The sequence below is a fragment of the Saccharomycopsis crataegensis genome (assembly GCF_037102585.1).
Source record: "Saccharomycopsis crataegensis DNA, jcf7180000000073, whole genome shotgun sequence".
NCBI lineage: Eukaryota > Fungi > Ascomycota > Saccharomycetes > Ascoideales > Saccharomycopsidaceae > Saccharomycopsis > Saccharomycopsis crataegensis.
The window spans coordinates 281,824-353,912 of NW_027043820.1; the positions used below are offsets into that span (position 1 = coordinate 281,824).

The 72,089-nt window shown below is 37.6% G+C and overlaps 15 protein-coding genes across 15 annotated transcripts; 8 read left to right on the plus strand and 7 right to left on the minus strand. All coding sequences in view use genetic code 12, as the record gives it.

The window, feature by feature from the left end:
* Window positions 1–536: 536 nt before the first annotated feature.
* On the plus strand, window positions 537–2,309 carry DASC09_009810 (bifunctional choline kinase/ethanolamine kinase; the record flags this gene model as incomplete). The annotated part of the gene is made up of 1 exon (XM_064994584.1): window positions 537–2,309. One exon carries the CDS (start codon window positions 537–539, stop codon window positions 2,307–2,309), a length of 1,773 nt encoding a protein of 590 aa, XP_064850656.1.
* A 431-nt stretch (window positions 2,310–2,740) lies between these two features.
* DASC09_009820 (C2H2-type zinc finger protein) lies at window positions 2,741–4,996 on the plus strand (the record flags this gene model as incomplete). The annotated part of the gene is made up of 1 exon (XM_064994585.1): window positions 2,741–4,996. One exon carries the CDS (start codon window positions 2,741–2,743, stop codon window positions 4,994–4,996), a length of 2,256 nt encoding a protein of 751 aa, XP_064850657.1.
* A 1,747-nt stretch (window positions 4,997–6,743) lies between these two features.
* DASC09_009830 (uncharacterized protein) lies at window positions 6,744–8,396 on the minus strand (the record flags this gene model as incomplete). Its single annotated transcript, XM_064994586.1, has 1 exon — window positions 6,744–8,396. The coding sequence occupies one exon, from the start codon at window positions 8,394–8,396 to the stop codon at window positions 6,744–6,746; it is 1,653 nt and encodes a 550-aa protein (XP_064850658.1).
* A 1,392-nt stretch (window positions 8,397–9,788) lies between these two features.
* Window positions 9,789–11,288, plus strand: DASC09_009840 (uncharacterized protein; the record flags this gene model as incomplete). Its single annotated transcript, XM_064994587.1, has 1 exon — window positions 9,789–11,288. One exon carries the CDS (start codon window positions 9,789–9,791, stop codon window positions 11,286–11,288), a length of 1,500 nt encoding a protein of 499 aa, XP_064850659.1.
* A 1,369-nt stretch (window positions 11,289–12,657) lies between these two features.
* On the minus strand, window positions 12,658–12,984 carry DASC09_009850 (uncharacterized protein; the record flags this gene model as incomplete). The annotated part of the gene is made up of 1 exon (XM_064994588.1): window positions 12,658–12,984. The coding sequence occupies one exon, from the start codon at window positions 12,982–12,984 to the stop codon at window positions 12,658–12,660; it is 327 nt and encodes a 108-aa protein (XP_064850660.1).
* A 1,257-nt stretch (window positions 12,985–14,241) lies between these two features.
* DASC09_009860 (uncharacterized protein) lies at window positions 14,242–15,654 on the minus strand (the record flags this gene model as incomplete). Its single annotated transcript, XM_064994589.1, has 3 exons — window positions 14,242–14,592; window positions 14,757–15,054; window positions 15,572–15,654. The coding sequence occupies 3 exons, from the start codon at window positions 15,652–15,654 to the stop codon at window positions 14,242–14,244; spliced, it is 732 nt and encodes a 243-aa protein (XP_064850661.1).
* A 781-nt stretch (window positions 15,655–16,435) lies between these two features.
* DASC09_009870 (dihydrodipicolinate synthase family protein) lies at window positions 16,436–17,365 on the plus strand (the record flags this gene model as incomplete). The annotated part of the gene is made up of 1 exon (XM_064994590.1): window positions 16,436–17,365. The coding sequence occupies one exon, from the start codon at window positions 16,436–16,438 to the stop codon at window positions 17,363–17,365; it is 930 nt and encodes a 309-aa protein (XP_064850662.1).
* Window positions 17,366–17,683: 318 nt separating this feature from the next.
* DASC09_009880 (uncharacterized protein) lies at window positions 17,684–18,577 on the plus strand (the record flags this gene model as incomplete). The annotated part of the gene is made up of 1 exon (XM_064994591.1): window positions 17,684–18,577. The coding sequence occupies one exon, from the start codon at window positions 17,684–17,686 to the stop codon at window positions 18,575–18,577; it is 894 nt and encodes a 297-aa protein (XP_064850663.1).
* A 552-nt stretch (window positions 18,578–19,129) lies between these two features.
* Window positions 19,130–19,753, minus strand: YPT7 (Rab family GTPase YPT7; the record flags this gene model as incomplete). Its single annotated transcript, XM_064994592.1, has 1 exon — window positions 19,130–19,753. The coding sequence occupies one exon, from the start codon at window positions 19,751–19,753 to the stop codon at window positions 19,130–19,132; it is 624 nt and encodes a 207-aa protein (XP_064850664.1).
* A 483-nt stretch (window positions 19,754–20,236) lies between these two features.
* RTC6 (mitochondrial 54S ribosomal protein bL36m RTC6) lies at window positions 20,237–20,513 on the minus strand (the record flags this gene model as incomplete). Its single annotated transcript, XM_064994593.1, has 2 exons — window positions 20,237–20,308; window positions 20,379–20,513. The coding sequence occupies 2 exons, from the start codon at window positions 20,511–20,513 to the stop codon at window positions 20,237–20,239; spliced, it is 207 nt and encodes a 68-aa protein (XP_064850665.1).
* Window positions 20,514–20,756: 243 nt separating this feature from the next.
* MRL1 (Mrl1p) lies at window positions 20,757–21,881 on the plus strand (the record flags this gene model as incomplete). Its single annotated transcript, XM_064994594.1, has 3 exons — window positions 20,757–21,436; window positions 21,511–21,634; window positions 21,696–21,881. The coding sequence occupies 3 exons, from the start codon at window positions 20,757–20,759 to the stop codon at window positions 21,879–21,881; spliced, it is 990 nt and encodes a 329-aa protein (XP_064850666.1).
* A 433-nt stretch (window positions 21,882–22,314) lies between these two features.
* RTT10 (tRNA (34-2'-O)-methyltransferase regulator RTT10) lies at window positions 22,315–25,752 on the plus strand (the record flags this gene model as incomplete). Its single annotated transcript, XM_064994595.1, has 1 exon — window positions 22,315–25,752. The coding sequence occupies one exon, from the start codon at window positions 22,315–22,317 to the stop codon at window positions 25,750–25,752; it is 3,438 nt and encodes a 1,145-aa protein (XP_064850667.1).
* Window positions 25,753–25,856: 104 nt separating this feature from the next.
* DASC09_009930 (serine/threonine protein kinase) lies at window positions 25,857–27,620 on the minus strand (the record flags this gene model as incomplete). The annotated part of the gene is made up of 1 exon (XM_064994596.1): window positions 25,857–27,620. One exon carries the CDS (start codon window positions 27,618–27,620, stop codon window positions 25,857–25,859), a length of 1,764 nt encoding a protein of 587 aa, XP_064850668.1.
* A 247-nt stretch (window positions 27,621–27,867) lies between these two features.
* Window positions 27,868–30,153, plus strand: DASC09_009940 (uncharacterized protein; the record flags this gene model as incomplete). The annotated part of the gene is made up of 1 exon (XM_064994597.1): window positions 27,868–30,153. One exon carries the CDS (start codon window positions 27,868–27,870, stop codon window positions 30,151–30,153), a length of 2,286 nt encoding a protein of 761 aa, XP_064850669.1.
* A 733-nt stretch (window positions 30,154–30,886) lies between these two features.
* DASC09_009950 (glycogen-binding domain-containing protein) lies at window positions 30,887–31,496 on the minus strand (the record flags this gene model as incomplete). Its single annotated transcript, XM_064994598.1, has 2 exons — window positions 30,887–31,194; window positions 31,262–31,496. The coding sequence occupies 2 exons, from the start codon at window positions 31,494–31,496 to the stop codon at window positions 30,887–30,889; spliced, it is 543 nt and encodes a 180-aa protein (XP_064850670.1).
* Window positions 31,497–72,089: the final 40,593 nt, after the last annotated feature.

Below are 72,089 nucleotides of genomic sequence, written 5' to 3' on the forward strand. Positions count from 1 at the left end.
ATATAGTATATTGTAGAGAAATAAGATCACACATACCGTACATTACATAATACACACCATACTAATTCGCCAACGATGATATAATCCATTACATAACACACACACCGACCACGCGGATGAAAAACATGTGAAAAGAGATTACCGAGGGGTGACCGAGCGCCCGGAACACTCTCGGCTACTCCCCGGAGCGCTCATTTGATTTCATTTCTTTATTGTAAATTACCATTTGTCCCAAGATTTATGATGATAATAAATATAATAGAATGTATAATTTATTGAATATATCCTTTCACCTATTACATCACTCCAAGAAGCTCATAATCCCCCCGATAGCCTTGTCATCACTCCCAGCCCTCGGAAGATCGTGTGCTTATCATTTTCTGTACCCAACAGTTGGGAATTTGCAAAAATTCTGGGGGGGGGGGGGCAACGAAATGGACTTTAAAAAGACACACTACTCATTCAGTAGCAGACAAAAAGTAATATATATATACACAATATAACAATATCGCTCACATAATTATACAGCAATATAAATGGTGTCCCGCATCACCGATAGACCAATTATTATCCGTCGCTCGTCAAGACTGAGCTCGCGGTCTCGATCATCGTCGAGAACCAGATCAAAATCCCAATATCGCGGCTCAGACTCAGAAACTGATATCTTCCCACCTACCAGTGTACCTGGCGCTTCAGCCACTCATCATCCAAAGATCCTCACTATCGATTATCTCTTTGACAATACCCTTCCAACTTACTTTATGTTGCAAGAGATCTTGTCATTAACCGAAAAACTCAAGATCTCCAAATGGAAGCATTTGATCAAGACTTATGGCAAAGAGGTTGCCGTTGCCAATACCAAGCTAAAAAGAATTAGTGGGGCATTGACAAACGCCATTTACAAAGTGGAATTCGATCTCAAGGAATTAGATAACCAAAATAGCAACCCTGCCCCATTGCTTCTAAGAGTATATGGTCCTAACGTGTCTAGCGTGATCGATCGAGAGTACGAACTCTCGATCTTGACCAGACTTTCCCATCATAATATCGGAGCAAAACTTCTTGGATGTTTTAGTAATGGCCGGTTCGAACAATGGTTGAACCATACCGCCCCGTTGACGAGAGATTTGATGCGCGATGACCGGGTTTCCCACACAATTGCTAGAAGAATGAGAGAGTTGCATGAAGGGATCCCTTTAACCAACGATGAAATCAATAATGGGTCAATAGTTTGGCTGAACATTGAAAAATGGATGGGTTACGTAAAGGATTTTGTGGCATTACAACGGGAGAAGAAAAAACTCGATGAGGAGACATTATTCGATGAGTATCAAGTGTTTGGGACGTCATTCGAAGAGTTTGCAGAAACTGTCAATGTTTACAAACAATGGTTGTTTGCTAAATACGGCGGAGAAGAAGGATTGAAAAGTAGATTGGTATTTTGTCACAACGATACCCAGTATGGTAATTTATTGTTGACTTATCCTACCACCTTGTCGGAAAAACGACCAAGTTCATCAAAAAATGAATCCAAAGAAGATCATATTGATATGTGCAATCCAAATTCTCATAAAGCATCATTAACCGATTCTTTGATCTTCAAGTCCCTTCGAGCCATTCCGACCCCAGAAGATCGGAAACTTATTGTCATTGATTTTGAGTATTCTGGCCCCAACGTTGCTGCCTACGATATCGCCGATCATCTTTGTGAATGGATGGCCGATTATCATGATCCTGATAGACCACATTACTTGGACCAGAAATCGTATCCAACTGTCGAAGAACAACTCGCGTTTGTGGGGAGTTATGTCGGAGCTGCCCCATTAGGGAAAATCCCACTAGGAGTCCTAGAAAAAGATCATTATTCCGATGCCAATAAAAATAATAATAATGGCGATGGTGATGATGATCTTGCCTTGGTTACAAAGAGGTTGTATAATGAGATTGTTTACTGGAGACCAGCAGCACATATCAGTTGGTGTCTTTGGGGGATTGTTCAAAGTCCGTCATTTTGCCTTCAACCGGAAAATGACCCTGTCACTTCGTCAAATTTGCCAGATGATGGAACTTACAAGGTGGTTTCAGATCTAAAAGACTTACAAATCAACAACAACAATAATAATAGTGAGGAAATGGAAGAGGAAGTTGGAGGGGATACCGATACGTTTGACTATTTCAGGTATTCTAACAACAAGGCAGGGCTAGTATGGAACGATTTGTTCGAACTAGGGGTTGTGGACCGTGAGAAGTTTGATATTAAGGGAGAAGAAGGGGTCAAGTTTTATGGGGCAGGGTTGTTTGAGGTGTGATTATTTTGGAGTTATATTTTGATATATATATATATATATATATTAATGCTCATTTTGTGAATCGGTAGCTGTTTATTGTAGGAGTAAGTGTAGATCATAATAATATTTAATATAATATACATAATGATATTTGATATTGTAATTTATAATAATTTATGTGGATAATAACAGGATAATTGGCATCTATGCTGTACTATCCTCCGGGTAACCGGCTTACTCCAGGTTTTTTTTTGACATTTTTCCTTTTAGCCATCAGGAGCCAAACATCAACCCAACCACCAAAAAACAGTCAATCACCACGTTTTTGCAAGAATATTATCGCCCTCTTGCTATCAAGACAGCTGAAGATCAATACTACTGCTCATATTTCTGGATATTTTGGCAGATACAGAACAAAATTACTAAAAAAAACCACAAAAACGGACTGATTGATGGTCGCCACTGAACCTTCATCTTCCGTCCCGCTTCTTGATCCCACCATCAGCAGCAATGTCAGCACCACCGCCACCGCCACCACCAATAGCTATAACAGCAGTAGCAGCAAATATGATGATGAAGAAGATGTTGATGGGAATCACACTGCCTCTTCTCCAATGACATCAAATGCCTCCATCGCCGACAACTCCACTGACCTGTCATCTAACCTGTCATTGACAGCAGCCGTGCCATCACCATTGCTGAAGAGTTCCAAACCTCGCAAGAAACCAACAAAATCCTCAACAGACGCTCCTCGACCCCACAAGTGTCCGTATTGCTCGAAAGCGTTCCACAGGTTAGAGCATCAGACCCGTCATATTCGAACACATACTGGAGAAAAACCCCACGGGTGCGATTACCCAGGGTGCTTCAAGAGGTTTAGCAGAAGCGATGAGTTGACCAGGCATTTGAAGATCCATACCAATCCTAATTCCCGAAGACTGAAGAAGTTGCAGAAGGAAGCAGCGGCAGCAGCGGCAAAGAAGAAGAAGAGGACTACTGATAATGTTAAGGATGAAGGTGATAATAATAATAATAATAATAATAATAATAATAGTACATTGACAGGGCCCCAAAATATACTGGAACCAGAAATCAAGGATAATAGCACTAAAGAGAGCACACCACAGAATAATATCCCTATAAAACAAGAAACTCCGGCCAAATTGAAAAGTTTGGATCAATTTAATTTACTTGCCAATGCCGCAGCGTTGCAACTTGAAAAGGAAAAAAGATCTCAGCAACCGCTATTCTTCGATTCAAATTCCCAGTTAGATTTACAAAATGTCACATCTCTGTCATCATTGAATCTATATTATGATGCTAGTACCACTTCCTCAAATAATAATAATAATCCAAGAATGTACAATACTCTGTTGGCGAAAACCTTTTCCAATAACGACGATGATGACGAAGGAATTCTTATTATTCCAAGAACATCATACCACCCTCCAAGTCAATCAAACAGAAATAACAATATCAATTCCCCAATAGTGAGTTCTGCAGGTATCAAAAAACCACAAATATTAAGAAACAAGAGTAGTTCGGCTTTGGCGAATTTCCATTCCAACAAATCTTTGGTTGGGCTTGCGTCTTTACAAAGACCAACGTCCCCTTCAAAATTTGCAAATTCTCCAAGTAATAGTGCCTACCATACCCGATGCTCATCTCCTACCCTACCCACAACAACTCCAAATAATATTAACAATAGCAACCCAATCTCTTCGTACTCTGCTAAATCTCCGAATCTTTCGTCATTCTCGACATTCCCTTCAAAATCAATCCCCACTTCTCCTGTGCTTGACTCAATGCTAGTCGCCCCTCCATCATCAAATACTACTAATAATAATTCTCCAGTGCACCATACGTTTTCTGAAAATTCTCTTGCTAGGAAACACAACCATAATTTATCAAACCATTCATCTTCACTTAATCTTCTCTCTTCGGTAGTATCAGATCCGATTCATTCCTCCACAACAAGCATCAATGGATTATTATCCCATTCTAGTGGGGTGGGGATTTCCCAATTAGACAATACCGCAGAGACTGCCTCACCCGGTCTATTAACAAGAAACTCTTCTCATCAAGGATTAGCCACATTATTGCCCAGAACTTCTAGTGGGATATTCTTTAGTGGAACTGGTAATGCCAACCAACTCTCGAATCTTAGTTCTGTCAATGATCCAGATACCGGTCTTCCATTGTTGAGTTCCAAGTCATACTCAAACTTACCGTTTGGAAACAACCATTCGGATAGCAGCAGTTCCATAAATGGTTTATTGGCCTTGAGGCACGGTCATGGGCTACAAAAAAACCAGCTCCCAGCCGAACTTCTGTCCTCATCATCGTCATCATCTCCTTCGTCATCACCAATTCTCCAAAAACAGAACCCCATCACCGCAAAAACAAGTACTTTAGGAAATAAGTTTGTCAACACCCCAACCTTGAGGAGAAATTACAGCTACGAAAAACCGACGTTTTTCATTACTTCTTCTTCCAAAGCGGAGAATGCTGCCACCAGCCATCAACTGTATCATAAACCAACCCCTTTGGGTGGTACTGTCATCAGTAATGAAACTTTACCCCTGTTGAAATCTTTGAATCTACCCTCGGTCGATGAATTGGAACACGGGGGGTTTAAAATGGTAACGGCGCTTACCGGAAACAACAGAGAATCAGAGGACAGTGATGGTGATATTAGGATGTCTTGAAAAAAAATAATGAGTAATGCGGAAATTGGGTTAGCTTTTTAGTGGTATGATCTATAAGATACATACGTATTCAGATATAAATCGTATTGTTAAATGTTGATGACCATAGTTAGTTTCTTTCATGGCAATTATCTTTATTGGTGACCATGTTTGTTTTCCTTATGGTATCACGAGCTGACTAGCCTGCTTATCCTGTGTTTTTCAGCCACAGAAATCCCATATATGTCGTACAGAAGTGCTGGGTTATCGAAAAAACAGTTTAATTCGTGATGAGGGGTCCTGGATATCAATACTGGACAATGAAACTGATGTTCGTGACGCCAATTGTGACGGAACCGCCAATCAATCTTGACGAAGGTCATTGCTCTTAAGGTCAATGATAATGAAGTCTTGGTTAATGGAGGCACCCTTGTCATTAGTATTAACGCAATAAAATCAATGCTAGTAACGAATATGCCGATAAAGTGAATGCTAATGAAGCCTATTATAATAAAAATTAATGCTGGTATATTCTAAACTAATAAAGTTAATGCTGACATAATCCGTTGGTAGTAAGATTAATGCTAAAATCACTTGGGGAATTTAATGCCAACGAAGCCATTGTCTCTAGAGGAAAATTGCTAATGAAACCAGATCTTAATAATGATCCTTATTATTATTGAACATGAACTTCGTGGATGCTTCAGAAGAACAATGATGCACCAACCAAAAAAAAAAAAAAATCTTATTGATCATCCTAATTATATTTTTTACATTTTGATAAGGTATTAAATATTCTAATATTATATTGTTAAGAAATTCCAGGGGGTTTCCTCATTCTGGTAGTTAATTACCTATAGATTTGAGAATTAGAAAATAAAAATGAGAATGTAACCTACAAGACAACTGGGCATGAAAGCGAATAAACGAAAGTATACTTGATGAATTACGAAAAAAACTTTATTATTAAAAAATAATAGATGAGTAAGTAGAGTGAAACTACAAAAAAAAACCATTCATATTACAATAAGTAATATATAGTTTTTGAAATATACCAGATAAAAGGAAAAGAGAAGAAGAAAAAGGAAAAGGAAAGGAACAGAACGAAAAATAAACATTAGACATGGTTCATTCTAGAAACACAACAACAACAACAACAATAATAAAGATAGTAATAAAGATGATAAAACAATAAAAATAAAAATAAAAAAAGATGATAACGAGAAAAAAGTCTAAGGATAATAAATTACTTTCAACAGTTCCAAATGTATCAAGAATAAAGCTGCAGAGTCTTTGCTACCCAATAATAAAGTGAGACAAGCAATAAGAACATCCAAGCAATAAGAAGACCAATATGACAAACAATTAGAAAACAAAGAAGAAACCCAATGAGATAGTTAAAAAGACAACCGATAAGAAAGTGAAAGACAACCAATGTCGAAAATTGAAAATACAACCAATACAACAAATATCTAGTTTCAAACTGAGAAAATAGTAGAAAAAGAAACCAAGGAGGATTATGACATCCAAAAGGTCTGAAGTATCTTGTGCCAAATTTCCAAAGCACGAATCCAAAGATCAAACCAAAAACCAGGAAGACACACAAATCCACAAACAATATTAGTATCCCACTGCAAAAAAAAGAAAAGAAAAACCACACACTAAGAATCCACTTGAAATATTTGAGAAAAAAAAATCGGAAATAAACACAATTCAATATTCACTATTCCTTCAAAATTCATTAATTGAAGAAGGGTCCAACGAGAGGTCAACTTTCTTTATCTGGGAAACACACCGGATATTCAAGCGACGTCTTGGACCCTTCCAAAGTCTTCTTCAGATCACTAGTAACAACCAAATTATCTGTATTTTCAAGTGTCACTCCTTGATTTTCATGGTTTGCTTCTTCTTCATCTTCTTCATCAATAAGGTACAAAGCTCCAACCAATGGCTCGAATTCAAGGTCGTAGTTTCTTTTGTAAGCTCTGGCACCATTTTCAATTTGTTTGACCAAGACATCATCAATGAACGAGCCAGAAAAACCACCTCTGTTCAATTCCTCAATTAAACTGTCAATTTCTCTGTCAACTTCGAGTGAAATATCATTATCATTGATACCTTCATCATTGGTAGTAACGAAAGGTGAGTTTCCAATCTCATTGGCATCAGTATAAACCGCTTTGAGTTCAACACTATTATCCATTTCCTTATGATGGTCACTGCTCATCGAAGAAGATCGGATAGAACTTGGGACCTCATACCGTAAACAATTATTCATAATTTCGCCAAATTTGAATCCAGGTTCAAACATAATCTGAGTTGGCAAAGTGGCATCATTATTGAAAAGCACAGTATCAAGGATATCAGAAATATCAGTTTCAATGTCAAATTGAGAATTGCTATTGTTTTTCAAAAGAGCTGCTTCAGGATGAGGCTTTAACGAGAGAAAAGTGCTCTCTGGGAGACCAAGAGCGCTAATATTACCATCAAGACCTTGTGATTTTGTGATCGCCTTGAGTCTTTCAAAAAGCTGCGATTGTTGCTCCAAAAGTTCAAGGACCTTATTTCTATCCTCAAGGTCCATTGCAAGTTCAGAAATTTTCAATTCCAAGTTATTCATTTCAAAAGTTTTTCCAGATTTGAGATCCTCAATGCTTTCTTGATACTTCAGGTATAATTGCAAAAGTAATTTCACGAAATTAAAAACCCTGTAAACCATCATTAGCAATAAGAGAGAACCACCGGCGATAAAACCAGTAACCAACAACAATTTGAGCCCAGAAACAAAATAATCTATCAAATAGCAAACAATATCCTTAAGTCCTCCGTAATTACCAATCCTGATTATTATTGGTTTGAAAAATAAACCGCCGTGCTCATCCAATTTCCCATTTCTAATAAATTTCAACGATCCGGTTAAACCACTCACAGAATGGGCATGATGGCGATCAAAATTGGCATTCAATGATGAGCCTCTTAGATCATACCAAATCTCTTGGGCTAATCTTGAATAAAAATCAAAATCAGCAACACAATATTTGTGGGCAAAAGTGGCGGATAATTGGGAAAGATCAATCGAATTTTCGGAGTTCACTTGGCAAATTTCTGCAGCGGTCGCCGCAACTGCACCGGAAGAACTTTCAACATCGACATCATCACCAGGATCCTCACAAATAAGATCAATATCAGTGCCAACGTAGAACAAATTGAATTCATAATTACACGTAACATCCTTGAAAAAATTCGAATCACCGAAACCAGCAAGGGAGCTTGAAAAACAAAGACACATATCAGATTCAAGATCAAAGGCACTAAGTGCAGTAAGTGAATCATCAGTAGTGAATTCAGGGACAAGTGGGAAAGTATTAGAGTTGAAAAAACCAGATTGCCCAGGAACTAATGGAGCAGGTCTTTGCAACATACGGGAGACGGCGGAAGTGAAAAATAAATTTTCGGTGGCTTTGGTAAATGGTAAAGTCTTGATTTCAGCTAGGAAGGAGGTTAGTTATGAAAACAGTGACAATCTTAACCACAAAAAAAAAAAATTGCGCAAAACCAGTAATTCCAGAATGAGAAGGAAATATAAAAAGGAGGTTTACTAACAATAAAATTGTGGTAAACTACTGTAAAATTGAAAGAACCCAAAAAAGGCGATGGCGAATGCTGTAAATAACAACATTGCGAAAAGTTCAAACAGCAAGATTTAAAATAATCAAATCAAAAGGTAAGAGTTTGAAACAAAACAAAGGGTCAAAAATATATGAGTAATGTAGAAAATGAAGAAAAATTGAAGCTTTGAAGGATATTCAATAGTAATCAGTCAAAATTGAGAGCTTGAAGTGAATGGTGGGAACCAATATGAGTAAAATGAAGTTTGAATAAATCACAATAATCAGTTAAATTCAAGATTTTTGAAGTAAATGGGAGAAAAAAATTATGGGAAAAGTAGAAAAAAAAAAGGATTCTGGTGGTTATTTATACTGTCCTGCATGACTGGGTTGTAAACAACCACAAAGTCGACTAAAGTGACACAAACACAGAACAATAATTGAAAGGTCACGAATGTGGTTATTGACCCTGATATTGGATACATCATCTCAAATTGATATCATTTATAGGCCTATAAGCTCGATATTGGATACATGCCCACGCCAAAATCAGTGCCACAAAATCACCAGACAATAGTTGCACAAAAAAACAACGAAAAAATGCCAAACCACATATATAACTGGCCCATATTTTGGTAAGGAATATCCAAATATCCATATGTGGATAAAGAATAATATACTAAAAATAAATTCCTTGGCGAAGAAGAGTTTGTCTATTCATATTCTAGAGTAGCAAAACATGTTGATGTAGAGATGTCTCGACTGGTGCACTGGTTTCATGCAATGGTTAAGATTTAGCATGGGGCTTTTGAACATGCGTTGTGAACACAAAAACCGAAAGAGAACTAATGACACATACAAAAGGAACCCTGAGTAATAATAAGGAGACTAGTATGCATACCAAATTCAATTCTATTATTATCAATTTTTGTCTCTTGTCTAATTGAACATTTGATTATAGAAATATTAGACCAAAATTTGTGGCACACTATCCTTTTTCTTTGTGGCATTCACATGCACTCAAGCTGGTATGTCCTTTTGGTTATATCTCTTATGAACTCTCTAAGAAAACCACATAAAATTCAATACTTTGTAATTATAATCTTTTTCAATCATTCGAAGAAAGGAAAAAAAATTGATCATGTACAAGCTTTCAGTTCACTGAATAACCATATTCCACATACATTAAGAGCCAATATAATATAATGACTCCACTACTAAGCACAGGAGATCACAAAATCGAGAATACCTCATTGGCTGTTGAAAACCCTGAAGAACAAATCAAATGCTTAGAAGTAGATACCAATTTGGATAATATGCCGATGGTAGAAGTGACTTGTCCCACTGGAGTTGATAAAGATGCTCTGAGTCCCGAATGTGGTTGTAATTTTAAAATTGATTCTAGTTCTAGTTCAGTTGATAATGATAAAGTTTTCTTTGCTTGCGATAAAGACACCAAAACTACTTGCGCAATAGTTGAACAGTCCCCTGAAATATTGGGCCCAGCTGACAGTGATAAGATCGAGCTGGGTTTGAATTTTGAGGATCAATACAGACTTCACACCGCAAGTGTCGAGTTGGAAACTAACATCGATGAACTGATACAGGAAAAATGCAAAGAGAATCTTAACGCTGTAACAAATGCAGCTATCAAAGATAAAGATATTGAAACTGATCATTCAAAGGATCCACTATTTCTTGGAATTAGTACCCCAGTCGATATCCAAATCAAGCCTGTGTTGAGTGGTGCATCTAGTGTCAATGACCAGACCAATTTTGACGATATGAGTTCTGACTTGAGAGTTGAAAATGCTGAGCCGATAGAGAGCGAAAGCAAAGTTACTGCCGAGCTTCTAACTAATGAATCTGCTACCAGCCATGAAGTTATTAAACCTGTTTATCCAATATCTGAGCCGTCTCCTGGATCTGTGTACTCAGATCATAGTAATGAGAAAGTAAATCCTAGCGCAAATATCAAAATCCAAACCATCATTCACTATGTAGTCGATGCTATCGAGGATGAGCAGCTAATAGATAACAGAAGCAAAGATAATATTAACACAATCACTAATTTTATTTCAACTCCTCACACAAGCTCAAGCAATGATATTTCTCAAAAGGGTGTCAATCCAGCTTATACAAAGAAAAATGGAGACAAATCGAAATCTCCCTTGAATGAGGAAAGCCTAGTCAGAAATTCTTCAAATTCATCTTGCTATTCCTCCATAGATTTGAATCATTACTTTTCTGATACGGACATTCTAACCACCACCATTTTACCTATAAATCAGACGAGCGATCCTTATTCAACCATAGGGAATTCTGAAATTGAAATTGGTAAAATGAGTAAAATTCAAAGAGTGTACGTTGATCCACATCAAAGAAAAGCGGGCCAATTTGGAGAGAAAGAAAAACTCAGAATAGCAGTGAAAAGAGCATTAGAAAGGGAGGCAAGAAGGAAGCAGATCGAGGAGATCAGAAAGAAGCAGATAGGGGAAATAAGGGTAAGAGAGGTCGAAGAAAATGCCAAGTGTGTAAATATCCAGCCCGATTTTTCCTTCCCAATGAATCCTTTTTCGAAGCTTGCAAAACGTAGAGAAGCAATTGGTAACAATTTATCAGGTATTACAAGAGACTTGATAATCGAGACTAGTTTTAAAGAAGCGGCTTTAGAGGCTATTCTGATAGTTGAAGGAAAGAAGTAATAATCAAGAGACCCATTAGTTAATCAGAGAAACCTGAAAAGCCAAATCACTCCTTAACCTGAAAGAAGGTGCCACCATTAGCACCAAGTGTGCATCTCACATGAGATCAATGGTTTTATTTCCGGTTTCACTTGAGACGGTGAAATGACAACAGAAAAGGAAAGTGATGAAGAGTTGACTTCTTAATCCTATATCTATGCTTATCTTGACTCGATCTGGCGTTAGATACGTGATAAGAAAATCAGATGTTATCACCGTACTTGGTCTCTAACTATCTGCTAGAACGCACATCATCAAACAAATGGCTCGTATTTAACAACTTGTTATTAGGCTGAATTAACAGTAATAAATTAAAGAAGGTAAATGTATTAAATGAATAATAACAAGGGGATTGGTTCTTCTCTTCTAATAACAATAAGAGAGACAAATAATAATAAACAACGAAATAATTTAACACGTTAAAATGTAAAGCAGGGTGACCATATTCGTAGCATGCATGATAGTACAACGCTGAGTCATCCTATACCATTTATATGGTATTTATTAGCAGCCCTTGTTATACCATTGAGATGGTATTTATTAAGTTACATCCAAACACCAATATGTCAATGGAATACCATTAGCACGGTATTTATTTGAACACATCCAAACACCAACTATTCCGCACAAATGGTATATGCATATTAGTAAATAAGTACCGTCATAATGGGATGCTTAGCTCACCTAATAACTATCCCCATAGTGTATTATGAAATGAGGGGAGGGAAGGGGGTCTATTGAAAATTGGTTTATGATAAGCCTTCGGTTGGAAAGTTCTAGAAATAATCTTCTTGCAGTAGTGTTACTGGTTGAAGACATATTATGGCATCGATTCTTATTGTAACTACATCTTTAGATTAGATTCGGTTGGGGGCATGATGATTATAGTTCTATATATTCCAAGCAGAGCGCCGTTGATCTTAGAATAAATCTTTTTGTACGGTAAGTACTGAGAAGTATTGATAAACCCTATGAAAGATCACACACCAGGAATAACTTTCCGTCAATCTTTCCAAGAATATGATGAAAATTATCGGCCGGTTATGCTTCAGTGGTCTTATTGGTACTTCAATTAACACTATTGCGAAAATATGCTGAGTTTGATTTGATTTTGGATTTGTGTTTGTTTTGTTTTGCAATCCTGATATGCTGTATAGACCGTTCTATTGGGCCATTCGCTTTTTTGTTTTATAAAACTTTGACATTTGTAATGGTATAGTGTGTGGAAGTAATAGCATCGGTAATCCAGTACCAGGAAGAATTGAAAAAATCGATAAAAATTTAATGATAGTTGAGAACTCCCATCGGTCATTAATAATACCAATTTGTATCATAATAAACAAAATACTTCAACTGCCGTAATTCCAAGCAATGCCAATTCCCCAACTCCCCAACTAATTCCACCAAAACCCATTGCTCCATTTACCGAGGAAGTTGCAGTATGGTTGAGTTTGTTATCATTTACTCCCAAATTGATTTGGGGACGGGCCTCGGAAACAGTTGTTGATTGTATGAGGAAGGTTTGAGGAGTTTCCGATAAGGATGATGTCAATAACGAGGACGAATTGAAGGAAGTATGGGCCATTATGTGTGATACCAAAGAATTGGTGGAGAGTACCAACGATGATGTTGCATTACTGGGTGTTTGAGAACTCATGGTATAATATTGACTTGGTGGTTCCTTTTCTGGGAATATGCTTTTAATAAAGGAAGAATTTGAAGCAATAAAGGACATAATAATGAATAAAAAGGCAATTATAGTTCAGGAAATTCTTTGACTATTTGTACAAAAAATGAGATGAAGAAAAAAAAAATATCAAGTTCCTGGAAATGATGCGGCGTTATCCATGAAAATGGCTGGGGCCTCGAGGGGGGGAATGCCCCCCATCCTTTAAGCGAGAAATGGCCGCTGTCTGCGGGAATTACATAATCACCGAAGCGTCATAAATAAGTACGTAACGTAACAATAAAGGTCAATCTATTATACGACATCATACACGGTATACAAGCACCCGTAGGTGCTCCAGCTATGCCAAATCAAACAAAACTCAATCACAATATAAAGTTGCAACATACGAAAATATCCTATTTTGATTTTTCAATTCCCATCGATTCGACAAGAGTCTCGAAATCTCACCAATATATATCCCCCGAACTTTTTGGCCTTTCCTTTTCTTTTGGGGTACATTCGATTTCGCTAATGCCATAATTAATGATAACAAATACTTGTGCTCTGTGTTTCTCATGAAAACTTTGGATAGTGTAATATCGTGATGATATACACCACCCTCATGCATGTGCAGCAATTGTTTAGCACCTTCCACAAAATCCTGGATAGTTTCAGGGTTTACTGTTAGTTCTTCGGCAAGAAAGCCCGGTCCAACTGCAAAGTAATTTTCCAAGCTGTGTGGATCCTTTAATGTATCATTTTGCTTGAAGTAGGCTCTGAAGAATGCAAACCCATAAGCGTTCAATTTGCTTCATGCTCGATTTCATATTATCATATACTTTTTGTGCGTCGAAGATCTTCAAGATTGAATGCTTTTCATTATTATGCTTATCGATAGCCCTGCATTCTTAAGCTCTTTAATCTTGACCCTGAAAACTTGCGAGTTTTGAAAAAAAATCAGTTTATATACTTCTGGAAATGCCTTCACACACAAGATTTTCGCGATCAATATAAACAGTTTGATATCTCAAGGATTGCTTCGCAGCAGAAAATTTTTCATCGAATCTTCTCTGTATCTCACTTTTTGCCATTACTTCAAAGTAACTGGTTGCGTATAAGCGGAAATCATCTATTTTCGCCTCACAAAAAATGGAATCGAGATAGTCTTTTTTTTAGTAATGCCAGGGCATCTCCATATAGGCGAGCTTTCTACTGTGCTATTTCACATTCGGACTTGTTATATTCCTAATCTGACAAAGCCAAAAGTGTTGAGAAGGATGACATAGAACCTCCTGTATTAAGGGTATTGGATGACTTGGTACATGTATACTCCAACCTTAAGTGGATCTTATCATTAATGATTTTCAAGTCCAAGATTCGAATGAAAATGTAAGTGATACTGTCACTTAAAATTCCAATAGGGGTTTGTGATAATACCATGCATGTTCCAATTTGGTCTATGTTAGTAACTACTGCTGAATCCTCCTCGTCATCAAGATATTGTTTTTTTTTCTTGGTGATCAGAGATTCTGAGGAAAGGAAATCCAAATATTGGATCCATGGTTCTGATAAATCATTGATACAGGTCGCACAATGCTACTGTTAGTAAGCGAGTGAGCACGATTTCTACCTCCAGTAGGAAGTCCCAGTGAAGGAAATTTATCTTCATATTCATCATCTTCAAACTCATTATTCCCCAATTTAGTGCCCCCCTGGAGTATATTGATGCGATAACGTCTTGGTTAGATCAACGAAAATACCGCGTTGACCACAAAAAGCACCATCCCAGAAATGAAAATCACTGCTGCTTTGACTCCGAAAAGTTCAGAGAAAATCAAAAAGAAAATCGAATTTATGAGATTAAACGCATGGATCAAGATATTGAAAGCATTTGTTCTTTTATCCATATATGGTCTGAGATCACAGAGAGCAATCAAATAAATTAATTTCACTGCAAATACAATGATCGCATGGATTTTACTGTTCAGTTGTAAAATCCCAAAAATCAGCGACTTGATAGTAATATAAGCAAGGGAAACCATGACCCAATAGTAGCATCTAGCACTATATTTTACATAAATGAAACCATAATTGTTGAGGACTTCAGGATCACTGTACAAAGAATACGTAGAGTTCTTGTAAAGTTGCACCGACTCTTTGTCAAGACTCACAACCAAATTCCTGTTTATATAGTATTGAAAGTTTACATTTACTTTATACTTATTATTGCCATTACATTAATATCTATATATTACCGACATTTAGTTCTCCGTCTATCCCAATCATGAATCCTGAAACTATTCCAACCTCCAATGAAGATGCTAACGAGTCAGCTCCAATTGCAACTCACCACGAAGCCAACGCCATCGAAGTGAAGAATAATGATGTGATTTCGACATCTGCCAAGTATGCCACTCTTTGAATCCCTCTAAGAACCAAAATCTTCAATGTCAATTCGGTGGAATTTTTCTCGTTAGAAGTGTACAAATTGGAACCATCAAGGGCGTCACTACTATCTTCTCTCTTGAAAACGTGGACATTTTTTGCTTTATATTTAAGAGACACAAGCAATTACCCATTATTTTGAGCCTTTTCATAAATATCACTCAAATATTCTGCATTTTTCACTTCTTGGAAGCTTTGCACCGTACGGAACATAGCAAGATCTGTGTTATAGTTCGTAAACAAGCCCAAATATTTACAATTTGAAAAGAATAACAACAATGAATTAGTCAAATATTGGAATATAATAGACTAGTAGACTGTAATACTGGTTACTGGAGAGATATTGCGAACTTTCCATGTATACACCACCCTACTGGTAATTAAGGTTGCGATAAAGACCCGTTAGGGTGGTACCTGCTCCTTCCCCCGGGAGAGACATTTTGTGGGGTAGACTATCTAACCAGATCAACCCGATTGTTCCAAGGGTGATGATTGTATAGAGCATACAATAATAAAAAAAAAACTTTTGATTTTAATAGTTCTCCCAAAGTTCTATTATATATTCAAGAAAACCACAGGACCACAGGTATTGTCCAAAGATACCAAGGGACGGGAAGTAGCGTTATTAAAGCTTGCTTTGGAGATGCTCGTAACTCTTTTTCTTTTCTTTGTTGTAATTCATTCTATAAAATAGTAATTTGAGGTGTAACCTTATGTCTCATATAAGAGGGGAACATCGATGGATCTCCTAGTTATTCCTAGATTGTCACGCTCGGACTGACTGACTTTCTCGCTACCCGAAAGGTATCAATAGCCTACACACCCCCGTCGCAGCATCTACACTTTTTCCCACAAATATATATATATATATATATAAGAACCACCTTGTGTCCTGGTAGACAAATCATATGGAGAGTCTGTTACATTATTTTTTGTAAATTCACTCACTGACCCTTTTTCTTTTTTCAAATCAATAACCTCTTTATTTTTCAGAATGGCTACTCCTCCTGCTGCTGGGCTTTACCCACCAATCCCAACCTTCTTCAAGAAAGACAACTGGACCCTTGATCTTGACACACAGATCGCTCACATCAAATTCCTCCACGAAAATGGTATTCCAGGGGCCACAGTCAACGGGTCCACTGGAGAAAACGCCCATTTGACCAGAGAAGAACGTGTCAAGATCATTTCAGAAATCAGAAAAGCCGTTCCTTCCTTTACCATCATTGCCGGGGTATGTGAACATAGCATAGATGGCGCGGTGGCAGAAATTGCTGCTGCCAAGCAAGCCGGGGCCAATTTTGCCCTCGTGGTGTGCTCAAGTTATTTTGGTGGTATCACCTCCCAACAAGGTATTTATAACTGGTACTCCAAGCTTGCTGATCAAGCCACGTTGCCAATCATGATCTACCTTTTTCCGGGGGTGTCTAATGGAATCGTTATTCAAGCTGACACTTTTGAAAAATTGGCTGCTCATCCAAACATTGTCGGGGCCAAATTCACTTATACCGACTTATCACTTTTCGTTAAGGTCAACTTGAACCCAAAGGTCCAAGCCTCCAACTTCACTGTGTTCCCAGGCTTCGCTAACTTCTTGTTGCCAGCATTCTCCGTCAAATCCGGTGGGCTCATTGATGGGTTAGGCAATGCATTCCCAAAGGCTATCAACCAATTACTCGAATACGGTTTGAAAGGTGATTTTGGTAAAGAAGCTCAAGAATTACAATATAAAGTTGCCTTGGCTGAGCAGATCTGTGTCGATGGCGGGGTGCCAGCCACCAAAGCATTGATCAAGCACTTCACTGGGTTTGGTGAAACCCTTTGTGGTAGAGCACCATTGGATGTTGAATACTCGACTGATTTGTTTGCTGCTAAGTATTTGACCGATATTGAACCTTTGGCTTCTGTGGAAAAAGCTTTGTAATGATTTTATGCATATATATATCTATATATACTATCTAATGATTCATTACTATTCATAATGTTTATTAATTGATAATGATGTAAATGTCCGGGCATCATTACATAATCTTTTACTGGCACTTCCAACATGCATAATCTCGACACAAACGTGAAAAAAACAAAACACGGGAGTTTTTGGTTGTTTGCCAAAAATGATCGTATTACTATATTCCTTTATCGTTTAGATTATGTTACAGTATTCAATACTGGCTAATTATATTCAAGTTACAAGAAAAAAAAAAGAGGAGAGAAAAAGAAATAAATAAAATAAGGATTAACCATGTATAATCAAGAGCCCGCCTTGCCAAAGACTGGATTCGATGCTTTAATTGTCAGTTCTACAGAAGAAGTCACCAAAATAGAGGAATGTGAAATCGAAGACGACTTGAATAATGCCAAAGAAACCTTGGATAATGTCAAAAAAAGTGAATTTTTGAACAATGACATTTCACCAAAGGTTACCAATGCCACCAGCAGGGAAATTACCAATCATCGCTTCAATCGTGAAGCTTCATACAATTTTAACACTTTGGATGGAGCAGCCCTTGATGAACTTTTTGGCATTGATGATGTTTTTGAATTAGAGCCTGTCATACTGAGTATCGATTCTGACCTGCCCCCACTTTTCAAACAGCCTTCGCGAAAGAAATATCCTTCCAAAGGCCATTATATTGGTAAAAGTTTCAAGCCAGACTCTTACCTATCTTTCCAAAAATATTACCTGGCTAATGATAGTGCGTACAATTGTTATCTAAGAACTTCTAAGAAAAGGGAAGCCAATAGGAACTCTAGAAGACTAATCAAAGAGAGCCAACATAGATTACAAAAAATCAGATCGGTTTATGATTCCGTCAAGAAATGGTCTGCTACCACTTCCAAACCAACGAGCAATGAAGATTGTAGCGGCCAAAGGATAAGACAACGCGCCGCTACTTTGAGGAGCGAGTGTGGCAGTTTTGTTTCTTCCCGGTTGCCATCAATTAGAGTTTATACTTCACATTCCAGAATCGATGAGTGCATTTTGGACTCTGGGGTATCTTGGCAAGAACAAGTAGCGAATCTTCTTTTCGTTGGAGTGCCTAAAAAAGAGCAAGTGGCTGGGAAAGATTATCATGATGCCCAACGAATCCTCAAAAGTCGGTCAGTGGATGGTGATAATGGACAATTTTCATAATTTTTGGTATGAGATAAAGATATTCAAAAGGGATAAAAATATATAATATAACTATTGTGAGCGGTTGTATACATAAGATTCTAATGTGTTGCAAATTATAACTGACTCAGAAAGGAATTAGGACAATACAATAATGCTTTCTTAATATCTTTACTTTATTAATTTCAAGTCTTCTAATTTCTACTCTTTCATCTCAATGATAAACAAATGTATTTCTAGTTGAAGCTCAAAAAATAAAATAAAAAAAAAAAGGTAAAAAATTAAATAAATTGATAGATAAGTAAATAAATAAATAAACAATACTGATAATATATAATTAAAAATTAAAACATCTGAACGAGCCAAAAAAGGATTAAAAATGATAACAATGAACAACAATTACAAAAAATAATCAAGGCACGATATAGTAATAATAGGCAAAAGCAAAGCACGACTCCGCAAGGTGTAGAACTCAAGAGTCAATCTGATGCCATATTACTATCTCTTATGAATGAGCCAAAATAAAAAAATGAAGATAACTAAATAAATAACAAAGGAACAGAGAAAGTACACTTAACAAGCACATCCTCCTTGGTCACCATCCAATTGGATATTTATAGCGTCTGAATAATCCTCATTAAATTCTGCCTCGTTTTCCAATTCTTGCTGGAAGGCGTTTCTGGCAACGATATCGAAAGCTTGGTCAATGTTGACAGCCTCTTTGGCACTGGTTTCAAAATACGGGATGTTGCCCTTTTCTTCACACCATTGCATGGCCTTCTTGTTGGCGACAGTTCTCTTTGATTCGTCAATATCGATCTTGTTACCCAAAACCACGAATGGGAAAGAGTTTGGGTTCTTGATGTTGGCCTGGATAAGGAATTCGTCTTTCCAGAACCCCAAATGTTCAAATGACTTGGCGTTGGTGACGTCGTAGACCAAAACACAACAATCGGCGCCACGGTAGAAAGCCACCCCAAGGGATTGGAATCTTTCTTGGCCGGCGGTGTCCCATAGTTGGATGGTGACGTTCTTATCGTCTATATTTAATTCCTTAGTAAGGAAGTCCGCCCCGATGGTGGCCTTGTATTGATGGGAGAATTTACCATTGACAAACTGCTGCATGAGCGAAGTCTTTCCGACCCCTGAATCTCCAAGAACGATGACTTTGAGAAGGGTTTTTTTTCTACTGGACATTGTTGTGGGTGGAGATGATGTTGATAAATAGGACTCACTCTAACGAGATGAGATACAACCAGCGCAGCTTTTTTGTTGTGGGACGGGTGTTGGGCGGTAATGTATTCAGGGGTTGCCCGGATGGCGCACCTGACGAAGTCTTGTTATTTTACTATAGGATTATTATTGCCATTATATCTATGTATTATATCTATGTATTATTACTGTTATTATATTTATGTATTATTACTGTCATCGTATTTTGTAATATTCCATTTCATAATCATCATTACCATATATAGAAGCCCTACGCATGAAAATACCAAGAGATAACTGCCATTTATATTGGATTATGTACATGAGAGTAATATGATACAAGAGCATTCGCAAAGAATTGAACAACAACAACCAGACACAGAAATCTTGCGCCATTTCATCAGCTTAACATGATGATAACCACCCACTAATACTACTATTATTATATTTTTCATCTATTGATCTAGATCAACCTTGTCTTTGCTTGTGCTTCTTGTTGGCCTTGCACAACACAAATACCTTTCCCTTTCTTCTGACAATCTAAGGAGGCACTGTTAGTAAATTATAATAATAACAATAAGTACAGTAAAATTCAAAGAATACCACTTACGTAACATTCGGAACAGAACTTCTTAACCGCGGATCTCACCTTGTAACCTCTGGCAAAGATCCCGGTGAACCCAAAAGGGCTGACTGGGGCAGTGAATGACTTGAAGAGAGGTCTGGTCAACGACTGGGAGAACATCTTTGTGAATAGTGTAATAATAATAATAATAATAATAATAATACTAATAATAATAATACTAATAGTAAACTCCATCACCAACAACCACTACAATACTTTTTTTCCAACTTTTTTTTTCTTCCTTCTCACCCCCCAGCGCTTCTAACACTGCTGCTGACAACCAAAATAAAAAAAAACGCCGCCTTTTTTGACATCCACCAGCGGCTAATTGTTGGTGGCGATGAGCTCCATACAACAATAACCATGGCCAATATCCTCTTGCTACTAGTACTCTCGCTCTTCTCCTGGGTCGTGGCAGCCGGTCCTGTCAACTCCAGTCCTGACAACAGTAACAGCAATAACGACCAACAAGCCCTCCCGGAATGTACCGTGGTCAATGCCGCCAACAAGGCGTTCTACGACCTCTCGTCATTGAGCCGTCCTAATGTCGAGAAAGGTTTGTCCAAACCACCAGCTTTTTCTGCTAGAGGTTTCGATTACCTTTATAACTTCACTTTGGGAGTCTGTGCTACCCCACTCAGTGGTTCAAGCATCAAGAACAGCCACGACATTGACTCGTCAATCAAGAACGCTTCGTTGATTGGAGGGTACTACACCGGTCTTGATGGCATCAAATACAGTATTGGGAACTTCAACCAGACTCCAATTTTCAGAGGAAGAAAATTGGTGTTGACCTATACCAATGGCAGTTACTGCCGCGACCCCCATACTAACGGGTACTTAAAAGACGCCAACGGCAAAAACTTGAGAAAGTCCACGATATTGAGCTTCACTTGTGACAAAGAAATGGTTTCAAAAGCCCAGGCGTCATTTGTTGGCGCATTGAATGGCTGTGATTATTTCTTTGAGGTTAGAACCCCTCACGCCTGTATTACTCCCAAAAAGGCTGATGATTTGGCAGCAATTTGGATCTTCTTATTCATGTATGTGTTGAAATATTTTTATGTTTTTTTTATTGATACGATTACTAACATTAACCTCTTTGTTTTTCTTTTAGTTTGTTTGCTGCGTTGTCCGTTTATTTCAGTGGTGGATTCCTTTATAAGACCTTGTTCCGCCGCAACAATAATGGCGGATGGATCCATTTGTCAAATAATGTCAGGTCGGGTCTTAAAAATAATGTAAGTTGAATTGTGTTACCTGATTGATCTCTTGTGAGAAAATTTGCATACTGATAGATAGTCTTTTAAAAACTCTTTTGTCACAAATCATCGGGGTGAAGGTTTGATGGACGAAAGCGGAAGGTATCAAGATGATACCAATGAGGATAATGATGATACAAATAAATTATTGGATCATTTGGATAGCAATTTGGAAAATGTATCTAACGGGAATCGTAACGAAAATTGGGATTGGAATGGTGCTTGAATTACCTTAGAAGCTTCTATTGATGGGATTTTATAAATAGACATTGCACGTTTACATATCCGTTTCATTATTGGTGATTTACTACAATCATTATTATTATTCACTCTGGTTATTATTTGTTGCTGCCATTTACTTGTTTGTTTTTTTGTTTGCTCGTTTTTTGTTGAAGTCATTATTTCTGGTTTCTGGGAGGCTCATATACTATGGTTATAAGCGACTATCACTTGTATTTTATTAATCTATATCATTACTTGGTTCATTGATAAATGCTTCTGGTTTTATGGGTCAAGATGCATCTGCAGCCATGGCTGTAGTCAAAAAAAATTAAAGAACGTGAAAAATAATAAAAAAAAAAAAAAAATTTTTTCGGAGCCATTATCAATATAACATCAACATTGAAGAGTATATACTCCATAATATATATCTAAGGGCAATGGTTTCCTCGTCATTGGTGCCTCATACACATTATGGTCCAGTGACTGCTTTAAAATTTATTCCGAACACTGAATTTCTCATTGCCGGGTACGGTCCGTTCATCAAGATCTTCAACTACAAGACTGGTGATTCGATCCCATTATCTAAAACCCACGAAGATGTCAAAATCTTTGAGAAGAACAAGATCCATGGTATCGTTATCCTGAAACCTCATTCATCATCTGAGCCAACCAATGTCAATGTATTGTTTTATGGAGGCAGATCGGTATCAGTATTGAATTTCCAAACCGATATCCTTCATGGGTCTAGCAATAACAGATTATCGGTGCACGAAACCGCGTGTAATGACTGGGTCATCTCTGGAGACTTCCATTATGCCGATCCTAAGTCAATATACTTATTGACGGCCCATAATATCGTGATTGATGCCCTGATTGTGGGAGATAATCTTGGCGGGTTGCAAGTCAACGGTAGTTATAATTGTAACGAGAAGAGTATTCTTTATTCTGGAAGTTTTACGGTACTCAATGATGAAGTGTATGTGTTTTCCGGGACCGTGATGTCAGGTATCTACGTATGGAAATTGGGAAGAGCCACTACTAGTGGGGAAGTCCTCCATCATTTGACGGGCCACGAAGGGTCGATCTTTGGGATCAAAAGCAATGATGATGCCACTTTGGCAGTGAGTTGTTCCGATGATAGATCAATCAAGATCTGGGACTTGAAGACTGGGAATAATATTGCCACTGGATGGGGACACGGGGCAAGAATTTGGTATTTAGAGTTCTTCAACCTTTCTACCCAGGTGATGAGTTGTTCCGAGGACTTGACTATCAGAATCTGGGATTTCGATATTGAAAATGGTGAACTAGAATGTAAAAAGGTCATTGAGGGTCATTCGGGGAAAAACGTGTGGGCCGGTGCGGTGAATCAACAACAATTGATCGGGGCATCGGGGGGCAATGATGGGAAAATCAGGTTAATAGATTTAGACACCACCGGTGATGATACCCATGAGTTATCGGTAGAGTACCTTACCAGTTTAAATTATGGTAAACTGGTAAATTTTGCAAAAAACGAAACCATCAAGACCGTTATCAGTGGTTCGCCTGAAGGGTCCAATAATGATGATCTATTAATCATCACGTCGTATTGTAAAATCTTCCACGTTAGCCAGAATTATTCCCAGGTCAAATTGTTGAATTTCTCTCATGAGCTCTTACAACAGAAAACCATTACTGAAACCATGCATTTCGTCAACAATTTTTTCGCCGTCAGCCATATTGAAAATGATGAGTGGTCAATCATGGTGTTGACTGCCAGCTCCGGGTACCAATTGTTTGTGACCTTGGATGGATCGTTGAATGTCAAGGATGTCACGGAGTTTTCAATCCTAGATTTAGTCGATCTGCCATTTTCCAAAATTACCGGGGTGTTCCCAATTTCCAAAACCCCCAACTTCACTTATTTCTTATTTGAATCGCCCAACCCAAATGACCCATTCATTTTTATCAAATATGATGTCATCAAGCTTCAATATCTTACAGAATCTCTCACATTGTTGGAAAAACCAAAAACAAGATTCACGCTTACTGCTTATGATTACGATGAAACTTACGGTTACTTGATTCTTGGATCGCGATTCGTCACCATGACCGTCTACGATTTGCATTCTAAGACCACCACCAATGTCTTGAGTCCTTTACAGACTTGGAAAAAATTTTTACCAGGGGATACGATTTCTCAAATCAAAGTAGTTAAAGCATTGACTGAATCATTGCTCGTGTGGATCTCACTACGTGATGGGACTTATCTTACTTTGGAAATTTCTAGAAACCTTAATTCTGGCGACCAAGAAGACGTGATAATCCAAGGATTTGAGAATTTGAGTCTCACTAACCAGACCTCCAATTTGAAGATCGACATTTGTCAGCAGAATCGGGTTTCCAAAGGGGGGTTTTTGGAAGGCTGTATCGAAACAAAATCCAGTTTCCAAGTCGGGGATAGATACATTGATGACTCCACTAATATCTTGTTGTATGGGTTCAAATCTGATTATTTTTATTTGTACAATGAAACCAAGGGTTACGAAGTATGGACCGAGTTGTGTGGGGGGTCGCATCGGATGTGGAAATTGGTGTACCCAAAGAAACAAATAACCGATGATCTTAACCAATTCCGATTTTATTACGTTAAGGCCTCGATGTTGGTGATCAAAAATATGGTAATTCTCCCAGCTCACAAGTTCGCCAAAGATTTATTGGTCGAAGGCACCCACGGGAGAGAAATAAGGGATATTGCTATTTCTACGACCGCTAAACTGGTCAACAATGATAATTCTGTAATTTATAAATTATTAGCGACCGGATCAGAAGACAATACCATCAAGATTTCCAAACTCTTGCTCAACACAAACGACCACGCTTGTCAGATTAAAAACTACTGGACCCAAAGATTACATGTCTCGGGATTACAAAGCTTGAAATTCTTGAATGATCAATACCTTATCTCATCTGCGGCGCGAGAAGAGTTTTTCATTTGGAAAATCAATGATGGGACCTTAGGCGATGATTCCAAGCTTTATGTTCATTGTTACGACACTCTCGTGCCTTCTGTGGCCGGGAACCCTGATTTAAGAATCATGGACTTTGATTATCTTCCTATTTACGACAACAACAATAACAACAACACTGTTGAACGATCATTACAAGGGTTCTTTTTATGTTTGGTGTACTCAAACTCCTTCATCAAGGTATTCTATTACGATCTTGTTAATAAGAAATTCCATTTAATGGTCGATGATTACTATAAGGACATTTGCATATTGACGATAAAGTTTGTTGTCCACTCCCAGAAAATCCATATGGTGATTGGGGCCACTGACGGGTTCCTCACGGTGTATGATGTTCCTGTGCCTGCCGGATTACAAATGCAAAATGGCAATGATGGTGCTGCATTGGTTGGTGAATACCATCATAGTGATGGTGCCGCTGCTGCGAAACTTGGAAGACCCGTCATCACCCAACAAATCCACCAGAACGGGATCAAGACAATGTGCGTTTCCAACCGCTCCGAATCGATCGATATCGTCACTGGAGGGGATGATAACGCACTTGGGTTGTTCACCTTGACATTTGATAATAATGGTACCATCACCTCAGGAACCATCAAGGCATTTTCCGAAGATGCTGCCTCCTCAACGATCACCTCGATCTCACCGGTTTCCACATCTCAATTCTTAGTGACCAGTGTTGATCAAGTGGTGAGAATTTGGAACACTGTCGATGGGCTTCATTTGGTGGATGCAAAATACGTGACTATTGCCGATACTGGATCTTCTGATACCACGACTTTTGAAGATGTAGCGGGAAATAAGATCGCTGTGGGTGCCATTGGTGGAGTTGGCTTGTCTGTTTGGAAAATAAACAATGACTAAAAAATCACTCTACAAAATAAATCTTGTCTGCAAAGTAATTTACTTTTCTATTCACAAAAACAAAAACAAAAAAAAAAAAAAAAAGGAAAAGTTAAACAATTCTCTCACCTTTCAGAAAATCTTGTCAGGGATTTCTTTATTTTTAATTTCGGTAGCTCATTAGTTTGGAATTTCTTTGTAATATAACTGTTACCTTCGTCGATATTCAAGTTGGAAAGATTATTCAAATCAGCAAAATCTTTATCCCAATTATCCAATTCGTAATCTTTCTCAATATACTTTGATAGAGAAGACGCTTGACTAATATTTCTAATTCTGTGCTTCGTTGAGGAATCATTGTCTGTAGGCAAATCACCAATGCTAATTGATGACAAACTCTTGTGTTTCTTGCTGTGGTATTTAACACTATCGTTGGAAGAAGCGTTGGAAACTTTTCTTGAAGGGTTCGAGAACTCTCTATTCTTATAATACACATGATTGTTGCTGCTGCTATGAGACGTGCTGCTATGGGACGAGCTTCTAGGGGGGGTCGTTTCACCATTTTCACCTTCTTCATCCACAAGCCAAGGATGGGCTAATAGATCCTTTGCGGTGCTCCGAAGTTCAGGATCTTTTTGAAAGCATTTTGTAAGGAATTTCTTACCATTTTCCGATAACCCTTTGGGTAGCGTAGGACAATCATCACTAACGATGGCGTGCAACGCCGACATGGAATTCAAGTTATGATACGGTGGATATCCAGTATAAAGCTCGATGATCGTGGCCCCCAACGACCAAATATCCGAGGCCGTCGATACTTTCTCCAAAGAAATCACTTCAGGGGCCATCCAATTAGGAGTTCCTGCGGCCTGGCAGTTCCTGACATTGACGGTATTGACATTGACTTTGGTAGACACTCCGAAATCTGCCAACTTGACAATCCGCTCAGACGTCAATAAGATATTGGCTGCCTTGATATCCCGATGCACCACTCCTTCATGGTGCAAATAATCAAGCCCTTTTAGTACTTGCCGGATGTAGAACTTTACTTCAGGCTCGGTAAGCAACGAGGGAGTGATTCTACCGTTTTCCTTGTTGAATTTCTTGATTTTCCGGTACAATTCCCTCAATGACCCGCCGTCACAGTACTCGAGAAAGATGTTTAATGTGTTGTGTCGCTGGATGAACCCGTGGTATTTCACAATATTCACATGTTTGAGACTTTTCAATAAGTTTATCTCCGACATGAGCTCCATGGTGTCGTCCTCGGTGTTTAGGTCAATCTGCTTGATGGCAATGTTTTTTTTCGTCATCTTGTTGGTCGCTTTGAAAACGCTGGCAAAAGCTCCTTTGCCTATTTGTTCTTTGATCTCGTATTTGTATAATACATTCTCTATTAATTCTGCCGAACTGAGCCTCTTTGTGAACGTTGGTGAAGTTAGGAGGACGTTTTCTTTATTCAATGGGGAAAATTCCGATGCTTTGCTATTACTGTACGATATTTGAGAGGTATTGGATCTTAATCCAGGAGATAAAAACGATGAAGAAGGTTTATTGTGGTTGTGGTGGTACAGCATCGATCTTTCATTGTCGATGTTGTCAGTATTGTCGATCGTGGCGAAGTTACCGTTATTGTTATTGGTGGAGATGGTGCCATTATCTAAAAAGGCCCGAGTATTAATACTGCTAGCACTCGATATCCGTGTTTTCACTTTCCAATCATGGATCTTTGTGTCAAAGAAATCGAAGCTCGAGTTTGTGTCCTGGTAAAAAGACGTCTCCAAATCGGTATCCACCTCGGTTTCCTTGTATTTATCAAGAATCTGGTGCTTTTTTAGGGTCGACCTCCTCTTTAGTGACGATGACTTCTGTCGTTTCCGCTCGTCCATATGTCGTGGGTAGTGGGTGCTAGTGGTATTATCTATACAGGGTGATGGTGATGGTTGATGAGATGTTTTGTATTTTCTGGCGTGTTTTCGTTTCTAGTGTGTGGGAGGCACCGCTGCGGTGGGTCGAAACTTCAAAACAAAAAAAACGACAAAAAAACAACAAACAAATAAAGCTCCCGACACACACACATACAACATATATGTATTGATATATTGCATCAGTATATATATGGCAGTAGATAAAGAAATGGCATGGATCTCACACGAACTGGACCATGCCGACCACCAAAATGAACCTGAACACAGCTGCTCTATGGATGATGACACCCTGAGTGATGATCCGTTAGAGAAAGAAATTACCACGATACTCGAAGAGTTTTCTCCTGAAAAATCAATGAGAAGACTGGAATCGTGTGAAATAGTGATGGGGTATGAAATCCTTGAAGTAGGAGAAGATGACCTCAACGTTCAAGAGTTATTGGAATTGGACCACAAGATTTTCCAAGCGATCAAATCACTAAATGATGATGATGATGATGATGATGATGATGATGATGATGATGATCAAAACGCAATCGAGGAGGATGATTCGGACTCAGATTTCAGTGAGGATCTAATAGATACATCTGAGTACCAAGACTTAAAAATAAAGTACCGACAAGTTTCTATTGAGTTAGCAGTGACTGCAGATGGAAATACCAAGATGTATAATGCCTACTATAATTTAGCATTGAGGTATCGTGATTTAAAATTCGAGCTCCAGCGACTTAAAAAGGCCAAGGAACCCTCCACAGAAGATAAAGAACTCAAAAGAGAGGATAATGACGACATTGTGCGGGAAAATGGCCAGCTTAAAAGGCAGCTTTCCGAATTAAAGTCACTAAGCATCGATCAAGGAGAACGATTGAAAGAAGAATTCAATAAAAGAACCGAAGATTTGCAGAAAATGGTGGAGCTCTTGACCGATGAGAAATTATCATTGGCAAAGCAAAATGATCTCCTAGATAAACAGCTTCGGGAGACAAAAACCAAACTACGGGAATTGCAACAAAATGAAATTGCCCTCTCGCAAATCCAAACGGAAAATGAGATTCTTTCTAGAAATCTTCGAAATCTCGAAACCGTGGAAAAGTCTCTTCAGACTTGCCATGAAACGATTTATTCCCAAAAGGAAATAATCAACGAACTTCAAGAATATAAAGAATCAACGGAAAAGGAATTGCAAGAATTGCAAGATGAAAATAAAAGCTTGGCTGCTACTATCACAGAACTTCAATTGAAACTTAGTCAAGAACAACAAGCTTCATCAACGCTTATCCAGAAGCATGCAGAAAAGGACAAACAATTTGCCGATAAAGAGAAACAATTCATGACAGACATCAATAAGCTAAGGTCACAACAGCATTTGAGAAGTGCGTCTGATGATTTCTATCCTTCTAAGCAAAATTATAGATTCGGAGTCAAAGTTAATAATAATTCCGTTAGTTCCTCCAGCAGAAGTAGCTCATTAATGTCCAGCCATGCTGTACTCAATGATCAAAGAATGAAAAACTCTGAGAGCTCATCGTCTAATCTTTTTGATCATGATCATAATGAGTTTGCTCCCCTGGTTACTACAGCCACTCAAAATGGCGTGATAAGAGATGGTTCAATTGGCAATAATTCAGGTAAGCAAAATCCTTTCTATGTCGGGAAACCTTCCTCTTTGAAATCAATGGTTAGAAAAGCGTCGGCAATACCGATTGAGTCCATTGAAGAAGCACAAGAGCACGGACAAGCCATTGAAGAAGATAAAAATTACTCTCCTAGGCGTGGCAGTACCCTCGTTCTCCACCACCATCCACACCGCACCACTTATGAGAATATAAATGGTTTGCAGGAACATGGCCATATTCAGGACACTATTGCAGAGCGACGAGCGGATAGTTTGTTAGCCACTTCCAAGCTTCAACCTGTAAATATCCCAAAATCGTTCTCGGTAGGCTCGCTACTTAAATCAACTTCAATCCCGGCAATAATAAAATCAACTTCATTCAACAATAAGGCTTGTTTAAGCAATGGCAGCTTCGATGCAAACGCTTTATTTGGCTCGGTGGTACCAATCAGCTCTGCGTCGTCCAATCTTCAAGAGAAAAGGAATTTCAACATCAATGATGTGGCAAACTATGAAGGTGCATTTGGCAAGATACAAACATTGGAAATTGATCTGGATGAGTATCGAGATTTTGACGAGCCAGATGGTAGTCCAAGATGGGTATCTAAACCGAAAATTGATGTAAAACCCGTGGGGTACATTCTGGGATCTAGACCGTCGCAACACCGAAGATCAAGGTCGATGATGAATCAAAATACTACCAGTTTATTTTCCAATTACGTCAACAAGCAAAAATTGACGAAATCTGGATCTATGTCTGCCAATTTAAACTATGGAGGGTACGGTAATAATAGTGGAGCATCTATCGAAGATGGCAATCTAAAAGGGTTGTATACCAAAAAGTTCCACAGCTCAAATAATATTCAAAGATTCGCTTAATATCTTATCCTTCTTCCTCTTTTCTCTTTATTTTCAATATTCTTTTATGTGTTATTATTATTATTATTCTACTGTGATATCTCTGTTATTTTAGTTTTCTTTTTTAATTTTCTGTTTATTTGGGATTTGATTTTATAGGCTTCTTTTTTTTTATAGAAAAAAAATAGTGAAAAAACCTTCAATGTTTTATGGTGCATATTAGGATTCATTTTGATTTATGTAATAATGTGATATATAGGTCCACTACAAGTAAGTAGTATAGTATGAAAAGAAAGGCATCCATTCTTAGTACCAGACTCACTAGTAGCCATTGCAATTTATATCGTATATTATATCTGATGCTATTATATCAGGTGAAGTACACTGGCAGTTGAAATAACCATTGGTAAAATTCGATAAAATTCGACACTAAAAATAACTATTATATATATGGAGTAATTCCGAAGCAAAAGAAAAAAAAATGGTTACTATCATAAACAAAAAAAAATTACACAATACAAAAATCAGACCAAAAAACCAACACTAGAATCAAAAAAAAATCAGACAAATCCCAAGAACAAAAAAAAAATAGCCTCAGATCCCGTAGATCATTCAAATTAATAGATGAGCACTCTTCCTCATTCTCCTTTCTTAGTACAACATTTCAATAAAATACACACCATAACCACGACGATATGTTTCATTGTAATGAAACACTCCTCCCTCTCTTCTCATCCCTCATTAATTCAAGCAATTACCTCCCAAACATAATTTTGAAAATCTTGACAGCTTTACCAACAGTTAACCCGTATACCCACAACAAAAATCTTGAGTATGGACCTCGCTCATTATATAGGACCATGATTGTTGATGTTGTCGATTGAGTGGAGCCTCTTCGTTGAAGTGGTTTCCCTCTATTTCTAAGGCTATCATTATCCCCAATTTGCGCAGTATCTGATTTCCCAATGAGGATGGGCTCCTCAACGGAAGTGCTGGCCGCCAGTTTGGTGGAGTCTTCTGGTATTTCTAAAACATGGTTGAGATTTCCCGATGCATCACACTCTTGGGTCCCTTGTTAGTAATTGAAAGCTTAGAACTAATAATATATTGTAGAATAAAGTAAACTAACCTGTTGGTAAAGACTTATCGTCACTTAGCCTCCATACGCCATCAACAATAAATTTGTATTGCACCTTGGGGCCCCCAGAAATTTGGTATTTCTTGTTATCAAACTTGGCCTCATAAGTTTGACTGGATTTTCTAGTAGTGTCAATTTGCTTCCAGTCTAAAAAAGAAGAAGCAAAGCACACAGAAGTATCATCTGGTATTGGAGTATTCGAATAAAAATAAAAGCAGGTTGACATCTTCTTCTTCTTCTTTTTTGTCAGTGATTGTTCTATCCATGGATATTTTTCTGCAGAAGGCTGCGATAACGATAAGTTTTCATCACCAAAAAAGTGTTATTTGCTCTATGCACCCTCTCTTTACCGTGGGGAACAAACACCCCCTGTAAAAAGGGCATGCCAATGGAACTCTGCAGACCAATAGTGAGCGTAGTTCCTCCCTCCCGGTTATTTCAAACTCAAGTTGACCAAAATTAACACATAAATGGAGAGTCAATTCTCTTCCAGTGCAACCAACATCAGGTGTATGTTACAATATCTTCTATATAATGTACCATTCCTGTGGTGCCATCATCTCAAGTATTTGGGAATGAAGAGCTAACAATACTTATTGTCGTGGACTGTTAGATACAGAATAAGAAGGTCAAAAAATAGTGATCACCGTGGCTGGTCTCAGCCTATGTTATAAACTCAAAGCTCGAAAAGGGGCTCTAATATATATTAACTAGTTATTAATAGGGCATAATAGAAGTAAACACAAAAAAGAGTACTTTAAGATGAAATGAAAGTGGTTATTATTCATTGATTGTTAAAATAAGCTAAAAATGAATGGAAGTTGATAAAAGTATTATTTTTTGATGTGATAAACCTAGCAAAGTATGGGTGTCTATAATGTTGGTATTTTCGATACTACAATGTTGACGAATGGTCAGCTGTTTCAACGATAAATTGTTAGAATTCTACAGATCTATAAAGTACTTCAATATATATAAAGACGAAACAAACGCACTCATGTATAATAACAAACACTTTAGATAATAAAGTTAAATAAATATAAGGACAGTAGTAAGGACAAGCAGCACGACACCTAGCAACCTTAAACCAATAATGACTGTAAATATAATCTTGATAGCCACCACTATAATATTTATCAGTAGAGATATGATGATCTGGTTCCTAGTATAAGACCTACTAACTTTCTAGGGTGTTGTTAACAACTAGTCTACAAATACAAGTAGCATACTTGTATAATTTTACTATGGGATAGGTGTCATAAAAAAATTGAGTTTTTCAAAAGCTCATCATTAAAAATACTAGAAAACAATGGACGAGTTGGGAATTGAACCCAAGACCTCTCCCATGCTAAGGGAGCGCGCTACCAACTGCGCCACACGCCCAGAGAATAGTACCTGATGCCCTCACTCAGATTTGAACTGAGGATCGCTACATTACTAGTGTAGCGCCTTACCAACTTGGCCATAAGGGCTTACTTAAAATTTGTTACAATCAGTGTGCAAGGGCACACTAGATTCTGGAATCAAGTGAATAGTTTTTCAAACTACATTAAGTAGTTTATGAGATATATAGTTATATAATTAATTAATATATTGAATTTTGTCTTTAAAAAAAAAAAAGTGGCTCACTTCTCTATCTCTCATATCCTTGTATGACATGGTGTTGGCGATCAATGAAACCTTATCATACAACTCGGTACTAATGAAGTAGCCATGCATGTAGGATCTCAAGACCTTGGTACCCACAAGATGAGCAATATTCAACTTCTTCAATTCTTCCTTAAAAAAAAAAAAAAAAAAAAAAAAAAAAAAAAAAAAAAAAAAAAAAAAAAAAGTGGAGATTACAGGCAGTATTTTATATCCAAAGAGACTTGTCCTTCCTAAACTAAATAAAGGTCTAAACTAAAGGAATGTTGAATCCTTATATAAATAAAATGATTAAAACTAATAATGGGGTGTTGGACCCCTTCCCGGAATAAAGGACTAAAAGATAAGGGGTGGAACATAAGGTGATACCTTGATAAGGTAATACCTCGATGAGGTAATGCCGATCATGGGTTCCGTATGGTACCATACCGATGGTAACCAGGACACAACCTAACCATGATCCCATAATATAACATTATCCCCCCTCGGAGAATGAGTCGTCTCGATCATTATTACTAGCCATAAAGTCATCAAGTTCGTCGTGAAGTTGTAACCGTTTCTCATAAGGAATTTAAACGAATCCAGGTTTTGGGGAACATGTACTGGGTCTGCCTTTCCTGGGTATATGACAACGCGTAGTCCTTTTCGAGATCAACAGTCATTTGGGTCTTCGATATGTTTTCCTTTTTAATTCAAACCAACATTCCGAGCTTTCACTAATCCCAAATGTTGAACTTGATTCAACCATTAGCTGCTCATTTATCTTTTATCATAATTTCATAACATGTTTCTCTCCAATGGTACCAGTACTCATAAGAATTCTTCAAGGTCTTCCAAGCTTGTGATTGGACAACAACAACAGTGCACATTTGGTCGAAAGAAACCAACAGCGGCCTTGACTAAAACTGCTAAGGACCAAATTGTCCGAAGTTATACTATTCCAGAACCAACTGAGATGAGGACGAAGTAAAAGGGTAAGGAATCACAAATCATGCTAATTCTTCTCATCATCGTTAACTTCAGTACTTCCAACCCTGCTTAGACAAGTTCCAAAATCTTTAAAATCCAAGATCTTTATAACCTAATAACTGTCGGCTCGGTAAGCTCGGTCAGCTTCCCAACTCTCACATTAATTCAATGGGTAGCTTTATCAATTAATCACTAACTTCTTTCAAAACTTCTAACCTGGACATACAATGCCAACGTATCAATTACCATGAATTCCAAATTCTTCTCTTCTTTAGTTTCTTCTCTGGTCTTCTCAAAATTTATTCCAATCCAATTCTCACGAGATGCATAAAAAGGTCATTTCATTGCGGAGTAGTTAAGACTCATCGACGTTCCCAGTGAATAGGGTTAGCATACCTTTAGTTCAAGATAAGCTCAGGAATTAGCAGTTATGACGGAGCTTCCTAGCTCTAATCACTCTTAGCCATTGTAAGAAGTAAGTCACTTGAACTAATATGATCGATGGATGATGTCGGGAATTCTCTCCAGTGACCTCTTCCAGTCCGTACTCGGTCAATCCATCGTCCTGCTAGTTATTCCATTAACTCGCTTTCTCCTAACGATACAGTTCACAATCAATATTTTCGTAACGTCAATGATCAAATACATTTTTTGGCCTCTCTAAGTGATTCAATAGTGTGATGTATCTAATCAAGTACCTTGTTCATTTCATTAGGACATTGTTCATTTCATTAGTGCATTTACCGCATCTGGTTAACACTTCTCAGCCTTCAATTCTTTAATTTTCAAAACTGGATATATCATCAAAACCCTTATCCTGTCAATTGACAACGATAGAGCTTCTTGGCTCAACCTTATCCCTTTCAGTCGAAATGTTCAAAAGCATGCCCTAGTTCATACTCTTCTGGCCTTATTCACTCCAATGCGATTCCACGATATATTACATCGCTCACGCACAATCCCTGTTCGACCTTAGGGTTGTATACCTCTTATACAACTTTGACAACGATTATGACACTGCCTTAATCCTGTTACCAATATCAGCTTCTTGTCACTTTATACGCGATCCTCGCTTAACTCCGGAGCTATTCCAATTACCCCTTTGGAATTATTAGCATTCCGATTCGATACCAGCTATCCTTTTTTTTCACCGTAACATGGTAATCAAATAGGACTCTTCATTCTTCGGTTTGGAGATTCCAAGCAACCCGAGTAATGACTCTCCATGGTCGAGCTCTATTTCGATTATCGAAATACCCATGACCCAAGGGAGGTTGCCAACCAAGCCGGAAACGATAATTTACATAGCTTTCTCCTAATCTGTTCTCGCGAATAGTTGACACTGATACATCCTTCTGTGGTTTGCATTGTTCACACAACTTGTGGACTTACCCTTATCAACCGCAGATTAGCTCTTCCCTGTAAACTCTGTGTTGAAAGTTCCAATGCTCCAATGTGTCAAGGTAATGTTGTACTGTGGCCTTTCGAAGTAACGAAACCGTTGTTTTATTACTATCATTGTCACCCCACAGAACCAATGATCTCCGTTACCGCACAAATAACAAGAACACTGGAGACCAACTTATCAGACGAGTATCCCCACAGGAAGGCTTTAATCACTCGTTTAATTTCCACGGATGCATCAATCTCAATCAATTGTTCGTAACAACATTTAGTAAGACTGTCGATATGACAGAACCTTCCTTTGCAACATGAACAACACAATTTATTAAACGTCTCTAGCTTCGGCACCAGTTGCCTTGGTCATCGTAAAAGTTTCCTTTCTCCAATCTTCCATACATCTGTAAGGATCATTCCTTCGATCCAAAATCAAATAGCGACTTTCCACGTCATCGCTTCGTATCACCTTTTAGTGACTACTATAATTTCAACTCAACAATCTCTAAGCGATGCTATTATCTCATCGCTCCATAGTTACCAGCTTTCCGTAACCGATACAACTTTGGGACTTTTATCTCCCAATTCCGTTGTCACCCATATATTAATTCCGTTCCAGCACTAGAATACCGGAATTAACAAATAATGACTATACCACCAAACAAACCAATCTTCGGCGTAAGGATTCTAAGATCGTAACCTTTTCTAACTATTTGGTCCTTGACCTAGGCTCCTCAATAATCACCAATATTTTATAGGAGAGGAATAAAATCCTTCCCAAACATAACTAGTCGGCTCTTGATCCTGACTCAGAAATGTGGCTTAACAATAAGCAAAAAAATAAACATCAAAAATAAACAATATAAACAAAACAACACGTCGTCGTCTTGTGGGAGTGGTTAGTGGCTATTTGTTCCGATCTCAACCACTCCATAAGCAGGGTCATTTTGACACCTATAACGTGATCCTAATCGATCATAAAACCAAACACTCGTTTTCCTCAACGGTGTGAAATACGCAGGGCCACCGTGGCCCTGAGGTAACAAAATCCAGTCACGAAGGAGGCAGACAATGGTTCTCTTTTTGCCCGTTAAAATACACAAGGCCACCAAAGTTCCTCATGTGACAAGTCAAAAACAAAAGTTACAACGTTCTCGTATAACGATGTAATGTAGCAGGGCATCCACAGCACCTGGGGTGACAACCGTCACAAAACAAAGATAGTTACGTCGTTCTCTTATAACGACGTAAAACAGACAGGGCTTCCAAAGCGCCTGGGGTGACAGCAGTCACAAACAAAAATAATTTCATCGTTCTCTTATAACGAAGTAAAACAGACAGGGCTTCCACAGCACCTGTGGTGACAACAGTCACAAACAAAAATAATTTCATCGTTCATTTATAACGATGTAAAGCAGTCAGGGAATTCGCGTCACCTGGCGTGGCGTTAAATCTTCAACACAATCAAGACAAACACATATGACGTCTTTTCTGACGAATTAACCAAGACAGAGTCCTGCAGGTATATGAGGTAACTGTAATCATATTCGCATTATCGCATCCGACCTAGCGAAGTAAGATAGTCATGGTCGGAAAGATACTTCATATAACACAACGGGGTACATCCATTATGCCGTGGTGAGAAAAGGGTGAGTGACAAATTGTTCAACTCAGTTGCACTGAGATGACACGTAGCTTCGCTTCCATGACTTTCGCTAGCATAATGCAGCCAAGCTTAAGCTTGATCTCTTCGAAACCGTACCCACGTCTTCTCCAGGAACAGCATTATACACCAATGCCACTGCAACCGTGCGCCTGTCTCTGGTTTGGTATTGTTAGCTCCTGAACCTTATGACGAATTCCAGCACATCACTTTCACGACACCTTGGACATTCCGAACATGGTGGACCACTCAAGGGTTCTCCTAGTTCGCTCTTCAGGTCGTTTCATAAATAAACCTTATTATTTCTGACCATTCACAGAACGACTATTCTGGGGAGAGTATTGCTTTGTCCCGTTTAGCATGATTGTGCAACATTGATAGTTCGTAAAACTTCCATTATTCGGTCGAGTAAGCAACTAACCCCACGGTGAAACGTAGCAATAACTCCATGTCAACTTGTGATAGCACACGTCGACTTCAATAATTCACCGGAAGCTCTTCTGCCATACTCCACTTAAGATCCCGAGTTAACCAACTAGGCTTCGCGGGGCACCAAGAGTGAGGTGTCCTTAAACCTAGTGGTGCTACCAAATGTTACAATCAGTGTGCAAGGGCACACTAGATTCTGGAATCAAGTGGAGATTACAGGCAGTATTTTATATCCAAAGAGACTTGTCCTTCCTAAACTAAATAAAGGTCTAAACTAAAGGAATGTTGAATCCTTATATAAATAAAATGATTAAAACTAATAATGGGGTGTTGGACCCCTTCCCGGAATAAAGGACTAAAAGATAAGGGGTGGAACATAAGGTGATACCTTGATAAGGTAATACCTCGATGAGGTAATGCCGATCATGGGTTCCGTATGGTACCATACCGATGGTAACCAGGACACAACCTAACCATGATCCCATAATATAACAAAATTGTTATATTACGATGCGACTAGACTAGATGTAGTTAGTCACGGGTTAGGTCTAACTCCAAGAAGTTATCACAATTGCCATCCATATCCCATTTGATTGCAGAGATCCGACTGTTAGCACCACTAACAAAAACGGCATTGAACTCTCTCCAACGCAGTGACCCATCTATTTTACCTGACCCTTATGAAAGATTGAACTCTGTTTTTAAACAGAACCCAAACACAAATCCAATTGATGCTTTTGTCATTGCTGGAGATAGGAAACTCACCGATATTCAAGATTTATTGGCCCATGCCACGTCCTATTACAAGGACATTTTTTCTGCTAAAGACTACCATGATCCGAATGCCATTCGCCAATACCTCCTAACGACGATCTCTTCCAGGAAACTAATGGCCCACGAAGCTATACAGTTAGATAACCCAATTATCGAACTGGAGATCAAGGACGCAATATGGCAGGCAAACTCAAAGAGTGAGCCTGGTCCTGATGGAATCCCTTATACATTCTATAAGGAAGCCTGGGAAAACATTAAGCATATCCTCCTCCAAGAATTCAACACTATCCTTTCCGCTGGGTCAATCCCTATTGACTATAGTCTGGTTTTGATTACATTAATCCTCAAACCCAGGAAAAATAAAGAGTTTTTACCCAATTATAGGCCAATCTCATTAATTAACACTAATATGCGCATCCTCGCTATAGTGTTAAACAACCGATTACTCAAATTCATCCCTCAGCTTGTGGGTTCCGAACAAACTGGTTTCGTCCCAGGACGTACGTCCTTCGAGCAAATTGCTGCTTTCAAAGAAGTCTTCCACTCAATGAGACCAGAATCCAACCTTTTTCAATTGCTGCGCACCTCCAAAATCCTTGTGGCTGACTTTCAAAAGGCTTTTGATAGTATCTCGCATGCATACCTAGACCACCTCTTCCAAATTCTAAACCTTGGTACAAATTTTCGCCGATTACTAATAAACATCTTGAAATCAGCAACTGCTTCCATAATGATCAACAACTTTCATGGTCCGCTATTTAAGTTAGCCTCGGGCACCTTACAGGGCAATCCAATAAGCACCAGTATCTTTCTCTTGGCCATACAACCTTTATTAGAAAATATTCAAACAAAAAATCATGGCATAAAATTAGAAGTCCGGAATGAATTGACCATTTCCATGCAACCACTGGGTAAAGACTTTGCCATCCAGAATCCCATGAACCCCGATATCCTGATAAAGGTCACAGCATTTGCTGATGATGTCACCATATTTGTAAAAGATGACACTGAATTATTCACCACCCTCCAATACATCAAGGACTTTGAAAAATATTCAGGCAGTACCCTTAGCACCGATAAATCCAAGCTATACCATACAGCCGAATATCATCGCACCTTTGGACCCTTGACAAAACTACCCTATGAACAGGTCCCTGTCTTTACCTCCACTCCCTCAATAGTGTACTTGGGTATTCCACTAAACACACCACTACATCAAGATCAGGTATTGAAAAACATCAAATACAAATATTATCTCACACAAATGCACCATCTCAGCTTAGCGGAAAAGGTATTGGGGTACAATACTTACATTATCCCTAAACTCTTATATCGTGCAATGCATCAGCCCCTTTCTAACTCTACCACCACTAAGATTGAGGAATCATTTCAACACCTTTGTCGCAGGATTGGCAGCCTATCCCTTTCCACCCTCAAAACTTCCACCCAGATGGGAGGATATGGAATGCTCGATCTCAAAAACCACTTCCTATATCGGTACGCACACGTCATATACCAACTACTAACATCCCTGGAAAAATATTTATATCACCAAATCTTGAGATATAAAATCCAATACGCCATTAACACCCAAATCCAAGTGGAATCTCTACTTGATCAATACCAAAAATCTCAACTCCATCCAGAATCTCACTTTCAAAGAATTGGAAGTATGATTGACAGAAACTCCATCCAAACACATATATGGTACTTTCCGTTACTTGGCTACCAACTCTCATATCCTGGCAGCTCCACCAAGAAAATTACCCTTTCTGACATTGTCAAAAGCAACATTTTCTCAATAGAAGAGAAAAAATACCTCAAATCATGGTCGATTTTATTTGATCTAGAGAACCAGGGAAAAACAAGGTATCACAGATGCAGAAGATTGAAGATTGAAGATATCCAGGACAATTTAGCAAAACCAGTACCAGAGAAATACAAGGCCCACCATCAAAAAATGTTCACTTTTGATTTTAAGAACGGCAGCAAACAGGAACAACTCAAACGAGACGTCTCCAAAGCATCAACAACATTGACCAAAATCACATACCCCCTGGAGCCACAACAAAGAAAATTTTGGAAACAGATTAACCAGATCAAAAGGTGGGTACCGGGTTCAATGGAGAACCTCCACCTCATGATGTTGGGGCTCACATTGTTCAAATCAACAAATTCCCGTTGCCATGTTTGTAATTTTCCTCCAGAAAATTGGAACACCAACCCCAGGGATCCTGACCATATCAAGGAAGCCTACATCACCCATTACTACATAAATTGCACAGTATCAAGAAACTTATGGAAAATATTAAAAATGGGAATATCTCAAACATGGGATAACATCATATTGCATCAACATCAGAAACAAACTATGATAAAATTGGATCGCTTCGCTTATTACATTGAAAAATATAATAGGGTACGAAGGTCAAATAATGCAGATTGGACTAATCAATCAATGAAAACATTATTATATCTTATTACAGCGGTCTACTAAAAAATTAAAATAACCATAAAACAAAATAAAAATAAAATAAAAATAATATTAAAAATAAAAATAAAAATAGTCAATATCTTAAAGGGGGTTTTTAGTGAGTAGAAATCTCACACTGTTGAATATTAATTTAAAAAAATTGAAATTCTTCGTCTTTTGAAGATTTTCCTCCTCAAAACCAAGAACAAGTTTATATAATTATATACTTATGAGATTTAATATAAATCGAAATTATTGGAAAAAAAAAAAAAAAGGTCATCAAACAAAATCTATCCGAGGAAGAGCAGTCGATACAAGGATATATAAAAACCCAATACTGGTGGCGGTTAATATTGGGTGACCAGATCAATATCAAGAATAAGAGAGACAGCAGGTCCATACTCAACCAGGTTATAAATCTTCCAATGTTCACCACAGCGGAAAAATGTGCTTTTGTGGCTTGGTATAAATTATTGTCCAAACCAATATCTCAACAACAAACATTGAACCCAATGAATATCAAACACTCAGACCTTGCCAAGTCCATTCAAGACGGTATACCAACTATCTATCAAATGGAGATCCCAAAACTGGTCATGGAGTTTGAACACAAACAGGGAAGCAAGAAAAAAAGAGCCAGAATTGATAAACATAAATTATCCACCACTTTAACCAATATCCAAGAAGTCACCCAAAAGAAACAAAACTCTTTCTGGAAGAGACTCCACAAATACCAACATAATAGCCCTGGTTACTTTGAAAACATACACATATTCCACTTAGGTGCTGAACAATTTTTTTACCAACATAGAAAATGTCACTATTGCGGGCTCGAAACCGTCTCTCAAGACCAACAACATGAATCACCAGAACTCCAAGTCAAGATCAAAATGACCCATTTCCTAATTCAATGCCCATTATCAACCGAGTTATGGTCAAGATTGAAAATCCCAATTCCATTAGCATGGAATAACTTAATCGCTCCCAATCATTCAGAATCAACAATCAAAAAGATCGACCGCTATCTATGCTATCAACGCAAACTCTCACGCCTAAGATATCATAACCAAATTGATTGGAACACATCAATTAACAACTTGATTTATATCATTACTACTGGGAGCTGAATAGTCGATCAAAACAAAAAAGAAAAAAAAAAAAATTAACAAAAACAATAACAAAAAAACATTTTATTTAAATACTAATAATTATCACTAAAGGGTTTTTCACCACATGATATGGTTTTCCCTAACATATATAATGAGCATTAGCTTATAAGATTTTACATAGATATATATAATTATATATTTATTAATAAATCGAACTTTGAAGGAAAAAAAAAAAAATAGGATGTTATATTACGATGCGACTAGACTAGATGTAGTTAGTCACGGGTTAGGATTGATTTAGTAATTACTCTCTGAAGAACCAGAGATCATATATATTGAAAACTTTTCATAATCGACGACTATAATTATATACTAATGGTTATGAGCTTATGGTTATGAGTACGTGTATCATTGCCTATAACCAATAGCTCAAACCATACTACAACAATTCCCCCCGTCAAGATCTTCTATTCAAACTTTGAAAGGAACGACCCAACAACGGTTTTCTACAGATAGGAATACTAGAAGAACCATAGAAGTCCTTAATGGACTCATAGAGGTTCTTCTGTAAACCCAGTGGAACACTATCCACAAAAACATCAACCGGGACCGTAAAGCAATGACCAGGACGAGCCATCCGAAAGGTAACATCAAAAGACCTAGTGTCAGGATCATATCCTAAAATACCATTAACCTCAGAAGCTCTAGCTTTAAATTCATTAACAGTCCGGGGAAGATCAATAAAAGCAGCTTCAGGCACCGAATAAGGACGTAAAAACCTCGCATTAATCACCCTTGATTTAAGGTTTAATATCGGTAAATCAATTTCAAAACTATTCTTGTTAATAACCTTGACTACTTTAAAAGGACCAAAATACACATCAGTCACTTTTTTGTATCGAGTACTATTCGTGTACGCTTCGCGATGCACAAGCACGTACTGACCAACTGTATAATCATCAAAGCTTGCTCCTGCATTGGCACTTATATTCATCCGGTGCTGATACAGGGATAATTGTTCTGAAACGGCCCAATGAATTGCCCTCAATCTCTTCCCCCACTCACTAATCAGGTGATGAGCAATATCAACAACTTGAGGTTCAGACAATTGAAGCAACGGTTGGCGACCAAAAACCGCTTGGAAAGGCGAAATACCGGTAGCCGAATGAATGGATGAATTGATAGCAGTCTGAGCCACAGCCAAATAACTCAACCAATCACCTTTATTTTCAGAAACAAAAGTACGAAGGAGCTGTACTACCTTCTTGTTAGCGGCTTCTGCCACACCATTTCCACGAGGGTTGTTAGCAGCCGTGAGATGATACTTAAATCCCATAATCTTCGAAATATCCTTGGCAATGCTATTAGCCCAACGAATATCACGATCAGAGCGAATAAAACACGGAATACCATAATACGCAAATACATTATGGAACAACACCTTAGCAACACCCATTGTATCAATCTGTTTGTTGCATCCAATAAAAATAGAAAATTTCGAAAAATCATCAACAACGGTAAGGATAGCATCACATCCTCCACATTCCGGCAATCCAGTAATCATATCAATCAGAATTCTTTGGAAAGTGAATCCTGGAGGATCAACAGCCATAATAGGATGGGAATGGTGTTGGCGTATTTTTGTTCTCAAACAAGTATCACATCCACCAACTACTGCAGTGACAATCTTCATAAGATTTCGCATATAAAACTTAGAAGATAGCCCGAGGTATAATTGAGTTATCCCAGCATGCATTCTGCCATGCTCATACTCAATTAACCTACGGGCCCGCAGCGCCCCAACAACCCGGCGCCACGGAGATTGATTGGTACGTCCAAACAATTTACCATCAATCAATTTAAAATTCTTCAAAATACCCTGACTCACATCGAGTCTATCACCATTAACATCTTCTTCATCAATTCTCGTTTCTGCGACATCGCTGGCATTATCACTTGCTTTATTATCCTTGTCATCAATTAACCTTAAACTGTTACTAATCTCCGCAAAATACTCATCCGATTCAATCGAAGCCTTGATTTCTGCTTCAGTTAAATTAACTGCAGGGATTACCGATTCCAAAGCCCCCACATAACGAGAGAGGTAATCAGCTAACTCATTTGTTGTACCCTTGACATATTCTAACACAATATCAAACTCAGCGAGTTTAGTAATCCATCTTTTAACCCTGTCATTTTCAGCTTCCTTATTTCCTTTAAGCAACACAGACAAGGATTGGTGATCAGTCTTTACCACAATTCTATGACCAAATATCAAATGGGCCGTCTTGTCTAATAAGTAGACAACGGCTAAAAGTTCTTTATCTCTAATTGGATAATTCTTTTCGTGGATTGAAAGGCTCCGCAGGTAATAACCAACAATTTGCAGCTCATCGGACCCAGGGATTAACTGTTTCAATACCCCCCCAATTGCAATTCCTGAAGCATCAGACTCAATTACAAATACAGTAGCGGGATCAGTCGAAAGTGGAACACTTAGTACCTTGGTTTCCAACAAGGCTTGCTTCAAAGAAGCGAACCTTTTGGAAACTGTCTCCATATCCCATTCGAGATTTTTGGAGACAAATTGGTAAAGTTCAACCACTAAGTCCGAATAGCTGGCAACGAAATGACGGAAATAATTCGTGAATCCAAGAGTTTTCTGCAACTCCTTGGCATTCACAGGGGTCTTCAATTTCCGAATTACTTCCCTAGTATCATCAGGGATTTCAACTCCATCCGGACCAATTTCCCAACCAAGAAAGCGAACCTTAGAGCTCATAAAACTGCATTTCAGCCTTTTCAAAAACAACTTGTTCTCCCGACACACATCAAAAAACTGCTTGAGCAAACCCAAATGCTCTTCCCTGTTTGGCGACGCCAAGAGAACATCATCAACATAATTACGGGCAGTTGAAAGGTGTGATATTTTCTTGGCTAAGTATGATTGTAGGTGTGAAGGGGCTGATGTGAGTCCGAAGGGTAATCTCAAGTACTCGTACTTGAGCCCTTCAAACTCAAAAGCCGTGAATCTACTAGAATTCTCATCGAGGGTAAGTTGATGAAAGCCTTCCGTTAAATCCACGGTTGAGAACACCTTATTGGCCAGAAAGATCTGGATCAATTCATCGTAACTGGGAAGGTTCTGATTAAACCTTTTCAATAAAAGGTTGATTTGACGAAAATCAATAACCAAACGAATCTCCCCAGTCTTCTTCTTGACAACTAGAAAAGGTGAAGAATAAGGCGAGTTAGAGGGTTGAATAAGTTTAGAATCAACCATACGCCTAATATGATTTCTAACCTCATGCAAAAGAGCAATCTTAACCTTCGGAATATACGGGGTCGTTGGAACTTCTTCCGACATCGGTTCAAGCCTGATATTATCTGCCCCCCGAGACTCAACAACTTGATTAATCCCAAGCTTCTCCGCAAAAATATCCGCATAATCAAACAACAATTTCTCTAATCTAGGATCGTCTATCTCAACAGGATCCAGGCTAAGAGCAGCCATAGCACTAATACTTTCAATGGATTTCTCATCCAAATCGTCCACCCCCACATCTCCCACAGTAAGATTAGCAAAATCAATAAGATGGGCATATTCTCTAATGAATGGAAGCCCCACAATAACAGTAGTTGAAACAATCGGGTGCACATAACAACGGATCTTCACAACAGTATGGTTAAATGTAACAGGGATAATCACATAACTGTCTACCGCATCATACTGATTAGTTGCAGTCTTGATTGTTCTTGGGCTAATCCTAGTAAGATCGGCACTATCATAACCGAGCTTAGGCAAAATCGACGGATTCACAAAACTGTAACTCGCCCCAGAGTCAATAAGAGCTTTGGTAACAAACCCAGCAGGTCCCATAGTAACAGGAACCTTGAAAGCAACAACATCCTCATATGGAACTGCATGGTCCTCCTCTTGGACGCAATCCATAAGGTGAGCCAAACGAGCACCAGACCCACCACCACCACGGCGAGGGCAGTCCATGCTCTGATGTCCATGTCCTTTACACTGGAAACAATTTCCAAGAATAAGCAACAGCCTCACCTCCTCCTGGGTGAGATTAAATTTCTTGCAGAGGGCGGCAATCTTACCACTAGACTTGCGAGGATATGAGTTTCCCCGAGAACTTGGTACTGATTGCAAAGCATCCAATTCCATTGGCATCGGACCACCTCTATCCATAGGCGAAAACGTAGACGGCATAGGGATAGTCAGAGTATGGATGGTTCTTTCAGTAAGATCATTAATACTAAGTGCATGAGAAATCACATCATCTAATTTCTCATAAATGCGTCCTGCATCTGCAATGTGCTTCTGCAAACGCGGGTCCAAGGAATCGATAAAACGATTAATTTTTGAACGTTCTGACCAATCTGGAATGTACACAACATTCGCTTGAAACTCAGCAACGTGGGACAGAAGCGCTTTTCCTTTTTGCGCAATTGTCCACAATGTTCTTTCCAAAATGTCAACCATATCAACTCTAGAAAAGTGCGCAAGCACTTGAGCCTTAAAGGCTCTATAAGAGATATCTGACGGCAAGGAGTCAGAAAAAGAAGAAAAACTTCTAAAAGTATCTTGAGCCACGTTTCTCACGATAAAACTCATCTTATACTTGTCATTCCAATTAAGTGGCATCTGGTGTTCTGCATACTGGAAGAAGTCATGCAATGCCATGGGAGTGCGGGCAAGCATCCCTGTACTAAACGGCTTTCCGTTAAACTTGACCTCCATAGGGTCTAACACGCGACCGGCCTTCTCTTTACCGTGAAGCATTTCAACGAGCTCCATGAGCAACAGACGATTAGAATCGTCCAACGGTCCACCCGGCATACTCATCTCGTTTTCTTCGCCTGAATAATTATCTTCTTCGTCTGAGCTAGGGCTTAAACCAAATACAGTCATACACTAGGATAACCAAGCTATGCTATTAAACGACAACAGAAGTTTATAATCAGTGGAGTCTGTAAAACTAAAAACCTAGTGGTGCTACCAATTGTTATATTACGATGCGACTATACTAGATGTAGTTAGTCACGGGTTAGGATTGATTTAGTATTACTCTCTGAAGAACCAGAGATCATATATATTGAAAACTTTTCATAATCGACGACTATAATTATATACTAATGGTTATGAGCTTATGGTTATGAGCACGTGTATCATTGCCTATAACCAATAGCTCAAACCATACTACAACATATCTTGTGTTATATTATGGGATCATGGTTAGGTTGTGTCCTGGTTACCATCGGTATGGTACCATACGGAACCCATGATCGGCATTACCTCATCGAGGTATTACCTTATCTGTTGTAGTTTTGTAACTCTAGTTACAAAAGACATTGATAACAATAATATTCAATAATATTTATTCCCTTGTTATACTTGTTTTACTTGTTAACTATCTAAATTATATAAAGGACAAACTCAGACTATGGGGGCATGGCCCATATTTATATTAATCTCAATGGGTTCTAGAAGGTTCCATAAGTTCTAGAAGGTTCCATAAGTTCTAGAAGGTTCCATGAGTTCTAGAAGGTTCCATAAGTTCTAGAAGGTTCCATGAACAATGACTAACCACATAACTTTGGATTGCCAACTCAACAACCTTTTTATGCATCTCGTGAGAATTGGATTGGAATAAATTTTGAGAAGACCAGAGAAGAAACTAAAGAAGAGAAGAATTTGGAATTCATGGTAATTGATACGTTGGCATTGTATGTCCAGGTTAGAAGTTTTGAAAGAAGTTAGTGATTAATTGATAAAGCTACCCATTGAATTAATGTGAGAGTTGGGAAGCTGACCGAGCTTACCGAGCCGACAGTTATTAGGTTATAAAGATCTTGGATTTTAAAGATTTTGGAACTTGTCTAAGCAGGGTTGGAAGTACTGAAGTTAACGATGATGAGAAGAATTAGCATGATTTGTGATTCCTTATCCTTTTACTTCGTCCTCATCTCAGTTGGTTCCGGAATAGTATAACTTCGGACAATTTGGTCCTTAGCAGTTTTAGTCAAGGCCGCTGTTGGTTTCTTTCGACCAAATGTGCACTGTTGTTGTTGTCCAATCACAAGCTTGGAAGACCTTGAAGAATTATTATGAGTACTGGTACCATTGGAGAGAAACATGTTATGAAATTATGATAAAAGATAAATGAGCAGCTAATGGTTGAATCAAGTTCAACATTTGGGATTAGTGAAAGCTCGGAATGTTGGTTTGAACTAAAAAGAAAAACATATCGAAGACCCAAATGACTGTTGATCTCGAAAAGGACTACGCGTTGTCATATACCCAGGAAAGGCAGACCCAGTACATGTTCCCCAAAACCTGGATTCGTTTAAATTCCTTATGAGAAACGGATACAACTTCACGACGAACTTGATGACTTTATGGCTAGTAATAATGATCGAGACGACTCATTCTCCGAGGGGGGATAATGTTATATTATGGGATCATGGTTAGGTTGAGTCCTGGTTACCATCGGTGTGGTACCATACGGAACCCATGATCGGCATTACCTCATCGAGGTATTACCTTATGCCCCACCCCTTATCTTTTAGTCCTTTATTCCGGGAAGGGGTCCAACACCCCATTACTAGTTTTAACCATTTTATTTATTTAAGGATTCAACATTCCTTTAGTTTTGACCTTGATTTAGTTTAGGAAGGACAAGTCTCTTTGGATATAAAATACTGCCTGTAATCTCGAATGAATGAATGAATGAATTGTATATTAACGAGTCACAGAGGTTCTAAATAACATGCAAGCCGGGCATTTCATGCCGGTCTTTCTAATAGATAAGTAAAATACTTTAACTTTCTCACAACCTCACACTCCTTGCTTTAAGAATTAATCACATCACCGGTAAAAAACTCAACAATCAAGATTATTAAGGAAAAAAGGTGCAATGTGAAAATATGAGATGAAGTCACTAGTGAATTACCCATCACTAGGAGCTTCATGAACTGAGATGGAGGTCTTTGTTGAGGGGTTTTGGCACTATATCTCAAATACTAAGTATTTCCAATGTAGTGACCATCAGAATTCTGGGGGACAATAAAAATAAAAATGATAAAAATAAAAATAATAAAAATAAAAATAATAAAAATGAAAATAATAAAAATGAAAATAAAAATAATAAAAATAATAAAAATAAAAATAATTCAAATAATCAAATAGACCAAATAGTTCAAATAAGTCAAAATAATCAAGTAAACCAAATAAACCAAATAAACCAAATAAATCAAATAAATCAAATAAATCAAATAAGAACCAGTACCATGGGTCTGTCTTAAGTGTCACCACGCACTTTTTAAGTCCAGACACATATCCTGATTCCATAAATCAATGTACCAACTGAACACTTTAACTGACATTCCATTTCTTTGCCTCAATTATTAGTGAGAGATAATAATGTGAAGCCTTTGTGGAATGTTGTCAAAATCAAAATCATAATCAAAATCGACAAAATCAAATAGACCAGTGCTATGGTTTTATCTCAGATGGCACCACACATCTTTGATTTCTATAACACAAGCCCATGAATCAAACTAAGAAAAATCAATAAAATAATAATAGTAAATTAATAAAAACCAAGTAAAAAATAAACCAAATACTATTAACTGGGAAACTAGGCACCAATTTTTTTTTTTTTTTTTTTTTTGTTAATCAACCTCCTTCATTGCCACCACTTCATTCAAATAAGTTATCCACATTTTGAGTTGTTCCCTACTTCTTTGTATTCTTTTTTTTTCCAAGAATATATATTCAGCGATATTCCGCTGACACTCAATATTGTGCTTTTGACGTGAAGTTGCTAATTCCGGGCAGTGAAGATAGTGGTCTGGGGTTTTTTCCACTTGACAATGCTGGCATAGATTTGGATCCTTTTGGTATTCAGGCTTCATTCTCATCTTTAGCAATTCTCTAACTTCTTTGGTACCCATTGATTCCCAGATGGAATGCATTGCTATTTTGCTGTTCTTAAGTTCAAACTGAAAAGCTGATGTTTTTTCAAGGTAGAATTGAAGCTGCTCCGATCTTTGTCCAGATATACTATGGAGGTGATTGAATAAAGTGTCATTGAGGTGATGTACCATTCTCTGCTCCGATATTTTCTTGCTCTGGTATAATTCCACTTTTTTTTTTTCCTTCAAAGTTCGATTTATTAATAAATATATAATTAAATATATCTATGTAAAATCTTATAAGCTAATACTCATTATATATGTTAGGGAAAACCATATCATATGGTGAAAAACCCTTTAGTGATAATTATTAGTATTTAAATAAAATGTTTTTTTGTTATTGTTTTTGTTAATTTTTTTTTTGTTAATTTTTTTTTTTTCTTTTTTGTTTTGATCGACTATTCAGCTCCCAGTAGTAATTAAATTTTTTTTTAAAGACAAAATTCAATATATTAATTAATTATATAACTATATATCTCATAAACTACCTAATGTAGTTTGAAAATTAAAGTGTTAAGGGAAAACCATTAATGGTGAAAAACCCTATTATTGTGAAAGAATGTTTTTATGCGTTTTTAAGGTTTTTAATTGTTGTTTTTTTTTGATTTTATTTTTTTTTTATTTTATTTTCTTGTTTTTCCCCACCTATTTTTTCTTCTCCGCTTAAAAGATATTGCTTTCAAGCAAGAAGATCATTGAATCAACGGCCATATGACAATTGAAATGCCTTTTGGATTTCAATCTTGATAATTTTCGTTGGAAACCTAGATATCTATCGATCGTTCTGGTTTCGTTCATGTTGGTGGCAGGGGTAATGATTGTTTGCCAGGTTAATGGGATATTCAAGTCAATTTTTTTCCAAAGTTTCTGGGCCAATGGACATTCAATAAGATGGTGCTTCATGATTTCAAATTGGATTTCCTTTGGGGCATATTGGGGTTCATCATATCTGGTTAATTTTTTGCTGCAATAGTCACAATGATTATTTACGTAATTGTGATTTTCAATGCCCAAATGAAAGATGTGAATATTTTGATATTTCCCCGGGAAATGTTGGTTGAATTTTTTGAGGTTATGCCAAAAGTTATCAACTTGTTTCTGATTCACCCCAGTAATGTCCATGAGTGTTTTTGACATCTTGTTCACATCTTGTTTTTCCCGTTGTTTTTTACTTCCTTTAGTATGGTCAAAATCCTTAATTCTAATTGGAATGTGTTGTTGATATTTTTCAGGAATCCCTTTTTCAATTGAATTTTTCAAATCTTCAATTCCAATCTTCATTGGCTTCAACCTGATTGTACGTTTCTTTATACCAAGAACTTTTCTGAAATCCCAGTACGCTGTCCTTTCAGCATCTGAGAATGTGCTGCTATTCATAACTTCTAAGGAAATTGAATCATTGGTATTCTCAATGTCATCCGCTAGTTCAAGTAATACCACCCACCAATAATGAGTTTTGATATAATCATCCTTTGGTGATTTTGTTGGTGATGTTTTTTGAATGATGTTGTTGATACTTGATTGAATTTTGAAACGTAATATCTGGTTATATTTAGTGTGACTATCCAAAAACAAATCCTGGAAAATTTTGGCTCTTCGGTGTTGGAGTTGAGACTTTAAATCAATCATTGAGAAACCGCCTTTGTTGTTGTGTGTCTTGAGTGTATCCAAAGAAATAGGTGTATCTTGCTTACCAATAACTTAATCGATGTGTCAATTTGATTCAACTGATTGGGTAACAAAGGTTGGTGTAGTTCTTTGTAATAGAACTTGGATGCAATATATGTGTTGAATGCTTCTATTTTTGATTGAATCAGCAAGCTGGTCATGTTTGATAACTTGTACTTGATATAGAGGTCACGCTGCAATGTTTCCGGCCAAAATGTCACTGATGGCCCAATAGTTATCCCCAAATATGTCAATTGAAAGTTTTCATCAGCAATCTCAAATGGGAATGGTGTCAAAAATGGATAAGTATCAGTTGGTATAATTAGTTGGGATTTCTTTTCATTGAGTTTGCTGCCACTGAATTTTTCAAATAGTCTAATACATTTCATTGTTTTGGAATAATCTCTTTTATCTTTGAGGAAAACTGTGATATCATCAGCAAAAGCAAGATAATGTTGACTGCTATATGCTTCAGGTATCAAATCTCCTTGGTAACTATGGCCTCTGGTATTCTGTTTGATAGATCGTAGTAAAGGTTCTACTGCTAATGCAAATAATGAAGGGGAAAACGGATTACCTTGGAGGGTACCATTTTTTAAATTGAATAATGGGCCGGTCATGTTGTTGATGTATAAGGATCCCGTTATCTGCTTGAGGATGTTGATGATTAACTTGGCAAATTTTTTCCAAAATTTAAATGGGACAATAGTTGTTCCATATATTCGTGAGATATCCTATCGAACGCTTTCTCCAAATCCACAATTAGTATCAGCTTTTGTGGATTTGGTATTATATGCGTTTTATCTTTTGGATGAATTAGACTATCTAACATTTCTCTGAAAATGGTGATGTTGGAGAACGATGACCGGCCTGGAATAAAACCAGCTTGATCTTCCCCTATGATATCGGGCAAGTGCTTCAACAACCTATTATTAATTATTGTGGATAATAATCGAAGATTAGTGTTGATAAGGGCTATCGGCCTATAGTTTCCAATGTTTTCTTTTGACTTTCCAGGCTTTGGTATGATGTTAAAGAGTATAGTTCGGTAGTGGAATGGTAAATTTCCTTCAGTTAGAATGTGGTTAAATTCTTGAAGAAGGATGTGTTTGATTTGGGGAAATAATTCCTTATAAAATTTGTATGGGATTCCATCTATGCCCGGTGTGGACTTCAAATTTGCCGAATCAATTGCCAGTTTGAGTTCTTCCATTGTTATGAAGGAATCCATTTTTCTCTTCTCTTCAGGAGATATTCCTTGGGTTGGAATCACGTCCTGAAGATATTTATGTATTTTTTTTGTGTCCTTTGTTCCTCTGGTTCCATCAAACAAGTCCATATAATATTCAGTTGCTATTTTCATTATCTCTTCATGAGATTGAACTAGTGTCCCTTCTACATCTTTTAGCTGCTTTATTGGGCGTTGTTCTTGATATTGGTGGAAAACTTGGTTAATATGTTGATAATATTCCGTCACTTTATCAAGTTCAGGCACTTTCACTTTTTTCAACATATGTTTGAGTTTTTCTGCTTTGCATTTAATATCAATTATTAATTCATCGGTTCCTTGGATATCTTCATTTATAGATTGGTGCTTGAGAACATTAATGATTCTGTCGGTCAATCTATATCTCTTCATATTATAGTAAGCCTTGGATGAAGTTAAAGTCAACTCCACTGTAACTGAATCATGTGTGGATCTTTTCCCAAAATGATTTGTTTGTGTCATATTCCATTTGTTTTCTTTGTTTTTTAAGAAGCTCCCAGTGATATAGAACCTATCCAATCTCCGGCTTTTCCCTAATTCTGATGCTTTATTAGTGAATGTTTTCTTGATGTTATGTTTGATTGAATTGAATGAGTCCTTCAAGTTCAACAAAGTAATGAGATTAGTTAAGGATTCAGCAACTGAGTCTTCACGGCTTCTATAATTTAAGGAGTCCGAACGATCAATAAAATTATTAAAATCACCAGCTAACATGATGTTGATTGTCTTTCCTGGGAATCTAGTTTGAAGATTCTGATGTTGGGCAAGTAAACTGAGTTTGAGCTGATCATGGATCTGATTTTGCTTTTGGTATTGATTTGGATTATACAAGTTTATAATCCAGAGTGCTTGGTTATTTTCTAATTCAATTAAGACATCCGTGATGTGTTTTTGGAGTTCATGTTGGACAGTAATACCTGCTAGTTTGGATCCTAACACTGGAATAGAATCATCAACAATTATTGCTGTTCTGGAACAGGTTGAATTATAGTATATGACTTAGTTCTTGGAGCAAAGACACATTGGATTTTTGGGTGAAACTTATTACCAACTGGTCGCTGATACGACTCCGTTGTATATTTTGAGTATTGATTTTAATAATCATTATGTTTATTCATTGGAATTTTGATTTGTCTGTTTGTTTCTGGTTGCATCAGCTTCCAGAGTTGACAAATCATCATTGGTTGGTGTTAATTCTGTTTTCTCATGTACTGGAATTTCATCACCCAGTAGCATTTCATCCTCCTCATATTCTTCTGAATCCTCATATTCGTCTTTTGCATCATAGATGTATTCTCCATCATTTTCATACTCCTCATCATACTCTTCGTCATTATCATTATCAGGTTCTGCACTTGATTCAGACAGGGTTGGCTCTTTAGAGCCAGTTTGTGTCAGTTTTGATGTCACTGATGGGTGTGTTGAAGTTTTGTAACCCTAGTTACAGTAGTCATTACCAATAACAAATACTATCAAACTATCCTTGTTATTATTCTTATTCTTCTTAACTAACTAACTATTTAAATAACAAAATATAAACTCAAACTATGGGGAGAGGCCCCATATTTATAATAAGACCAATATATATGATTTGTAATCATACATCCATCTAGAACATTCTAGATGATTAATCATATGCACAATGACTAATTATTAGGCTGAGTCATAATCACATGCAGATTATATATTGCTCAGCCATGGTAAATAAACCGTCTTATCCGAGACTCGAACCCAGGATCTATTCAACACATTGATACCCGTGTTAACCGTTGAGCCATCTGTACAAAACCCAATATATGACTTTGGATTGTCAACTCAACATTCGCTGCTTTGGTTCCCTTGCATATGTGGTTATACCAAACAGTTTGAGAAATGGAAAATTTGATGCTACCGCCAAGGTTGGAATGATGCTCGGGTATGATAGAGATCACTGTGCGTACAGAATTTTTGATCCTGCTGCCAACAAGATTATTGTGGCGACTCAGGTCAGATTTGATGAGTCAAGATATTACTATCAGGATATGAAGCGAGTCACTGATGTGGATACCGAGATTGCTAAGGTAAGCAGCTCTGGTGGTATGGGTTTTGCTGGTGGCGTTGCACCAGGCCCTGTTATAAGTGATCCAGACTTAGAGGATGTTGCAAGTGAGATCTCTGTTGATGATGAACGAATGGTTTCCGATTTGGATGATTCAGAAAGAGAGTCCACTGTTTCCTCAAGCAAAGACGTGGAAATGAGAATCATAGACGATGATGAGGATGCCACTGGAGAGTTAATCCCATCAAGGATGGTTTTAGAAGAGTTCAAGTTGGTTACTGCTACAAAAAGGAAAAGATCATCGGGTTCTAGACCCAAGAAAAGTACAGGTTTGATTAAAAGAAATCCATTTGGGATCTTGGCAGAAGTTGAACAAGAATCTGATACATTCAGTTCAGATTCAGAGAGGGAAATTGCTATTGAGAAACCACAAAGGAAGAAGTACAGAAACGATAGTAGCTCAAAAGAGCTTACTTCTTTTGTTCCTAATGGTAGTAGCAATGACAACTTGGTGGTTTCGGAAATTGAGCCACATGTTGAACAGCCAAGTGATTGTGATGAGGAATCAGAACTGAATGATGTTGCCGAAGGCAAGTTGTTAGAGTACAAACCTGTGAATTATGTTGCCTCTTGTTTTATGGCTGGTGAAGCTGCTGCTTTGGCTGGTGGAAGTGATGTTCCTGGAAATTATAAGGAAGCCATGAAGAGCAACGAAAGTGCAGAATGGAAGCGCGCTTGTGACGAAGAAATTGCGGCTCACAAGGAGAATTCCACTTATGAATTGGTCGAGTTGCCGAAAGGAAGAAAGCCAATTACATGTCGTTGGGTCTTTGCAAAGAAAGATAACGGAGTCTTCAAGGGAAGACTTGTTGCTCGAGGATTCACACAGGTGAAGGGTATTGACTACAATGAGACATTCTCACCTGTGGTGCGTTATGAATCTATCAGGTTGATGTTGAGTATCGCTGCCAAGAATGGAATGGCAGTTCATCAGATGGATGTCAAGACAGCTTTTCTCAATGGGTTTCTTCAAGAAGAATTATACATGACACAGCCGGAAGGGTATGTGGTTAAAGGAAGGGAAACCAGTGTCTTGAGATTGAAGAAAAGCTTGTATGGTTTGAAACAGGCTCCCTTGGTGTGGAATGAAAGAATCCACAGTGTTTTGTCGTCGCTTGGTTTTGTCAGAAACGGTGCTGAATATTGTCTATATTCAAGGAAATCCGAAAAGTCTTTTGTGATGGTTGCGCTTTACGTTGATGATTTATTGATAGCTGGTACCTCAGATTTTGCCATCAGGAAAGTGAAAAGTGAATTGATGAATGTCTTCAAGATGAAGGACTTGGGAATAGTCAGGAAATTTTTGGGTATCAATATCTCGCAAGATAATGGAGGTATTAACATGAGCTTGAAAGACTATATTGGCTCTATGTTAAAGGAATTTGGAATGGAGAATTGCAACCCAGATAAGACGCCTACTATTGCTGGTCAGGATCTCACCTTGGTGGACAACAGTGCTGAGGATTGTGACGCCACAGCTTACAGATCTTTGGTTGGAAAATTATTATTTGCTGCTAATACTGTTAGAAGCGATATCAGCTATATCGTCGGTGTTCTATCCAGATACCTCAAGGAACCAAAGGAGGTGCATTATAAGGCAGCAAAGAGAGTTTTAAGATACTTGAAAGGAACCAAAGATTTGGGAATAAGATATGAGGCTGGCAATAATGATAACGGTGAGCTTCTTGGATACTGTGATGCTGACTGGGCTGGAGATAAGTCAGACAGAAAGTCTACTACTGGGTTTGTGTTCAAATATGCCAATGGTGCAATCACATGGAGATCTAAGAAGCAAGCTACTGTTGCTCTTTCTACGGCAGAGGCTGAATACATGTCACTAAGTGAAGGAGTCAAGGAAGCATTATGGCTAATGCAAGTGTTCAAGGAATTTGGGATCAATACTGGTCCAGTGAGGATGTTTGATGATAACCAAGGGTGTATTGAGATGGCAAAGCATCCAGCTTTCCATCATCGCACCAAACACATTGACATCAGGACTCACTTTATCAGGGACCACATTGGATCTGGCTCTATCAATTTGGAGTACTTGAGCACTGGTGTTATGATTGCCGATATGTTTACAAAAGGTCTTGCTGCCCCTCAATTCTTGGAGTTGAGAAGGCTCTGTGGTATGGAGACTTTGAATTGAGAGAGGGTGTTGAGTTGGCAATCCAAAGTTATGTGGTTAGTCATTGTTCATGGAACCTTCTAGAACTTATGGAACCTTCTAGAATTCCATGGAACCTTCTAGAACTTATGGAACCTTCTAGAACTTATGGAACCTTCTAGAGCTTATGGAACCTTCTAGAACCCATTGAGATTAATATAAATATGGGCCATGCCCCCCATAGTCTGAGTTTGTCCTTTATATAATTTAGATAGTTAACAAGTAAAACAAGTATAACAAGGGAATAAATATTATTGAATATTATTGTTATCAATGTCTTTTGTAACTAGAGTTACAAAACTACAACACTTCTAACCTGGGCATACAATGCAAGCGTATCAATTACCATGAATTTCAAATTCTTCTCTTCTTTAGTTTCTTCTCTGGTCTTCTCAAAATTTATTCCAATCCAATTCTCACGAGATGCATAAAAAGGTCATTTTATTGAGGAGTAGTTAAGACTCATCGATGTTCCCAGTGAATAGGGTTAGCATACCTTTAGTTCAAGATAAGCTCAGGCATTAGCAGTTATGACGGAGCTTCCTAGCTCTAATCACTCTTAGCCATTGTAAGAAGTAAGTCACTTGAACTAATATGATCGATGGATGATGTCGGGAATTCTCTCCAGTGACCTCCTCCAGTCCGTACTCGGTCAATCCATCGTCCTGCTTGTTATTCCATTAACTCGCTTTCTCCTAACGAAACAGTTCACAATCAGTATTTTCGTAACGTCAATGATCAAATACATTTTTGGCTTCTCTAAGTGTATTCAATAGTGTGATGTATCTAATCAAGTACCTTGTCCATTTCATTAGTACCTTGTTCATTTCATTAGTACATTCACCGCATATGGTTACCACTTCTCAGCCTTAAATTCTTTAATTTTCAAAACTGGATATATCATCAAAAACCCTTATCTTGTCAATTGACAACAATAGAGCTTCTTGGCTCAACCTTCTCCCTCTCAGTCGAAATGTTCAAAAGCATGCCCTAGTTCATACTCTTCTGGCCTTATTCACTCCACTGCGACTCCACGATATATTACATCGCTCACGCACAATCCCTGTTCGACCTTAGGGTTGTACACCTCTTATACAACTTTGACAACGATTATGACACTGCCTTAATCCTGTTACCAATCTCAGCTTCTTGTCACTTTATAAGCGAACCTCGCTTAACTCCGGAGCTATTCCAATTATCCCTTTGGAATTATTAGCATTCCGATTCAATACCAGCTATCCTTTTTTTCACAGTAACATGGTAATCAAGTAGGACTCTTCATTCTTCAGTTTGGAGAGTCCAAGCAACCCGAGTAATGACTCTCCATGGTCGAGCTCTATTTCGATTATCGAGATACCCATGACCAAAGGGAGGTTGCCAACCAAGCCGGAAATGATAATATACATAGCTTTTTCCTAATATGTCCTCTCGAATAGTTGACAGTGATACATCCTTCTGTGGTTGGCATTGTTCGCGCAACTTGTGGACTTACCCTTATCAACCACAGCTTAACTCTTCCCTGTAAACTCTGCGTTGAAAGTCCCAATGCTCAAATGTGTCAAGGTAATGTTGTACTATAGCCTTTCGAAGTAACGAAACCGTTGTTTTATTACTATCATTGTCACACCACAGAACCAATGACCTCCGTTACTGCACAAATAACAAGAACGCTGGAGACCAACTTATCAGACGAGTATCCCCACAGGCAAGGCTTTAATCACTCGTTTAATTTCCACGGATGCATCAATCTCAATCAATTGTTCGTAACAACATTTAGCAAGACTATCGATACGACGGAAACTTCCTTTGCAACATAAGCAACACAATTTTATTAAACTTCTCTAGCTTCGGCACCGGTTGCCTTGGTCATCGTAAAAGTTTCCTTTCTCCAATCTTCCATACATCTGTAAGGATCATTCCTTCGATCCAACAATCAATAAGCGACTTTCCACGTCATCGCTTCGTATCACCTTTTAGTGACTACTATAATTTCAATTCAACAATCTCTAAACGATGTTATTACCTCATCGCTCCATAGTTACCAGCTTTCCGTAACCGATACAACTTTGGGACTTCTATCTCCCAATTCCGTTGTCACCCATGTATTAATTCCGTTCCAGTACTAGAATACCGGAATTAACAAATAATGACTATACCACCAAAAAAAAACCAATCTTTGGCGTAAGGATTCTAAGATCGTAACCTTTTCTAACTATTTGGTTCTTGACCTAGGCTCCTCAATAATCATCAATATTTTATAGGAGAGGAATAAAATCCTTCCCAAACATAACTAGTCGGCTCTTGATCCTGACTCAGAAATGTGGCTTAACAATAAGCAAAACAAAAATAAACATCAAAAATAAACAATATAAACAAAACAACACATCGTCGTCTTGTGGGAGTGGTTAGTGGCTATTTGTTCCGATCTCAACCACTCCATAAGCAGGGTCATCTTGACACCTATAACGTGATCCTAATCGATCATAAAACCAAACACTCGTTTTCGTCAACGGTGTGAAATACGCAGGGCCACCGTGGCACCTGAGGTAACAAAATCCAGTCACAAAGTAGGCAGACAATGGTTCTCTTTTTGCCCGTTAAAATACACAAGGCCACCAAAGTTCCTCATGTGACAAGTCAAAAACAAAAGTTACAACGTTCTCGTATAACGATGTAATGTAGCAGGGCATCCACAGCACCTGGGGTGACAACCGTCACAAACAAAGATAGTTGCGTCGTTCTCTTATAACGACGTAAAACAGACAGGGCTTCCAAAGCGCCTGGGGTGACAGCAGTCACAAACAAAAATAATTTCATCGTTCTCTTATAACGACGTAAAACAGACAGGGCTTCCAAAGCGCCTGGGGTGACAACAGTCACAAACAAAAAAATAATTTCATCGTTCACTTATAACGATGTAAAGCAGTCAAGGAATTCGCGTCACCTGGCGTGGCGTTAAATCTCAACACAATCAAGACAACCACATATGACGTCTTTTCTGACGAAGTAACCAAGACAGAGTCCTGCAGGTATATGAGGTAACTGTAATCATATTCGCATTATCGCATCCGACCTAGCAAAGTAAGATAGTCATGGTCGGAAAGATACTTCATATAACACAACGGTGGGTACATCCATTATGCCGTGGTGAAAAAAGGGTGAGTGACAAATTGTTCAACTCAGTTGCACTGAGATGACACGTAGCTTCGCTTCCATGACTTTCGCTAGCATAATGCAGCCAAGATTAAGCTTGATCTCTTCGAAACCGTACCCACGTCTTCTCCAGGAACAGCATTATACATCAATGCCACTGCAACCGTGCGCCTGTCTCTGGTTTGGTATTGTCAGCTCCTGAACCTTATGACGGATTCCAGTGTTGAGTTGGCAATCCAAAGTTATGTGGCTAGTTCATGGAACCTTCTAGAATTCCATGGAACATTCTAGAACTCATTGAGATTAATATAAATATGGGCCATGCCCCCCCCCCTCATAGTTTGAGTTTGTCCTTTACAGTGTTTTCATTTTTTATTCGATTTATTCGTACCAACCACCGGAAATGTTCGTACCAGTGGCAAAAAATAATTCATACCGACCCCCGGTATTTTTCGTACCACCGCAGCGGGATTTATTCAGACCATCTAAGAAAAATAGTTCATACTATTGCACTTCAATTATTCATACCAACAGAATACAAAATTCATACTAAATGCATAAAATTCTTATGCTTTCATTAATATTTTATCTTTGATATTATTAAACATGTTATAGGGGACCCGCACACCCAATAAAGCCCCTTTGCAATACTCATTTACCATTTCAGAGGCTCATAACCAAATTTTGTAGTGGTTTCGTCCTTCCTTAAAATTTTAAATTTTCATTAATTTGTTTTGGAGCTTTGTTGCGTCTTTATGTAATTTTTTTTATAGTTTTTACTTTTTTTTTTTTGGTTTGTTTTCTGTATTTTGTTTTCTAATTTTTTTTCTTCATCTTTGGTATTTGTTTTCAAAAGAGCTGCTGTTGTAAACAGAGATCAATATGTCTAGAAGCATGTCTGCAGAATCCCTTGTAACTATCAAGGGAAATATTTTCTGTGGCTTCTTTCACCCTTGGAGTTAATTGCTCCTTCTTGCTCAAGTTTGATCTTTTGACTTTACTCTTACATACTGACCAGAATTCTTCTATAGCATTCAACCCTGGAGAATAAGGAGGTAAAAACACAAGTTCCAAGCCACTCAGTGCCACTAGTAACTGAAGATCAAGTCGTTTATGAATGGCAGCATTATCAAGGATCAAATATTTCATACTTTTGAGCTCCTCATTATTTTCTATTTGCTGGATCACTGACTTTACAAAACTGTAGAAGTGATTAGCTGTAGTACCTTTACTCACTTTGTCAATGGTCGTTTCTGAATCAAGTTTTCTCTTCTTATTGGATGTAGCCACTGGAGTTCTGACCTTTAATTCAATACAACCTTTGACAGAAATTGCCCCAATGAACGAAATATTAAGCCCTCTGGTTACGGGAACAGTAAGAACTGCTTTTTCACCCACAGCAGACCATCCATACTCACGCCGCATACTGATATTGAAACCTGCTTCGTCGATGAAAATACAGTTTTGACTAAAGTCGAGCTTGTCTTTATACTTCTCTGCCCACTCGAGTCTCTGTTTCTTCAATTCCTCCAGACTTCTTCTCAAAGCCCATTTAGAAATACGTTTGAGACTTAGCTTACAGACCTTGGTTACAAAGTTATAGATTGTGGTAGCCTTGGCTCTTATATTGGTGAAGGCTTTCTTGAGTCTCTCCAACATAAAATCGAGAGTCACTGTAGCATCTTCCTTTATCAATTTTTGAAGGAATTCCTTATGCTCACCAGTAAGAAGGGGCTTACGACCTCTTTTCTTTGTTGGCTCCGAGATACCATTTAATTCATTAACAAGTATTTTGTTCCAATTTCTTTTCCATGTGTAAGCAGTTTGCAAAGGTATATCTTCTAATTTTGCAGCCTTGTAAGCTGACACGCCTTCTTCCATGACCAATTGCCAAAATCTTTGTTTGACAGCTTGATTATAATACCGGTACGAACCTCTATATCTTCGTTCTTTCATTTCAATTTCCATCTCGGCATCTTCTTCTTCTTCGAAAATAGGATCAATTTCCATGATATCCATGATACCTGGTTTTTCAAAATGCTTATAGTCACTGTAACTAAAGCAAGCTTCAACTGGTGCTATTTCAGACTCTAAAGTCATTTCACTGGGTTCAGCATAGAATCTATTACCTAGGCCATCAACATACCCATCAGTTAGTAGCTTGGCTTTCAAGTCCATACTTAGTTTTGATGGTAAAATCTTATGCTTTTTTTGTAAGTAATCTGGTGATCATATAAAGACCGAATTGAATGTCAAAAGTGGGAATTCATCATCTTAAATGGAGAACAGCTCCTACCATACATTCGTTCCCATTTCTTGAAAACCGTAATCACGTGATATTATTGATATTATTATAGATATCCGGTTTTATAGAAAGTAGCCTAGAATTATGGAAAAAATGAGTATAATTTGATTAAACTGAGTAGCTTAGAGGCTTATAGAGCCAGTCACATAAAAAAAAGAAAGGAATTAATATGAATTTTATATTCTGTTGGTATGAATAATTGAAGTGCAATAGTATGAACTATTTTTCTTAGATGGTCTGAATAAATCCCGCTGCGGTGGTACGAAAAATACCGGGGGTCGGTATGAATTATTTTTTGCCACTGGTACGAACATTTCCGGTGGTTGGTACGAATAAAAAATGAAAACACTGTATATACTTTAGATAGTTAACAAGTAGAACAAGGGAATAAATATTATTGAATATTATTGTTATAATGTCTTTTGTAACTAGAGTTACAAAACTACAACATGCACCACATAAGGCAACCAACCCAAAATAGCGGAGCGTTCAAGTATTTGGAAGAACATGTTTTCCCTCATCTCAGAAAGCCAGATAAGACTTTTAGCCAATTTGATAAGTTTGCAATCGTTTTAGATGATCGTTTCAAGAAGAAGGAGGAAAAAGACAGTGACTTTAGCGAATTGCAAGCCAAATTTTCCCAATTAGAGACCTTAGTGGTGTCACTTAGCGCCAGATTAGACTCTTTCTTAACCCCTGTCATTTCCTCTTCTCCGATTGAAAATTTTTCAAGCGGCCCATGTGACAGCGGCATAAACCAACAGACTACTACAGATATACTTAAATTGAGAAAAGACTGTGCTAATTGTTAGAATTCTACAGGTCTACAAAGTACTTTAATATATATAAAGACGAAACAAACGCACTCACGTATAATGACAAACACTTTAGATAATAAAGTTAAAAATAAGGACAGTAGTAAGGACAAACAGCACGACACCTAGCAACCTTAAACCAATAATGGCTGTAAATATAATCTTGATAGCAACGACTATAATATTTATTAGTAGAGATCTAATGATCTGGTTCCTAGTATAAGACCTACAGACCCCTTGATTGTAGGATCTCCAACTTGCGACAACAGAGCGCACTTTACTTAAAACTACATTTCAACAATTTCCAACTGAGAACAGCAAAAAAAGGAATCTTCATATAGCAGCCCTTTTTTGAAGATATTAAAAATTTGGTCCCTGGCGGGATCGAACCGCCGATCTTGGCGTAACAATGTCTATGACCTTTATTAGCACCACGCCTTAACCAACTGGGCCAAGGGACCAGTTCTCAAATTAGAGAATAACGACACGGGCAGGACTCGAACCTGCGCGGGCAGAGCCCAAAAGATTTCTAATCTTTCGCCTTAACCACTCGGCCACCGTGCCGACCACGATTTTGTTACACTCTGCTTCTTGTCGATGATTGTTCTCGACCAAGAAGATTCTTGGAGTTCATGTTGGACAGTAATACCTGCTAATTTGGATCCTAACACTGGAATAGAATCATCAACAATTATTGCTGTTCTGGAACAGGTTGAATTATAGTATATGACTTTGTTATCGAACTGAAACGAAAAGTCTTCTGATAGATTTAGTTCTTGGAGCAAAGACACATTGGATTTTTGGGTGAAACTTATTACCAACTGGTCGCTGATACGACTCCGTTGTATATTTTGAGTATTGATTTTAATAATCATTATGTTTATTCATTGGAATTTTGATTTGTCTGTTTGTTTCTGGTTGCATCAGCTTCCAGAGTTGACAAATCATCATTGGTTGGTGTTAATTCTGTTTTCTCATGTACTGGAATTTCATCACCCAGTAGCATTTCATCCTCCTCATATTCTTCTGAATCCTCATATTCGTCTTTTGCATCATAGATGTATTCTCCATCATTTTCATACTCCTCATCATATTCTTCGTCATTATCATTATCAGGTTCTGCACTTGATTCAGACAGGGTTGGCTCTTTAGAGCCAGTTAGTGCCAGTTTTGATGTCACTGATGGGTGTGGGTCTTTAATGACTAACTTAATAGATTTTGGTACAAATGGTTTTGGTGCTGAAGGCTTGGTGGTGTTAATTTTGGTCAAAATTGGGGTAGAGATTGGGGTAGATTTTGGGGTAGATTTTGGGGTAGATTTTGGAGTAGAAGCTGGGGTAGAAGTTGGGTTGGACAAGGTTTGATTAGATTTTGGGGTAATTGGATGGGATCTAAACACATTCAACTTAATTCCTGGTTTGGCTGACTCTTGCTTGGTTTCAGCTGGTTTCTCCCTTTGAAGGATTTTCTTTGTTTTGACGGATGCCTTCTTTTTGGAGGCCTTTCTAACTTGATTAACCGGAGGAGGGGTGATTTGATGCTTTCTGTTGATAGCTGGTGTGGTAGTTTGGATATTTTCATAATCATCATCTCTTTCTTTGGATATTAATCCCAATTGGTGGAATGGATTCTTCCATAAATTGCTCAGTTCATTTTGTGGTGGTTTTGATTGTCTGGATCTAGATGAACCATGAACCATGGTGAACTCGGTAGAAGGAACTTCAATCACTGGTGGTTGATTTTGCTTCTGTTTGGGGTTCTCATGACGATCATCTGTAACATTTTTCTTTGGCCGCTTAAAGTAACAGTCTTTAGCTACATGGCTAGGCTTTTTGCAAATCGCGCAAGATGCTTGCTTGCAATTGTATCTGGTGTGTTCTCTTGAACCACAATTGATACAGTGTAAGCATTTAGTAATGACTTTAGAAACAATGTTGTCTTGGTGAATAACCGGGATTTGTTTTCCTGGTTCCATTTCCAAGTAACCATAAATGTAACGATTTTTAAGCTCCTCGTTAGGTCTTTTAGTCATGTCACTTTTAATCACTGAGAATGATGTTGGTTCAATTTGGGCTAGGTCAAGCGCTTGCTTGATGGTAGCATCGACAAAATAGTCAGGGGTTGTTTCCAAGGCTGTTATCTCAATCAATTGGATTTCTTTATCATTCTTATTGATATTGATGCGTGGCTTGTAAGTGGATTGTTCAATGTCAACACTTAAATGGCTAGTGACAAAATCAATAAATGCATTACGTAACTTTTCATTCTTAGTTTGTAATTGACCTTTCAATATTGGGATAAGTGAGGATTTGAGACAAATAGTTTCATTTGAAATAAACAAGTAGTTTTGAGCTTCAATTAAAGCTTTCTTGATGAAGTTGATATCATCATTATCATTCAAATCAGTTTCAATGTTGGTTAATTTAACATCGATTAATTTTTGGAAGGCATCCTTTATTGAACTCAAATGATCATCAAGTTCATACTTCCGGTAGACCTCAGGTGGGATAATAAATGACATCATGATTTTTTGTTTATCTTGATGGCTCATAATAAATTTAATGTAATCCTCCTCTGCAATATTAGATTGTTTCAATCTTGAGAATTCATTAATTAAATGGGAATTTGTATAAAATTTGAAAAACTTTTCAATGGTGTAGATTTTGACAAATTCTTGATATTTCTCTTCAACATTTTCCACTTTTTGTGTGTCAAATCCGAAAAGTGATCCCCTCATGCCCTTTTCCTTAATGGCATATTCAAGGACATCTTGGTGTTCGAACTTGATTGATTTGAGATATTTAGCCCATTTAAAAACTCTTTCGAATTTGGCTAAAACATTTTGAAAAGTGGAGGTGGTATTCATAATCAGGGTCCCCTGTTGGGATGCGCCTTTAGAGCCCGAGGCGATTTGGGCGTAGGATCTGCTGAAAGCAGCAACTGGGGCTGGGTTAGTTTTTTTTGGGGTTTTTTGGTTTTCAGAGTTTTTTTGGGTTTTGTTGTTTTCAATTTTTTTTTGGTTTTCAGAGTTTTCAGTAACAAAATCAATAGAAACAGAAGGTTGTGAATCTCCTTGAGATTCAATGGTGGCTTGATTTGACATATGCATGTCGACGCTAGTGTCACCTGCACTATCAAGATTGCGATCGCAATCAACTGGAGAAACATTAATTTCCGGGGCTGGGCGGTGGGCAATATCAACATCAGAATCAGCATTAGAGGCCTCATTTATGGTATTAGATGGGGTTGCAAAGGTTTCAGCAGTACTTAAAAAAGTATTGTCATCTTCCTCAGTGATTTCTTCGTCTGAATGTGGTTCATTTCCGTGTTTGTTTACATTGTTTTGATCGGTTGCGTTGGGATTTGCATGATCTAAGTCAACAATAATATCAGAAGAAACCAGGGTTTCTTGAGAAGGAGGATCATTTGTTGGATCAGTGGAGTAGTTAGAAGGCTTTGGAATTCTTTTGGTATTATTAATACTCATTTTTTTTATTTTATTGTTTATTTTTTGTGTCTATTTGAATTTTTTTTTTTTTTTAAATACAAAATTCAATATATTAATTAATTATATAACTATATATCTCATAAACTATCTAATGTAGTTTGAAAATTAAAGTGTTAAGGGAAAACCATTAATGGTGAAAAACCCTATTATTGAGAAAAAATGTTTTTATGCGTTTTTAAGGTTTTTAATTGTTTTATTTTTTTTTTTTTTTTTGATTTTATTTTCTTGTTTTTCCCCACCTATTTTTTTCTTCTCCGCTTAAAAGATATTGCTTTCAAGCTGAATCTTCTTGGTCGAGAACAATCATCCACAAGAAGCAGAGTGTAACAAAATACGCAGAAGCCCCTATGGCGCAGTTGGTGGTCGCGTTACACTCATATAAATGTAATGTAAAGGTCCCGAGTTCGAGCCTCGGTGGGGGCAACCCTATTTTTTCGAGTATGGATTTTCTTCAGCGTAAAATGTTTTCAATTTTTATTGGTGCCAAGCAGTGGCAAAGAATACTAGTCCAATACGGCAGTAGGATTAAAAACCGTCTAATAGGTATAATACCAAAATACTGGTTTATTGCTAGTAAATGACCAAGAAGATGCAATGGCTGTATGGTGTTTCACTGCGGTATCAGACCTCACCTTATTACAGAAGAGGAGATATTATTTATAGTTAGCAACAATAATTATTAAATAAGAAAAGTATATAAAGATATGTATCTTACCGAAAGGTTAGAGGGGAGCTAAGAATATAACAAGTCAATAACGACTACACAGCCTCTAGTCTGAATATTGTAACAATAATCATAAAAACTACTATATCAAGATGTCCAGAAATAATCCAGTTAATGATAACATAAGCGAGACCTCTCCGGATCCATTATTTACTAATATTTCCCTGCCGAATAATACGAATATTTTTCGACAAAAGATTTTAATAAAAATAGTAAGAAAAAGGGGAAGAAAAATAATATCTATTTGTCAGACTTCTACAGGTCTACAAAGTACTCCAATATATATAAAAACGAAACAAACGCACTCACGTATAATAACAAACACTTTAGATAATAAAGTTAAATATAAGGACAGTAGTAAGGACAAACAGCACTTTTACCAGAAGAGGTAATTGTAATGATCTAGACACTTTCTTACTTTTCTTTCTTTTTATTGTTCTTATCTTTTCTTCTCTCTTCTTTATTTAACTCCATTCCTTATCTCGGACAACCTCCTTATCTCCGGCTACCTTTTTATTTCCCTTTGAGTTCCCTTTTAGGTAAGTCTTACTTTCTTTTCTCACCTATAAAAAGCTCACTTCATCTATTCCTTTTAGTTTTCATTCTTCTTTAATATACTTTAACTACTATGTTACCCAACTAAACCATTACAGTAATTATTGTACATAGGTGTCCGAAGTTTTTCTTGTTGTAGTTTTGTAACTCTAGTTACAAAAGACATTGATAGCAATAATATTCTATAATATTTATTCCCTTGTTATACTTGTTTTACTTGTCAACTATCTAAAGTATATAAAAGACAAACTCAGACTATGAGGGGGGGGGTATGGCCCATATTTATATCAATCTCAATGAGTTCTAGAATGTTCCATAAGTTCTAGAAGGTTCCATGAACAATGACTAACCACATAACTTTGGATTGCCAACTCAACATTTCTTGTCGGAAACGTGACCTTCCGGTTAGGACGTATTGGTGATAATGTCACCATGTCGGTTATTGTAGTTGTTGGCAATTGACATGTTGAATAATCGATTCTTATTTTGACTACACGCTAAGAATGGGGGCAGGATGGTTTGGTTTCTGCATATTCCAAGGTGAGTGTCAGTGATCTTAGAGTCGTCTCGTTGTCTCTTCTCCTTCTAACACTAACGCTATCCTTGCTAAACACACTAAACACATTTTTCACAAACCAACGACACCTGCTAAGAAGAAAAAAACGTACATTCTGTGACTTTTTCCGAACCATTCTTTGAGTTGTGAGTTCATCAAATACCTAGAGACTAATTACTGTGATAGCTATTTGAATTTCTTACTACTATAATTAACGCGAGATCAGCGAAGATAAGTATTAATATAGTATAAGGAATAACCTTCATCTTTATTGGTATTATTTGCTGTTTCACGTGACTACCGAAACAAAACCTGGGCCGATGCAAAAAAGAGTAACCAACCACACGAGTGGTACGGTGAAGCCTACCAAACTCCTTATTAAAATTTCCATTTCTACGATCCTGACAACTTAAGATGTCATGTTGAATAGCAAAAATAAATAGCACCACTAGGTTTCGATCCTAGGACATTTGGGTTATGAGCCCAATGCGCTTCCACTGCGCCATGGCGCTATGTTGATGTGTTGTTATATTATTGGATCATGGTTGGGTTGAGTCCTGGTTATATAATTAATTAATATATTGAATTTTGTCTTTAAAAAAAAAAACGTTATTGGAAAAAAAAAAAAAAAAAAACCGACTAAAAATGAGTATTAATAATACCAAAAGAATTCCAAAGCCTTCTAACTACTCCACTGATCCAACAAATGATCCTCCTTCTCAAGAAACCCTGGTTTCTTCTGATATTAACGTTGACTTAGATCATGCAAATCCCAACGCAACCGATCAAAACAATGTAAACAAACACGGAAATAAACCACATTCAGACGAAGAAATCACTGAGGAAGATGACAATACTTTTTTAAGTACTGCTGAAACCTTTGCAACCCCATCTAATACCATAAATGAGGCCTCTAATGCTGATTCTGATGTTGATATTGCCCACCGCCCAGCCCCGGAAATTAATGTTTCTCCAGTTGATTGCGATCGCAATCTTGATAGTGCAGGTGACACTAGCGTCGACATGCATATGTCAAATCAAGCCACCATTGAATCTCAAGGAGATTCACAACCTTCTGTTTCTATTGATTTTGTTACTGAAAACTCTGAAAACCAAAAAAAATTGAAAACAACAAAACCCAAAAAAACTCTGAAAACCAAAAAACCCCAAAAAAAACTAACCCAGCCCCAGTTGCTGCTTTCAGCAGATCCTACGCCCAAATCGCCTCGGGCTCTAAAGGCGCATCCCAACAGGGGACCCTGATTATGAATACCACCTCCACTTTTCAAAATGTTTTAGCCAAATTCGAAAGAGTTTTTAAATGGGCTAAATATCTCAAATCAATCAAGTTCGAACACCAAGATGTCCTTGAATATGCCATTAAGGAAAAGGGCATGAGGGGATCACTTTTCGGATTTGACACACAAAAAGTGGAAAATGTTGAAGAGAAATATCAAGAATTTGTCAAAATCTACACCATTGAAAAGTTTTTCAAATTTTATACAAATTCCCATTTAATTAATGAATTCTCAAGATTGAAACAATCTAATATTGCAGAGGAGGATTACATTAAATTTATTATGAGCCATCAAGATAAACAAAAAATCATGATGTCATTTATTATCCCACCTGAGCTCTACCGGAAGTATGAGCTTGATGATCATTTGAGTACAATAAAGGATGCCTTCCAAAAATTAATCGATGTTAAATTAACCAACATTGAAACTGGTTTGAATGATAATGATGATATCAACTTCATCAAGAAAGCTTTAATTGAAGCTCAAAACTACTTGTTTATTTCAAATGAAACTATTTGTCTCAAATCCTCACTTATCCCAATATTGAAAGGTCAATTACAAACTAAGAATGAAAAGTTACGTAATGCATTTATTGATTTTGTCACTAGCCATTTAAGTGTTGACATTGAACAATCCACTTACAAGCCACGCATCAATATCAATAAGAATGATAAAGAAATCCAATTGATTGAGATAACAGCCTTGGAAACAACCCCTGACTATTTTGTCGATGCTACCATCAAGCAAGCGCTTGACCTAGCCCAAATTGAACCAACATCATTCTCAGTGATTAAAAGTGACATGACTAAAAGACCTAACGAGGAGCTTAAAAATCGTTACATTTATGGTTACTTGGAAATGGAACCAGGAAAACAAATCCCGGTTATTCACCAAGACAACATTGTTTCTAAAGTCATTACTAAATGCTTACACTGTATCAATTGTGGTTCAAGAGAACACACCAGATACAATTGCAAGCAAGCATCTTGCGCGATTTGCAAAAAGCCTAGCCATGTAGCTAAAGACTGTTACTTTAAGCGGCCAAAGAAAAATGTTACAGATGATCGTCATGAGAACCCCAAACAGAAGCAAAATCAACCACCAGTGATTGAAGTTCCTTCTACCGAGTTCACCATGGTTCATGGTTCATCTAGATCCAGACAATCAAAACCACCACAAAATGAACTGAGCAATTTATGGAAGAATCCATTCCACCAATTGGGATTAATATCCAAAGAAAGAGATGATGATTATGAAAATATCCAAACTACCACACCAGCTATCAACAGAAAGCATCAAATCACCCCTCCTCCGGTTAATCAAGTTAGAAAGGCCTCCAAAAAGAAGGCATCCGTCAAAACAAAGAAAATCCTTCAAAGGGAGAAACCAGCTGAAACCAAGCAAGAGTCAGCCAAACCAGGAATTAAGTTGAATGTGTTTAGATCCCATCCAATTACCCCAAAATCTAATCAAACCTTGTCCAACCCAACTTCTACCCCAGCTTCTACTCCAAAATCTACCCCAAAATCTACCCCAAAATCTACCCCAATCTCTACCCCAATTTTGACCAAAATTAACACCACCAAGCCTTCAGCACCAAAACCATTTGTACCAAAATCTATTAAGTTAGTCATTAAAGACCCACACCCATCAGTGACATCAAAACTGGCACAAACTGGCTCTAAAGAGCCAACCCTGTCTGAATCAAGTGCAGAACCTGATAATGATAATGACGAAGAATATGATGAGGAGTATGAAAATGATGGAGAATACATCTATGATGCAAAAGACGAATATGAGGATTCAGAAGAATATGAGGAGGATGAAATGCTACTGGGTGATGAAATTCCAGTACATGAGAAAACAGAATTAACACCAACCAATGATGATTTGTCAACTCTGGAAGCTGATGCAACCAGAAACAAACAGACAAATCAAAATTCCAATGAATAAACATAATGATTATTAAAATCAATACTCAAAATATACAACGGAGTCGTATCAGCGACCAGTTGGTAATAAGTTTCACCCAAAAATCCAATGTGTCTTTGCTCCAAGAACTAAATCTATCAGAAGACTTTTCGTTTCAGTTCGATAACAAAGTCATATACTATAATTCAACCTGTTCCAGAACAGCAATAATTGTTGATGATTCTATTCCAGTGTTAGGATCCAAATTAGCAGGTATTACTGTCCAACATGAACTCCAAAAACACATCACGGATGTCTTAATTGAATTAGAAAATAACCA